Source organism: Prionailurus viverrinus, chromosome C2, assembly GCF_022837055.1.
Source record: "Prionailurus viverrinus isolate Anna chromosome C2, UM_Priviv_1.0, whole genome shotgun sequence".
Classification (NCBI taxonomy): Eukaryota; Metazoa; Chordata; class Mammalia; order Carnivora; family Felidae; genus Prionailurus; species Prionailurus viverrinus.
In genome coordinates this window covers 81,535,578-81,596,525 of record NC_062569.1, presented here as the reverse complement: position 1 = coordinate 81,596,525, position 60,948 = coordinate 81,535,578, and the positions used below count along the sequence as shown (strand labels likewise).

General features: G+C 37.5%; 1 protein-coding gene across 1 annotated transcript; it reads right to left on the bottom strand.

Annotated features, from left to right (window-relative positions):
* Positions 1 to 1,810: 1,810 nt before the first annotated feature.
* Positions 1,811 to 25,748, bottom strand: CLDN16 (claudin 16). The gene is given in 7 exon segments (XM_047874114.1): positions 1,811 to 3,630; positions 4,377 to 4,568; positions 8,209 to 8,373; positions 11,640 to 11,742; positions 25,419 to 25,553; positions 25,555 to 25,605; positions 25,608 to 25,748. Coding segments are annotated over 7 exon segments (921 nt in total). The 3' UTR covers positions 1,811 to 3,496.
* Positions 25,749 to 60,948: the final 35,200 nt, after the last annotated feature.

The following is a 60,948-nucleotide window of genomic DNA, read 5'->3' as shown; positions in this document are numbered from 1 at the left end:
CATTGTTGCGCTATAATGCTAAATAACTTGGATGCAAATTAAAAAATTTTTAAAAAAAGTTGATCAATGGTGCTCAACTTATTTAAATAAATGCAGATCAAAGCAACAATATAATATTCTTTTTTACCCATGATACTGATAGCAATATTAAAGATTGTTAACATCTTGTGTTGATGGCACTGTAGGGAAATAAGCCCTTTCATATGTTACCGGTGAAAGTGTAAATCAGTACATTTTTTGGGGGGTGCAATTTGACTATAGATATCAAAAGTGTTAATATATTCACATAGATTCAGCATTTCCACTCTTAGACATGGAGAGTAACGCTATAGCTATAATCCTGCATGAAGACAAAGGTGTTTTTAAAAAAAATCCATTGCCACATAGCCTATAATTGCAAAAATGAAGGTATTTAAAGGGACAGATGAGATAAATAATAGTTTGTATAAACAATGAACTATGCAGCCATTAAAAAGAATGAGGTGTTATGGAAAAATGCCAATAAATATATTTAATTATTGATTCTATTTTAAAAATGAAACTACTGAGTAGCAGCATGAATACATTTTCCAAGGATCTATATATGCCATAAATTTTATTTATTTTTTTTTGTTTGAAAGGATACAAGAAATATGTAAGAGGTACAACTCTTGGGAGAGAGACTGTAAGGGAAGTCCATGGATGCTGGTAAGAGAGATGTTAATATTCACAGTTCTGTATTGCTAATTTTTGAAAAATCTTAAGCATATATAATTTTCTCTGTTTCAATAGATTCTCTAAGTGCTGGAATAATTAGTGTTTTTGTTTGTTTGTTTTCTTCCTTATCTTTTATTGAGATAATAAGATTATCTCAATAAAAATTTTAAGTGACAAATCACCAGCATTTTTGAATGGAAACATAGGGTAACCAATATCGCATTGTGGATTATGTTGTTTTCAATTAATTACTGCACATCAGGGGCCAACATTATTTACTTGGGAATAATTATTCCTGAGCTCAAAAGCTGCAGAGCCTGCTCCAATAATTCTTTTACTACCTAATTCTCAGTTAATTCCTCCATTTTATTTATTTTAAAAAATTGAATGTTTATTTTTGAGAGAGAAAGAGAGAGAGACAAAGACAGAGCATGAGCAGAGGAGGGGCAGGGAGAGAGGGAGACACAGAATCTGAACCAGGCTCCAGGCTCCAAGCTGTCAGCACAGAGCTGGACACAGGGCTTGAACCCACGAACCGTGACATCATGACCTAAGCTGAAGTTGGACACTTAACTGACTGAGTCACCCAGGTGGCCCTGTTCTCCACTTTCTGTAATGCACACATACAACGTGTATAATAACAAAAGGCTAATTTCCATTAAAAGTGTGATATTATAAAATAGGATTTAATGGAGAGGTAGGTAAATAAAATTGTCCAATTTTATAAATTTTATTTTTTCTTGTTCCAAGTAACAAGATACGACTGAATTTTAGTATCAGATGCTGTTTGTATATTTTGGGCTTATCTCAATTTTTCTTTCTGGGCATGTTGAGTTGCTACCATGTCAATTATTACTTCTTCACTATTTAATATTTGTTTTGTTGTCACTGTATTCTTTGTTATGCTTTATTTTGGGAAGATTCATTAAATTATAGTGAATTAGTAATAAACATCCCCAAAGGAATAAAAAAATGAATATTTCTCCGAGGTTATACGAAACATTTTTATTGAGAAAAATTTTAAAACATTCATGAATGTCAATATTCTGAATCCTCTGAAATATTTTCTTATACAAATGAAGTCTTTGAGGAAGGAAAAATTTATCTCTCTAAAATCTAATGAGTTATTTAATTAATTTTACCCTGCCTTTCCCAAGAAGAATTTCAAGAGACTTGTTAGAATATGTAAAACATGACAGACAATGTATCATAAAATAAGGATGGGAATAAAAATTTTAAAAACCAAGGCTGAGAAAGAACAACACGAAATTAATTTTAAACTGCATAGAATGACACCAATATAACAGGTAAACATGATCTACAAATAATTTTTAAGTGTCAATTACATGGTTAATAATATCCATGAAATAGAAGTGAATCAGTTATTCTTAACCTTAAAATTAGATTAGAATCTCTCCTGAGAATACTAGTAAAGAGATACCATGTGAAGTCATGAACACCACTCTCAATGTAAATATATGTTCTAGGCTTTCATCATCTTATTTTCACATTGTTTTTAGCTTTTATTAACTTAAAATACTTCTTTTGGGGGTCTTCAGAAATTCTCAGCTAAATTTCCATTTTCCAGAGAACTACTATCTAGTTCAGTGGATAGCCTGTTAAGGTACTGAAAAAGCATTAAGCTATTCATGTGACTTACAAGAAATCAGAAAACCTGAGATTAAATTATATAACTTTAAAAACAAACCCTACCATTTAAAAAAAAATGTATGACCACAGTGTGAATATGAACAAGATGCTATTAGCAATCATTCACTGATTTCTCTACGTGTATTATTAAATATATAATTCCATTTTTTTTCTCGACAAATAGACATTTTGTGAGAAAAACTGATCTTTATTTTAGTGGAGAGTTGTGAGAATTTATTTCTTCCAATCAACAAATATTTGTTAAATTTTATCATTTGTCAGATATTTTCCTGGGTGCTAAGGATCCAGTTGGTGGGAGAACACCTGAATCAGTGAATTTTAATATGGTGCATTTTTGAAACATTTTTGGATGTCCAATATATAAATGACTGAACTCTCTGGTTTAGCTGTTGCAGCTGTGGTCTAATAATTTGGCAATATATAGGCAAACTTACAGTAGCAATAAAATAATACACAGATCTCTTATGTTGTTTACGAGGAAGACAGTGACCACTGCTCTAGTATTAATCTGACATTTGCTTTTGACATTCCAAGTATGGAGGGGACACTTCTTATCTTTCAGTTCCACCAGCAGCTGGTAGATGAAGCTGTTAATTTCTTTTTTCTATTTTAACAGAGTCAGAGTAACAGTAGGGTTTGATATACTAGTTTAAATGTGGAAAATCATCTTCAAAGTTATCAAATAACTCAATTGAGAACACAAAGAATGAACCAAAAGCCAGAGAAGGAGCTAAGAGGCTGTCAATACCTTCAAAGATTAGAATCTCTGGCCTCTTTTAAAGGTTGCTTTCTAGTCTTAAAGTATCATTTTACTTGAATATCACCATGTCACAATCTCTAATAGCAATATGAAATCACAAACATTTGTATATCCTAGCAACCTTATCTACAAATACAAGGCAAGTGTATGTGAGCATGTGCAAGAGGAGGGTAGAAAGGAGGGAGAATATGGGAATAACAGAAAAGGAGCAGTGATAGCAGAATCAAACTTCCTGATTAAGCTGAGCAATTAACTTAGTTGAACATGAGGACTAAGTAAGTGCTCCTAGATCAACCTGCCATTGTATTAACCTAAACATATTGATTGATCATTTCAGGAACATATATACACAGACTGATGTGTGGCACATTACACTCTCGTGTCCACGGCATACATTTTGGCGGTCTCTGTCCGAGGGGCTACGTATGACTTGGCCATGGAAATAGCTGCATTTGAGTAGGCTTTCCTCATGGAATACGGATAATTCCTTTCAGGTCCAACATCTGTTGGAAAGAGATAAATGTAGTTGTATAGAAATAATTATGATTCAGTGAACTTTGGGGAAAAATGTCATTTTACACATTCTTCTCATAAAGAGACAAAAATATAAATACTTTAAGAAGGAATCATCTAAGAAGAACCCTAGAATAAAATCTAAGATTTTCATCTGGAAAGTTATTTTTAGATTAAAAGCTTAGGTACTTTCCTTCTTTTTCTCTCCTCCCACTCTTCTGTCCTTCCTTCCTTCCTTCCTTCCTTCCTTCCTTCTTTCCTTCCTTTCTATTTTCTTCCTTCCTTCCCTCCTTCCTTCTTTCCTGATGAGGAGATGGATTTTCTTGCTTTTAACAATATTTTTAGAAACCCAATAGTAATACATTGTATTTTTTAACAACAAATATTTGACTTGGCTCTCAGTCTACTTCTCTGTTTAACTCTAGATATAAATTTAGTAGATTAGATGAAGTTAGATATATAAGATTATGAACACATTGAAATCATCATTATATATTTAGATATTGGATACAGTTATAGATGTGGTTTTTTCACCCAATATACCACTTATGAGGTATGAGGCTTGAATATTGCAAATCAGTTTTCCTTGAACAACAGAAACTTCTCAAGTGTCATTTTTTATAAGAGATAGGGATCAAGTAAGCAACATTATTTTGCACTGGTGAGAACTGTTTCTACCAGATTGGGAAGATTGATAATGGAGACAAGTAAGTGTGCTATTTTATTTTGTTCTTACCTTTGAAGAGGTATAAGCAGCATGTCAGGACAGCACCAGCCAAAAAGCAACCCAGAGACCCAGCCATTCCAAGCCAGCAAGACCAACCAAATTTATATTGGATGCCAAGAAATATATTGTGCAAAACCAGAGAAGAACGTTCTACATAAACATCAACAGCATACCACACTGAACCAATGATTCCTGGGGCACCTGAAAGAAAGAAAAGTTGCTAAAATAATACAGGCTTTCCAAATGTAAGTTCATGGACTGCTACCCAAAATGGATGGCATCATTTAGAGAGGGATAATAATCATTTGGAGGGGCAATAATAATTTCTTTCTATTTTGTGTTTCTTCCAAATTATGTATCAGTTTATACATAAAGAGAAATACAAAAATTTTAAAATGCAGTGTTCATCTGTTTGTGTAAACTTAAAATGATCATTGTGGTTTTCTTTAATTTTCCTCTCTCACATGTTATTTTGAATGCTGTGTAAAAGGAAATATGAAAAACAACAGAAAAAAAGAAAGAACACAAAATTGAAGACAAATAATACACAGCATACGTTCACTCTATTGATTTTTTTAATTAAAAGTATATATCTTTAAGAATATTCTATTCTTCTCTGCCCCACCCCCTGGGCCCACAATTAAAGCTGTGTCAGCTACATAATCAGCACCCATATGGAAACTATGTTTTTTGAAGTCAATAATTTTAGTCTGTTGGGCTTAAAAACAAATAACTGGAGTAAAACTTGTCTTTATTTTAAAATAAATTCTTACCTACCACCCACACACCATGAGAGAACAAACTAAGAAATTTTGTTCCTTTTAAACAAAATTTAACCCCCCAAATTAGTCTATCTGACAATTTGACTGGCTTGGAATGATGCCAGTAGAGTCCGCTTGCTTTAAAGGTATAAATTGCACATCAGTGCTTAGGTGCAGGGAAAAAAAAGGTGAGGAGCTATAGAACAAAAGGCTATGTGAAAATGGTGTTTCACATTCTTTTCTAGGGGGTCTGTGATATGTATTTAAGTCACCATTTCATTGCATTATTTTCCCAGTTGTTTAATGCAAGAAGTTTAAGGACAGACAATGAACACATAACCTTTAGATAACAGAGTATAAATTACCACCTATTTTCTACAATACTTCTAATCTATGGGTTTAAGATGGAAATTCCTTTTTTAACTTTTTTTTTTTTTTTTTCAACGTTTATTTATTTTTGGGACAGAGAGAGACAGAGCATGAACGGGGGAGGGGCAGAGAGAGAGGGAGACACAGAATCGGAAACAGGCCCCAGGCTCTGAGCCATCAGCCCAGAGCCCGACGCGGGGCTCGAACTCACGGACCGCGAGATCATGACCCGGCTGAAGTCGGACGCTTAACCGACTGCGCCACCCAGGCGCCCCTGGAAATTCCTTTTTTAAAACTTAGAAAGAGATTGTGTAAAATTATATATACATATAACACACATAGATACATATATATATGAAATATGCATATATTTCATTTTATACCATATGAAAATAGCATGTCATATATATTTATATATATGTATGGTGTTAGTATTTCATGTATTATATATATATATATTTATTATATGTAATATAATATAATTATATAATATATAATTTCTTCTCTTTTTAGGTTTATTTATTTTGAGAGACAGAGTGAGTGGGGGGGGCAGGGATTGGAGAGAGGGAGAAAGAGAGAGAAGTCCAAGCAGGCTCCACACCACCAGCATGGAGCCCAATGTGGGGCTCAAACTCATGAACCATGAGATTATAACCTGAATCAAAATCAAGAGGCAGAGGCTTAACTGAGCTACCCAGGTACCCTTGGCATAGTAATTTCAAATGATGATTTCAAGCCTTTGGCAATATCTGGAAATTTAATTTCATCATTTCTTCATCCATTCCTATAGGGAATTTTTCATCAACTAATATTTTAAAATTTAGCTGATTTTTATTTTTTTAAATAAAAAGTGGCATATATAATGATATATCAAAAAGTATTCTGAAACAAAACTGTATGCATTAAATGGTGTTTAAATTTGTTAAATAAAACACATGGTTACATACAAAAGCTCTATGTTATCACTAGGCCAACCTAGACATGAGAATAAATGTCTTAAAAAGGAAAACTTAATAAGTTCTTATGGTTTTTTAATACAACCTAAGGATCATCAGGCCTTGACTCAATGCTGTGTGAAAAAATTCAGGGAGGCCCCAGTTTTGACTGTGTGATGGGTTAGGCTCTCTGCTATGGGCTCACTCTGTCCACACTGGATCTTTACAACAGCAATTCAGAATAGATTTTATTGCTGGGACGTGGCCTTATTTTGCAGATCAAGTAAAGAAGACCAGTTAAGAAACTGGCCTAAGGTCAAAAATCACACATATATATCTCCAAGTATTAAAAAAATTAAAAAAAAATTTAATGTTTATTTTTGAGACAGAAAGACAGACATGTGTGGGGGAGGGTCAGAGAGAGAGAGAGAGGGAAACACATAATCTGAAGTAGGCTCCAGGCTCTGAGCTGTCAGCACAGAGACCGATGTGGGGCTCAAACTCGGGAACAGCAAGATCATGACCTGAGCTGAAGTTGGACGCTTAACCGACTGAGCCACCCAGGTGCCCCTAAAAAAATTTTTTTTTAAGTAAACTCTACCCCCAACGTGGAACTCGAGTTCCCAACTCTGAGATCAAGATTGCATGCTCTACTGACTGAGCCAGCCAGACACCTCTGCAAGTATTTTTAATTCCAAAATCCCTATCCATTCATTTTATACTTCCTGGTGAAGTTATCACTTATATTTGCTTTGCTAAATTTTCACTACTACCATTAAAAAAAAAAAAAGATAGTTTCCTCTCTGGGGGTGTGCCCATTGGTTTTCAATCTTCCTGCACTTTGATCTCTTGGACAGTGTATTTTCTCCCAATTTGCATTAAGGTCTTAAGAAGACATCTTATTGTGACAGAGGAAGACTAAAGTGAATTTAATGACAGAATTTAATGATGCTTTTTCATCAATAAACACCATGTAAAGTGCTTCTTGACTTGTTTATAAGTCATGCTTGATTTATTATCCTTCAGAATTCCATTTATTCATCTGCCTCTTAAGTGGAGATATAATCTGCTTATTGTTACATTTACATTCAGATGGGTTGGCACATAAGAAAACCTGACATAGGACTTGGCACAACTTAGTTGCTAAAGAATTGCTAAAGAATTGCCTACTCCTACAGTACCCACTGTAGGAGGTAAGGAGGTAAGGAGATAGGACCTTGGGACTTTAGGATTTAACTTCAAGAATAATAAAAAATAAATTATTTGAAAATTTTAAACCATTATATAACTTTTTAAATGGTTAAAAATAGTTTGAGGACTTCAATAAACTTTGATCTAACATCATAACAAAAAATTAATTATCTGATTTCACAGCTGAAGAAAGAAGGGCTGATGTGCTCCTTACTCCTTCAATCTAGAAAAGCAAGTCACATATGATGTTAAAATGAACAGCTTCACGGGGCACCTGTATAGCTTAGTCGGTTCAGTGACTGACTCTTGATTTTGGCTCAGGTCATGATCTCAGGGTCATGAGATAGAGCCCCACATTGGTCTTTGCGCTGATACTGTGGAGCCTGCTTGCAATTCTCTCTCTGCCCCTCTCTCTGCCCCTCCCCTGTTCATTTGCACATGTGCACGTGTGCTCTTCCTCTCTCTCTGGAACAAAACTTAATAATAAATAAACTTAAAAAAAATGAACTGCTTCACAACAGCATCCTCCTTCATCTCAAGACTGTAGATGAGCACCTCTACCCCCATCCCTAGTGCAGAGAGTACCTGCTATTAGTAATATGGTTCCAGCAACAAAGCAGATGCGGACTTTGATGTATGGCTCATCAGGGAGGAATTTCACACAGTGGAGACCAAGAAGCAGGGTTATAAATCCAAATCCAGCTAAAATATCTGCAGTAATCATCAACGCTCGAGTTACCACCAGCTTCACTGGAAGATCAGGGCATGTGGTTAAATCATGGTCAGAGGAAGGAAACACGTTAATGTCGAGGTGTGCCAAAAACCAGATAATTACATACATTAACAAACGCCCATTGAATTAGAATTCAAATTTGCATGAACTTGGATTTTTTTTCATAAAATGCAAAAATATCATGAGATTATCGGTATTATTATTTGTTTAAGCACTGATTATTACTTAGACTTGTCGGCCCCCTAGCAAAATGCTTGGCCTATCGTGTACACTAAATACCTTTTTCCTTGTTTGTTTCTTGTTCTGGAATGAAACTTGTTCACAAGTATTATAGCTGAATACTCAATTGAAAGTAGAGTATCTATTCTGCAGAAGTTGCCCAATGAATATTTAAGAAATAAACGATCACTACAGTTGTTTGAAGTTCCATTGAAAAATATACTTAAAATAACTGGTTAAAATTTGGTACAGGGGAGCAGGATAAAATGATTCAAGATGTCTCTTGCCCGTTCAGGCTAATGGGAGCCATCTCTTCTAAAGCCATCTCTTTAGAAGGAGGAGGAGCTACAGAGCTTCTGTTATTTAGTCGCAGACTACTTCTAAAGGCCAGATCATATTCTTTTTCATCGCTTCCAGGGGTGACCCTTCTTGGCCAACATTCCATCTTAACCCTTTAATCTTGCACTGTCAAATGAGCAAATTTCAACTATGGCCAATGAGAATATGTGGTAGAAGGTCCAGGGAAGAGGGTATTAGGTAAGTAGAAGTGGAATAGTAGCAATCATCTTCTGCAGTGGAAGCATCCTCAAATGTGAAAACCTCTTGAACTGTGAGTCTCGGTTATGCTAACTTAAAAATGGGAAATTTTGTCAGAAATGGAGGGTTAATTACCTGATGTCAAAACTACTACTATTTTAGCTTGCTAATGGAAAGGAGGAATACAATTTATTCTTTTTGAGGGTATTGTAATTATGTTTTATTTTCATAGTGATGGGGGCTTCCTTGTATTTTAAATAATTCTTCTGCAGTGGTGAGATAAATTTAGGGCTGATTTAGCAATAGATTGCTTGTAAAATGTGGCCAATTTACTTAAAATAAAAAAATACCTTTATAATCCATCTAAGAGGAAATCAATGCATAAAATCAGCTTTTACCTGATTAATAGGTGAATATTTAAGATCTTAATATATGGCATTATTTCAAAAAATTTAGATTTATATTTCTAATTTAGGCCAAATCTAAGGCTTATTTTTCTCAAATTTCAAGAAAGAGAAAAATATGTGCCTAACTAGGCTATATATATAGAAGTGGGTCTCCTACTCAGCACCCCAAGCCAAGCAGTCCCACACTTTGGAGTGCCTTCCTTAAATATTAAGTCCCTTTTGGACCTGGGACCAATAGGGCCAGGATTGCCTTTGAATGGGACACCTTGAAATTGTGACCCTGGTTTTCCCCTCTCCAAGCCTTTATCCTACATATAGCATGATTTCTGATGCTCTGTAGAACTCCAGGACTCATGTCTATGGTATTATCCAGCCAGCCTTATGGCCTGTCCAGTTCTAAGAGGGCAGTTCTGCAGGCAGACTGCTAATGCTAATGAACCAGGAATTTTTTCCCCAGGTGTTGTCTGAGAACTGGCTGCTAGAATAATGTTAAATATTCTGACTGGAGAAAAGGGAACTCAAATTAATATATCAACAAGAGTCCTGAAAAAAAATTTTGTCTGGGTCTGTATATCCTAGGTCCATAGGACAGTGGGAAAAGTTATCTAATTGTGATTCTATAAAAGATATCAAAGACTAAAAATAAAATTTTATAGGTAATATCCTAACTTAGAGGGTATAGTTGTTATTTTCTTAGAATACATGCTTGTATCTGTAGTCTCTAAGCATATGATGGAATTTCTTAAACAAAAGTAATTACTTTTTAAGATATTATTTGAAATTAATAGGTAAGAACGTATTTTAAAATGTGAGCTAGTGCAGGCAAAAGATTAAAAAAAGAAATATTTAAAAATACAGTCAGCAGTTTTCTCTGTGCAGTAAGCTTATGAGTGATTTTCTGTTATTCTTGTATAAATGTACATAACAACATTTACAAGTTTGAAATATTTTATCTTTATTTTTTTTTCTCTGCTCCCACCATAGCACCACATTTCTGGAATAGCCTAGTGTCCACATGAAGTTACATTTTTATTGACCAAATCATGCTTTTTCGTGGATAGAAGTAGGTTACCACAAGGAGGGAAAAAGAGAAAGAATTAAGAAGTTTCAAAAAAAAATGAAATATAGGCTTTATGAATTAGGTTAAAAAAAAAACACTCAAATCCTAAATAGCAGAAGAAGATATTTTAGAGCACTGCTCCTTTTAAGTGCTTATCCCTGGACTGAAATAGCTGTCCAGGGGAAAAGTCACATTCCAAGCATTTGCTTTTCATTTATCTTCAGAAAAGAAGTTGCCATGCTCTACCATACCCTGTCTGCTTTGAAGGAGACCAAAACCAATTAGCTTGAACAACAGCACCAGTATTTCTTGGCATGATTCAATGTTCTAAATAAATAAATATCTGCTGTGGAGAAAAACTGAGAGAATCAATGATAACATTTTTTCATCTATGAAATCTCTTTATTCATAGAAATATGGACCTTGTTAACACCTAATTAAAATTTAAAGCTAAAGGTTAGGAAGAAGAAGGAGCTGGCTTTACTATTTCTGTTAATTGTGTGTCATATGTATTGATTCTTTTCATTCCCTGATCCTATGATCTGTGTGTCTCTCTTTGCCTATCTCCATGTCTGTTTTTCTCTTTGTCTCTGCCCCCTCTGTTTCCACCTTCTCTCTTTCTCAGCAACTCTCTCAATGAATTACTGTCAACTTCCTATTTGACTTACATCACAGCTAAAAGACACCTCTGAAATGGTTTTCATCTAATGTGTCAATTCTAATCCTCCAGTAACCGCAACCTGAAGAATTCATCTCAATTTAAAAAGTGTTTACTTTAAGTCTACTGTGTGTAAGACACCCTGCCAGGTATTTGGGGGGAGGGGGGCAGAGATGAAGAAGTTAATATTTTTACCTTAAAAGAATGTCATGGAAAAAGATAAAATATGCCCAACGTGTTTCAATTCACGTTTCTGAACTTTTTATGGAAACATTTAAAATGAGACAGAACTTTACCATAGTTCTGTAGAAACACACACACACACACACACACACACACACACACAATGAAAACCTATTTGGGATCCCTCCCTGGCAAGGGGGTTGTCTAAGGCATACATACAGGGGTGTTCGGCAAGGATAGAATCATACTCGTCACAGGTGCGAATCCCATCAAAAACGTTCGTGACACACTCCCACCAGAGGCCTCGGCATTTGGTGCTCACCTAGATATTGGGAGAAGACACTGTGTGAAACAACTCATGCAGGCACACTCTAGTTCCCCTCGATCAAAGGAAGACCTTGGCTGTTGTGCGTTTGATAGTAAAGTACATTGGTTGCAAGCGTGATCAGAATTTCATTTACAACAAACACAATGTGTTTTACAGTATTTTCCCTTAAGCACTAACAACTAAAGGCTTTCTCCACCAGGAAATGAATTCACTTCCTGATGGGGTGGGGAGGGGGGCAGTGGTACCTAACTAGATAAAGTCTTCATTACATATAGGCAAATATCTATGGCTGGTTCGATCGTGGAGTCATGGTTTCACATGGGGACAATTTATGTCACTTTTCCTCTGCTGACATTTTTCATCAAAAATAAATAAATAAATAAATAAATAAATAAATAAAATCAATATAACAATAAATGCTAACTCTGGACGTCCTGAGTCTATTAAGAATGTACATTAATTTTTCACCCCGATAAACACTGAGTCCCATGAAGAAAGGTATTATTGTATATGAAGTTCACAATTTTACAATAATTGCCAGAGAATGCCATACCTCAGGACAGCAACAAATAAAATATAAAGACCCACAGCTTCTTCCTCTTTGCTCCACTGACACATTACAAATGTTCCAGCTATGATATGAATGTGAACGAACTGAGCATTAATGTCATAGAACCTGACAGCTGGAAACCACTTTTACTTAGAATCATAGTGCAGATGATTCTAAGTGTCCACCTAGAGCTAAAAGATACCAGTGCCCAGAGCCATTCCATGTTTTATCTGTAAGCTGCACGTCACAAAAGATTTCCTAAAATTGTAAACATGCCAATGGGAAATAGTTTCAAATATTCTTGACACAGCTCATGCATATGGAACAGAGCTAATATGATTGTTTGTCCTGATTCAATTACAGATTCACATTACCTTGGGATTCTGGGAATAGTTTAGTAAAATTTAACCAAGAATTATCTTGGAAAATAAAAACTTATTTTTTTTTCCTTAAAGAAAGACTAAATAACAATGTAGGAAGAGAAATGCCAAAGCGGGGAGATTAAAATTGGTGTGAAGAAGAAAGGAAGGGACATAAAACCCTTTGATCTGCAAAAGGAAACCATATCAGGGAATATTTGTGTTTTGAAGCTTTGCTTGGTGTTCTACCTTGCAGGTGTATTGTGTGCCAAATAAAACTTTACTGCTTGTTCTTCCACTACAAATGTCAATGTTGTACTTCTATTGTCCTTTTATAGGTAAAATACACATAATCAGTAATAATAAATCTATATTGAGTCCATACTGTGAAGCAGTTACTATTTAAGTATATTATTATCCCATTTATTCCTTAACTGCTCCTGTGAGACATCAATTACTATCAGCTATTTTACAAATAAGGAGAATGAGGAATAGAAAAGGTAAGTGATAACCCCAAGCAAGCATAGTTCACAAATACGGCAATCTGTGTGCTTGTATTTAAGCACCGCAGTATACTTAAACCCCATTTTAAGAAATTCCAAATCCGTTTCAGGCTAGAGTACTCCAGCACTGAAAATGAGAAGATGGCTTGGGGTGAAGGGTTATAAACCCTAACTTTAATCTTGTCCTATGGCTATTATTCTACAAACCTTCACTTTGGCTTGCTCTTCCTAAGGTTAAAACTGAAGGGATGCTTTGGGGATATTATCTGCCTTAGGAACTGCAGTAACCAAAAATTTAACACAGATCTACCTTTTGAAAGTTAACATACCAATTTTTTAATGATGGATCTCAAGTTAGATATGCATGCAATTTAAGCTGCCACTTAAAAAGTATAGACTTTAAATCTAAGTTGATACTTTTTAAATGTGTAGTATCTTTGGGCAAGATCTTACCTTTTTTGAGCCTCAATCTTCTTATCTGCGTAAAGGAGATAGTGCTAGGATAGTTATAAGAATTAAAAAATTATAAACACACAATATAAATGATTTGCTCATAAGTGATCTTAGTAAAGTACTTAAACATCATAACAACCTGAGTAGTGACAGTGTTCAACATTGCTAACTAACCACAATCAAAGTGAAGAAGGGTAGGTATGATGGGTTGAATGATGCCCCCTCCCTCACTTCTCCCACCAAAGATCTGTCCAAGTCCTAATCCCCAGAACCTATGGATGTATGGATGTTATCTTTTTTGGAAAAAGGGACTTTGCATATGGCCAACTAATCTTTGACAAAGCAGGAAAGAATATCCAATGGAAAAAAGACAGTCTCTTTAACAAATGGTGCTGGGAGAACTGGACAGCAACATGCAGAAGAATGAAACTAGACCAGTTTCTTACACTATTCACAAAAACAAACTCAAAATGGATAAGGGACCTGAATGTGAGACAGGAAACCATCAAAAAACCCTAGAGGAGAAAGCAGGAAAAAACCTCTCTGACCTCAGCCGCAGCAATTTCTTACCTGACATATCCCCAAAGGCAAGGGAATTAAAAGCAAAAATGAACCTTTGGGACGTCATGAAGATAAAAAGCTTCTGCACTGCAAAGGAAACAATCAACAAAACCAACGGAATGGGAAATGCCAACTAAAAGGCAACCAACGGAATGGGAAATGATATTTGCAAGTGACATATCAGATAAGGGCTAGTATCCAAAATCTGTAAACAACTCACCAAACTCCACACTCAAAAAACAAATAATCCAATGAAGAAATGGGCAGAAAACATGAATAGACACTTCTCTAAAGAAGACATTCAGATGACCAACAGGCACATGAAATGATGCTCAATGTCACTCCTCATCAGGGAAATACAAATCAAAACCACACTCAGATACCACCTCACGCCAGAGTGGCTAAAATGAACAAATCAGGGGACTATAGATGCTGGCGAGGATGCAGAGAAACAGGAACCCTCTTGCACTGTTGGTGGGAATGCAAACTGGTGCAGATGCTCTGGAAAACAGTGTGGAGGTTCCTCAAAAAATTAAAAATAGATCTACCCTATGACCCAGCAATAGCACTGCTAGGAGTTTACCTAAGGAATACAGGAGCGCTGATGCATAGGGGCACTTGTACCCCAATGTTTATAGCAGCACTTTCAACAATAGCCAAATTATGGAAAGAGCCTAAATGTCCATCAATTGATCCATGGATAGAGAAATTGTGGTTTATATACACAATGGAATACTACATGGCAATGAGAAAGAATGAAATATGGCCTTTTGTAGCAACATGGACGGGACTGGAGAGTGTTATGCTAAGTGAAATAAGCCATACAGAGAAAGACAGATACCATATGTTGTCACTCCTATGTGGATCCTGAGAAACTTGACAGAAGACCATGGGGGAGGGGAAGGGAAAAAAAAGAGGTTAGAGAGGGAGGGAGCCAAAACATAACAGATTCTTAAAAACTGAGAACAAACTGAGGGTTGATGGGGGTTGGGGGGAGGGGAGGGTGGGTGATGGGTATTGAGGAGGGCACCTATTGGGATGAGCACTGGGTGTTTTATGGAAACCAATTTGACAATAAATTTCATATTTAAAAAAAAAGGAAAAAGGGACTTTGCATATGTAGTGAAGGTAAGGATCTTGAGGTAATGAGATCATCTTGGATTACCCAGGTGGGCCCTAAATTTAATGACAAGTGCTTTAATGAGAGAAACATAGAGAAGAAGGTAATATGACCAGAGAGGCAGAGATTGAAGTGATGTGGCTGTAAATCAAGAAATGGAGTAGTGACCAGAAGCCAGAAGAGGAGAGGAACAGATTCTCCCCTAGAGCCTTCAGAGGGGGCACAGCCTTGTCAACACCTTGATTTCAAACTTTTAACCTCCAGAACTGCGAGAGAATCAATTTCTCTTGTGTTAAGCCACCAAATTGTGGTAATTTGTTATGGCAGCCCTAGGAGACAAATACAGTAGAGATGATTGGTACAGAACTGTTATACTGAAATAGAAAACAGGACTTCTCATAGCTTATTCCCGTTCAGTCCCTCAATTAACAAGAACATACTGGATCCAGTTTATACCAACCAGAGCTAGGTTATACGGATTTGAAGTCGCTGTTCCGTAATTAGACAGTAACTGTCCATAATTCCTGCTGTCTAACATAGCCCCATTAAAACAAACAAACAAACACTCCTACTGTGGTATTTCTTTTTATATATGAGGTTATTTAGAAAGGAATGAGAGATATATGTAGGAATACTCATTTTACACTAAAAAAGAGTCTCTTGGCAAAATAACCCAGCAGTGGTGTCATTTTCAAGGCTATTGATCATTTACCTGCAATGACCATATTTAGAAAAGCAATGAGCTCATTAGAGGAAACAGGAATCTAATTTCATTAGGTATTAATGCTCAGGGGCACACTATTAGATTGCTTGGTATTCACACTCGGTTAAGGTACGTGAGAATAGTGGCTGTAATTAACTAAACTTCTGTGTTAATATAGCACTTACCGGAGACACCCTTAAAGGTGCCTTTGTGCACAAAGACAAGGTTAAAATTTTTTATGGTATTTATCATATTTAGGGAAGCCCTCCTTGGCTATAATATATAATCTTCACTTACTTATTCCTGTGTTATACAGAGGCTTATTAAGAACTCTCTCAAAGGCAAGTAAATCTAAATTCTTAAAAGTTTTAAGACAAGGTTCTGTTCAAAAAGGAGACTGATGCTTCAAATATTATGATTAACCTTTCTTAAAGGGCAAAAATGCAAAATGTTAACTAATAATTCTTATCTTGCAGGGTCATTCAAAATAGAAGATTGCAATTTTAAGCTTACTCTTCTAACATGCAATTTATACATTAATAAATACAGATAATGATACTAGAGGGATTTCTATATCATTTCAATGAATATCTGTCCTGACGTGAAAAGATTATCTCCTAAATGGGGAGAACTCAGTTTATCCAAGATGTAACAATAAAAGCACAAGTCACAAACATGAGGCTGGCATAAATCTCTTAATATTATTTAATTACAATAGTAAAACAGAGATCTTATAGAGCAGTCCATATTTCTGCTTTCCTTTGGCAACTTAGTCATGCTGGCCACCTGGACTCCTCAGTCCCACATAACAATGATTAGCGCCAAGGGACTGGCTGCTTCCTTTAGATGGGGCTTGTACTCACAGTTTTCCTCCCCCTACCTCCTCCCCCAATCTTCCTCTCTCATGGATGTTGGTTACCTGGTTCCTAACAACATTTAACTTTCTCACTCCTTGTGTATAATAATGAGAATGACTCCCTTTGCCTTCAATTTGTCACATTTCTACCTATCCTTCAAATGGTACTTCAAAGATACTCCTTCTTCCACGAAGTTCTCCCAGTTTCTCCAGCTAGGGTTAATTTATTCCTAGATCATACCATAATCTGTCCATATTTTCTATAGTATTTACAATATTGCATTACTATTCTTCTGTGCATTTGCAGACATCTGTCTCCCAAATCTGTCTGTTGTCCTCTTTCAAACTATATTCATTGAAGATCTGCCATGTGCCAGTCAACAGACTAACAAAATGCTGGGGATAAAGCAAAGCCCAAGAAAGGTATGGCATCTCGCTTCAAGGAGCTTACAGACCCTCCTGCTTGGAACATAATGGATGCTCAAAAGATGTTTATTAAGAAAAAAAAAATTGGTCACTTTTTCTATATATTTTTTTTTTAATATTTCCTTTGAGAGAGAGAGACAGACAGAGACAGAGTGCGAGCAGGGGAGGGGCAGAGAGAATCCAAAGCAGATTCCAGGCTCTGAGCTGTCAGCACACAGCTGACGTGGGCTCCAAATCAGAAAGCAAGTTCATGACCTGAGCCAAAGTCAGAAGCCCAACCGACTGAGCCACCCAGGCGTCCTGGTCACTTTTTAAAATTCACATTAACTATCTGTCTTTAGATAATGGTTACTGATACACTCTATGCACAACTGGTGCTTAATATATGCTTCTGACTTGACTGAATGGATAAAACAGCTGAATCTGGGAGTCAAAGAATCATGATTTAGACTATAGAGTTAATACTGATTTATTGTCAGGCTGGACCCTATCTACTCGACCAGCTCTGGGAAGTAAGTGTTTACCACAGGACTCGGGATGAGCAAGATACCACTCAGAAAATTCTTTAGGGCACCATACTGACCACGTCTCTTCCCTGTTGAATTTATAGTATCCTAAATTAGTTCCTTAATCCTGGGATTTCCTATTCCCATCTCTTTAGCAACTTCCCATTAAGGCTTCTCTACCCTTGTCTTTGCCATTTTTTTTCCTTGTCACTCTGGAAATATTTACAGACAGAAACATACAATTTTGCCTGCCTTGTCTTGTTTCCTGTAGTACTGGATGTGTTTGCCTTGCCTCCATGTGTTTTATATATCTTTTGGGAATTAGAGAAACTTAAAAATACTTTAATTAATCGGCATTTATTTTTCTTCTAGCTGTGTGGGGAAAAATATATTTATATACTCAATAGTTTTAATAAATATGTATCATTGGCTGGCCACTATAAAATAAGATTTTTCTTTGTCAATGTGCATTAAGTTATAAGTGCATATGCACTGAGATGTGTGTGTAAATATAATACGTAGAGAAGTATGCATAAACCAAAAGAAAAGTAGAATAAGCCATGAAGATGTACTATTTTAAAACCCACCTTGCACACACATATTATAGGAATTTATGCTTTCACACCACTTTACCATTCTTGTGTTAATGTTCTTTAATACGGAAGATACAACTTAGCTGTTACCAGTATTTACTTAAATATATTCATTAAGATGCAAAACCTTAATAATTCCATAGTAAATAACATACTTTACTACTAATACTTGAGACAATTTCAATTTTAACATGAAATGCATTTGAGTTTTTTTATACCAGGATTCTGAACTTTTCATTTTAATATTTTATATTATTGGGACACCTGGGTGGCTCAGTCACTTGGTGTATGACTCCTGATTTTGGCTTAGGTCATGATTCCAGGGTCCTGGGATCAAGTTCTATGTAGGGATAAATGCTGAGCATGGAGCCTGCTTAAGATGCTCTCTCCCTTTCTATCTCTCCCTCTGCCCCTCTTCCCCACTCATGCTCTCTCTCTCTCATATATATATATATGTATATATATATATATATATATATACATATATATATATATATTACTATCCCAAGGTCTAAAAGAACTCAAAACAGTCATTTATAAAGATAAAGAAGCAAGATTAAAATAAGCATAATAGATGTTACCTTTCCTTTCCTCTCCATTTATGTGACACGAGTTATTTGCTGAAATACATTTGGTTTAGTTCTGCCTGTTTATTTGTGGGAGGCTGGCTAAAAGTAAAAATGGCAAGAACGAGATAATACTTACTTAGTAGGTAAAATGGTCTTCATGGTTATATTACCTAATTTACATATTTGAACTAAACATTTCTATTTTTTTAAGTTTATTTATTTATTTTGAGACAGAGAGTACATGAGTGAGAGAGGGGCAGAGAGAGAGGGAGAGAGAATCCCAAGTAGGCTCTGCTCTGTCAGCTCAGAGCCTGATGTGGGGCTCAGATTCACGAATCATGAGATCATGACCCCAGCCGAAAACAAGAGCCAGACACTTACCCGACTGAAGCATCCAGGCACCCCTAAATATATCAATTTTAACATTTATTGTTTATTTAAATCACACGTTTAATCATCTTAGAATGCTTATGAAAGCATGGCATCCTAACTTTGCAATGACTACTGTATCAGTTGTGACAGGTCAGTGTTTGCTGAGTGAATGGTAATAAAATATTAGTTTACTTTTTCCTCTCTTCTTTTCTTCATTTCTGTCTTTATTTAAAGCACCAGGCAGAAAAAGCTATATTCTCTGGACCAGAATACACTCTTCACCAACCTTATTGTACATCCCAGGGAATTAGATTTTTATTCCTGCCTTTTTAAAAAAAGGGGCGAAATCCATATCTTCAACAATTTTAAATTGTACTAAGATTAAAAAGCCTTGCCTACAAAATGGTGGTGGTCTCCCCACAGAGATACTTTTAATTTATGGCTCAATGTGTGATTTCCAAAGATCACATCGCATGATATTCATTCTTTTCATAAACATGCCAAGTATCTTAATAGATGCGCCCTGTCAGTTCATGTGAATCATGAGTTTCCATGATGTGGAAATTGGTGTGAAGAGGAGGAGATCATGAGATGAACAAGAGAATATTTGTAGCCGCCAATGTCTGCTGAATGAGTTTGCAATGAGTCGGGAAAGAAAAACCAGTATATATATATATACATATACATATATATATATGTGTGTGTGTGTGTATATATATATAATCAGAGTACATGCAGGTATGATAATTTTAATATTTATTTTATATCCAAAACAACTGCGGCATCATTAATGTAATTAGAAATCCCAGGGAAGAACCTGATCATGGGGATAAAATAAATCCAAATGTGAGAAACCTTCATTTGAGGTAATAAAATTTTAATCATAATAGTGCTTGGTGTATAGCAAATTCTCAGTAAATAATTAACACAAGATTAACTGAAAACGGATTAATCTTGTGAAAACATTCTTTCCCTCTGATAATTGAAAGAACTTTGCCAAGAAACTACTTTTTTTTTATTTAAGTGTGGTATATGAAGAATTTCATATCTTCTAATATAGTTAACAAACTAATAATAATAATTCAGTTTATTTTTCTTTTTCTTTTTTTTAAATTTTTTTAACATTTATTTATTTTTGAGACAGAGAGAGACAGAGCATGAACAGGGAGGGTCAGAGAGAGGGAGACACAGAATCTGAAACAGGCTCCAGGCTCTGAGCTGTCAGCACAGAGCCCAACGCGGGGCTTGAACTCACTGACCGTGAGATCATGACCTGAGCCGAAGTTGGCCGCTTAACCTACTGAGCCACCCAGGCATCCCTATTTTTCTTTTTAAAATGCATTTAATAGGTAACTTATGCTACTTTGTCTCTATTGTTTGCTCTTATTCCCTGGTTAGATAAAAAGGAAACAGTCATAAGTATAAAAACGGGCAAACCACAGCTCAGAGAAGTGAACAGAATTTCTCCAAGAGAATCGATAGCTAACACAGGGACAGAACTTAAATCTCATATCTCTCCCTTCAGTGAACATTATACAAAATGTCATCTCCTCCTCCAGAACAAAAACAAAACAATAAACTGCAAATAGACAATAATATATCTTTCTTTTATTGACTGATTTGTATTTGCCCGGGACTGTGGTAAATGCTTTAGGTACACAAGTTCATTGAATCCTCACAAGGCACTTATTACATTATTATCCTCCCTTTACAGAAAAAAAAAAAAATGTGCTTTATAGCAATTTAAATGTCTGCTATTTAAAAGCATACAGGTATCGCCTGGGAGTGTGGTATTTAATCTAGGGTCCTCTCACATCAAGTCCAACCTGTGAACTAGAAAGCATTGTACTCCTGGTCCCCTCGAGGTGCTGTATAATAATCTCAGTGAGGAAAAAATAGTGGGATGGTCCAGGGACATTGCTGCTTAATGACTTCTGTACAGAGACTCGTTTTCCTCCATTTGAGTTCTTGGTGAGTGACTCCACCATTCCTCTAATTGCTTAAAAACAGTAAAGTGGATTTCAACCTTGGCTTGTCCCTTGACTCAGCTCCTTTCTCCACATGCACTTATTAATCCTATCCATTCAAGTTCTTTAGAGCTTCCCATATCTTCACGTCTCTCTATGCTTGCTGCTTCACTAGTTCAAGCCATCAATGTTTCCCTCCTGTTCTACGGCAAAGACCTCCCAATTAGTCTCCTACATTTCCTTCTATTCATTCTAACCTTTCCCCATAAGTAGCCACAACAATTGATATTTGTAAAACACATGTGCATATTTGTTTACAGTGAAACACCTTTCACTACAGTGTAAGATCTATATTTTACTTGAACACAAAGCCTTTGATGACCAAGCTCCTATAGTCTCCTACCTACATTGGAAATTCTTACCATGCTGACATAGTCCAAAGCCACATATATTACTCTCATACCTGGATCGCTGCCCATACTATTTCCTGTGCTTGCAATACTCTTTACTTCTTCCTTACTCACCTGTCCTTAGGTCCTATGCTAGGTGTTTCTTCTGGGTTGCCTTTACTCATTCTCTAAGACTGGGTGAGCCAGTCACTCAGAGTTATTTGTTATCATGGCACTTGTCACACCGTATGGTAACTTTCAGTTCACTTGCCCATAACTCCCAGTAATGTCGGGACAACCCAAGGTAGATCCAGGTCACATATTCCTTCCAAACCTGTTTGCATGGCAACCCCAGGGGACAGAGGTATCAGACAGTATTTGTGGAATGAAAGAAGATAGGAAGAAAATAATAAAGGGAGAGAGAGAGAGAGAGGGAAGGAAACAGAGATGAGGGGGAAATTATGGGAAGGAAAAAGAATAAGTAAGGAGAGGAAGATCATAAGGGGTAGAAGAGGGAAGAAAGGAGACAGGGAAAAAAGGAGAATGGAAGTATCGAGAAAAAGAGGGTGGAGGGAAGGACAAGAAGAAATAAGTAATGAGGAATGGAGTAATATGGAAGGAAGAACATAGGAAGTAACAGAAACAGAGAAGGTTTGCATTAGATTCCAGATGGAAGTTTCTGGGGAGACTGTAGACACCATGGGTCCTTCAGTGAGTGGCCATGACTTTGGGATCACAGACAGTCATAGTCAAGGAGTCCTTGTGTTAAACAACATGAAGACTGAGGAAGGATCTTAAAACTATGGAGTTTGCTTCATCTTCTAATTGAAGAAACTGAGCTAATTGAAGACAGAGCTGGGGCTTGCTCAATGGAAGACAGGTAAGATGCGAACACAGGCTGGAATAATCTCGAAGCCCTAGATCTTTCCACCGCATCAGTCCTCCCAGAGACACAGGAATCAGTAATGAAGGAGCAGGGCCCCTGGTCCCTGGGTTGGAGCTGTGCACTGTGCCATCCGTGTGCCATTTCTTTTCTCCTAACATTTTTACTTAATGCAAAGAACTGTCTTCAACGGAGGCATGAGTAAGGCAAAATAATGTTTTATACTATTTTGAGTATGCTGTAGTAAGACAAAAGAGTATTTGAGCTCTTTCTGCCTTGTGCTCCCGGTTATTCATCTTAATCCTCTAACAAGCCTTGAGTTTTTACTCATTCTGTACTTTTGCCATGTATCCTCTCGTCTAGAAGGCCCCTGCTGCCATTTCTACCTTTTGAAGTCCTTTTGGAGGCTTTGCTCAAATGCCTTTTCCTCCCTGAGGCCAGCTTCAATGTCCTCAACAGGAAATAATCATTCTATCTTCTTTGCTTCAATGGTATATTGTTCATTTCTTTCTCAAATATGAACTGGCCTATGCCTTTCATTATAGTTCCATGTGTATCTTTTTTCTCTACTAAATGTCCACTCCTAGAAGGCATGACCCATTCCCGCTTTATCTTTGCCTCCCCTAGGAAGATTAGCCCAGTACTTTTTATATGTCATACATTCCATGTTTGTTACGTTGAATTGAACTGTTGAATCCATTTTCCATTTTCCATCTCCATCACTCTAGAAGATTAACAAAGCTAACAAAGCTAAAAATTCACAATACTCCTTTTTGCTTAAATACTGCACAGGTGGGTTTTTTTTTAAAGACTTTTACTGTGTTAACTTTTGTCCAATAGTTGTGTAAAGTGAGCTGCTCATGTGGACCAAAAATGATACATACATAAGGAAGGAAGCAAGGAGCGAGAGTAACAGACTTGAGTCAGTGGGTATCCGAACACTGAAATCTGTGGATAATTGTATGTCTTCATATATTGGCCAACTGAAGGAGCAATTATTACAAGAGGTCCCCGTCGCATTGAAAATACTGACAAATAGAGATTGTTGGAGAGCAGAAGCCTCATTTGTTACAGTTTTTCTTTTAATGTGGAAGCATCTTGGAGAATGTTTGCATAGTATGTTTCAAGTATGGGAAATAAGAAAGAAGCTAAGAAATACTAACTCTTGTCCAAGGTTAGCAAGGATTTACTCAAGGTGAATAACCTGGACTGCTCATACCATTCATTTTAACTAGAAGTGTTCTTGCGCAGAGCAGATGGCAAATTGGTTGGATGTACTGAAATACAAGCAAGAAAATGCTTTAAATGCCGGGACTCTCAATCTCCCTCAGCAAGGTCTGACCCTTCCTAAACTTCCATTCTTGCCAAGTGAAGTTAGTATTTCTGTCGGCTTAAGCACAAAGATTTTCAAATTGTTTCAGAAAATATTTTAACAGTGCTTTTAGATGAGATTTTGCATATTTTTCAAAAATAATTTTGAGTGTGCTAGAGTCCAATATATTTCTAAATTAATCTTCTACTACTGGCAGTCTGGATTCTGGGGAGCTAATGGCAGCAGACATTTTTATCTGCACTTTTCTCTGAGCACTGTTCAAAAGGCATTCTTTTTTTCATTCACCACTTACATGCGAGGCCAGATAAAATACATCACTGGACTCACATATAGCACACATCCTTTGCAGTATTTCAATTCTATCACAATTTTCAGGCACATAATTTTCTAGCTCTAAAGAAGTATTTATAACTCTGTTGGTTTTGAAATGCCATGTAGAAGTCAGAGGAAAATTAAAAGCTAAATATAAATAAATAAATAAATAAATAAATAAATAAATAAAGCAAGCCAAAATAATACACAGCAGAATAGAAAGGTCATTACTTTCTGTTTCTAACTGTAACATGAGAGTCTAATAAATAAAATTAGGAGAAAAAAATATATAAACTAGCTCTTGGGTATCTTTCCTAAACTTCTTAGAGGTGATATTATAGCATTTGTTAGAACAAATTGTTCCCCTCAGGATATAAGTAAGAGAGTAGAATGGGTTGTTGCATAGTCATTGAGTTCCTGATACATTGTTTCTTTTCTTACCTACTTTTTCTGAAACCTCACTAATGAATAGTAGCTGATTTTGAAGATTTGATTTTTAATCAGTTCTACCTTCCTCACATTCCTATAGCCGCAGGAAATTACTGTAAATTTCAAAATGGTTTCTTTCTGAGCTTCTCCAGTAAGAAAAATAAAATCTGCAAATGTGAACCACTCACTCATTTGTGTTAACAGTTGGCTTCCAAGAGCAACTTATTTTTGAGAGTTTCTTAAATCCATATCTGTCCCCCGTACTTTGGGACCCGCTGGACAGATTTGTTCTTCCTCTCGCTCCTACTTGGAAACACCTTAAAATAACAATTCCTCTTATGTAGGAAATGGGTAGGTTTTTATACACCTTGAGCTTGATTACTCAATTTTTTAGATTATCACTCTTTAAGAGAGGCCAGTCATAATGCTGTCATCCAAATTAGAAAATGGTTATGAGAAAGGCTGTCACTGGAATGCAGTGGAAGAGGTGAGTTTCTAGAAGACTCAGTGGCAGGGATTATGTAATTACACTTACGCGAATTTATCCTTAAGAAAAAGAGGGATTATCCAGTTACCTCATCTATATAATGGGATAATAACAATGCCTACCTCATAGATCAGCTGTGAGGATTAAATGAGCTAACATAAGACTCAGAAGGAGTAAGTAAGGAGTAAGTCCATCCACGTTGGCTATTATTTCTATCCCCAGTAAGCATCCTGAGACAGCGGGGCTGAGAGAAAATTTGGACGGGCTTGGGTCAGAAAAAGAAGGTGCTGACTTCTTACCTCCAGGGAATCGTCAGCATTCACCATCCAACAGTCTGTCCAGGTGGCCACAACCAAGAACCCAGTAGAGAAAAAGGCAAAGAAGCAGGCGGCGTACTGAAGAAGATCCCTCATTTTAGCAAGCAGCCTGTCTGGAAGGGACACATGGGCAGCTGCGAGCCCTGGGCCCACTCAGGTGGCTGGAACGTTGTCAGTCTTCTGAGCTTCTGGTACCTGGGGATGTGAAAATACCGGTCTTTTACTTTTCCTCACACCCCACCGCAGACGTCTTAAGTTGTGGTAAGAGTAACGCGAACAGGCTGTAACCCACAGAGGGGTCCTGGAGGTCATTATCCAAAGCAACCAGCCTCCAATCAGAAGCTAGGTCAGTGAAAGGGCTGCGTGTGTTTTGGGTGGGGGAGAAAAGGCACTGTGGTAACATTTTCGGGCCAGACTGTGGGCTATTGTGAGGTGATGGTCACCCGAGGCACGTGCCAGCGCCAAGATGGAGAGAAGAAGGGTCACACCCCATGCTGACGCCTGTAAACCGATCTTTCTCAGGCCCTCCAGGGAAAGTGAGCTATTCTCCTCCCCCTCAGTAAGGAGGCTACACGGTTGACTGAGTGCTCTTTTATTATGAGGACTATTTTAATATTCGTTGACTACCTTGGACAGACAGGCCACTGGTGAAACTATGCTAAACAAGTGTTTGCTCAAGGGAGTTTGCATTCCACAGTGTTGGGCAGAACAGCTCCTTGAAGGGTTTCCAGCACCCTCGCCCCAGGCGGAGTCACAGTTCCTAACCTTCTGGCACCACAGAGTGGGAAGGCGTGCGCAGTTTCATCGTCAGTTCTGTGTGTAAATCCTTGCTCTGAAGCTTATAGGCAGAGGGCACTTGGGCTGTGGGTTCTGGAAAACTGGAGGTGCTAATGCGATCTTCATGAGACATTTGTGAGAATTGTCTGATATTGTGTCTGTATATGATTTAGGACAGTATCCAACAAAAGTAGTTAAGTGGCAAATATTAACATGACCAAGAAGTCCTTATATGATTACTTTTCTCCCATATATTCCTGACTGAATGCATGTCAAAAAAACAAGCAAACAAACGAACAAAAACACCTGTTTATGTTAGGGGAAAACATTTTTTAAAAGTTTTTGATATAGCATATACAACTGGAGCTTTACTTTTATCTGAATGGGTAGTTTTATTGGGTAAAAATATTCCATAACCAGTAGTCTTTTTAAAATACCTCGAAGAGCATACACACACCCATTTTATCATAATCAGATAGACTTCTCTAAACTAAACCACAACACTTAAGTGTAAAAATAAAAACTATATTACGTGGTTCTTAATCCAAGAGAGAGAATACAAAAGGGGTGAGATAGAACAAGAAGAGGATGGTGAGGAACAGGAAAAGAATTACAAATAGGCCCTTACATTGGGAAGACTCAGCTGCTAAGATAGTTATTTTAGGAACGGCTCAAGGAAGGATTACTTTTTTTCCAACTTAAAAATGATTGGGTTATACTATTTAGGGTAAAAGGCTAAAATCAGTATTGATACACTATCCTTCAAGGATATATTAAAATAATAACTTTTTATAACTGAAACTTGTTATTTTCTCATTTTAATTCGTGTTCAAATATATAAAAATGTAAATTTAAAGTTAAGAGTAAATGCATAAGTTTATGTAAAACCATATGTGGAAGATAAACTTAACTGTCACCATGAACGGGGATACATATGTTAGAGGTAGTTACTGTTAGTTTGTAAGTTGCACTCGAGATGCTTTCAATTTTACTAATTTTACTGGCTTATTTTACTTAACAATTGGGAAAAATAATGCTTATTGTTTGAAGTGTTCATTCAAGAATGGAATTATCTATGGTGTAAGGCAGCCACAATGCATACATACTATTTTGCTGAGTCACAATTGAATCTTTCCCTGTGCCCTAAAATCTAAAACGTTCACGCTCTATTGGTCTGGGAGAGGAAACCCATTCCAAAAGCACACAACCCGTTACAGGAAAAATCCCGGACTTAGCAGCTAGCTTTCCACCTAGGGACCTTTCACAATGAACTATTCCCGCTAACAGTGCACCCAGGGCAATGGTTCTAAAACTTCAGTGCACACTGGAATTTCCAAAGCCACTTGTTACAAATGCAGAAGTGAGAGCTCCACCCTCAAAGATTTGAATTCAGGAAATTGGGAGTGGAGGCCACGTGTTCAGATTTTACCAATGTCTTGTTTAAAATTCTGATTCTGAAACAGATGACCACACTGAGAGACTGAGAAGAAGAGAAGAAAATCAGAATTAAAACCAGCATACTATTTTTCATAATCATATAGACCGCAAAGCCATGGGAGGGGAGATGTCAGAATTGCATCTTTGGTACAAACACTTCCCTATTGATAACCAATAGCAGGTCCCAGATCCAGATATAAGAGCTTAACAGAGAAGATCAAGAAAGAGAGAAAACGCTGAGCACATGCATGCATTCTACATGCAAACACAAACATGTACACGTGTATCTTGGGAAATCAGAGATTCTTCTACAAGAAAAGTATAGACTATAAATTACTTTCATTCCTCAAGTGGTACTAAACATTGCATATCTTTGAAGGTGAAGGTACTATTCCTATAACTGTAGAACTATTCCTGAATCAAAAGTTTAGTACTTTTAGAGAACAACACAAGGCAATCAGATTTAAATGTTCATTTCTGTGGGTGAGTCCATAATATGAAAGGGGACCCAGGAAAGGAGAGCCATACCAACTAACAGAGGAGGAAGGACTTCATGATGGAATGTGTGTGCATTTCTAAGGAAGATTGAAATGTGTAGGCAGCTGTGAAGATGGAGAGTGTAGAAGGAGAACAAATCACTCACAAGTCCATACAGACAATCACTTTTGCTTTCTGCCCGTGCTGTCGACTCTGGTAACTAGCTTTATCAACTCATTCACAGTTTAGTTCTGTTCCATGCCCACATTTATGGGCAGCCTACTCTGACTCCAGTTTTATGCGAGGTTCTGGGGACACAGAAAAAATAGAAGATGGAAGACGTGGTCCCTGTCTTGGAGAAGTTATAGTCAATGACCCAGAGCCAGGCTCATGGTGTGAAATGAAGAACTCCACTTAGGTAACTCTGAATACAACCTTAAGTTATAGTTCCACTCCTCAGAATAATGTCCAGGCATATTAGTTAGAAAAAAGCAGAGTTTCCCAATGTAATAGAAACACAAAGGACAATTGTCACCATGCATGTGGCTCAGCAGTGTTTACAAAATATTTTCAAATGCATTATCTCATGTAAGTGTCATAAAGACAGCTTTGTTTTGTTCAGTGCACCCCAAGTGCTTAAAATTCCGCCTGGCATGAGGTAGGTCTTACCAAATATATGCTGAATTTAATTGAATCCTCACAGCGCCCACATTTTATACAAAAGGAAGTAAGGTTACACTTGCTCTTTCTGAGCCATCCCAGCTCCCCTAGGATCAATCCCAGGCTGGCAGAAGTGGCACTACCAACTTTGCAGCTCCAGAGATCTCTGTTCTGCACAGTCGCTAAGAAATTTTGGTCCATTCATATTCACTGTGTTCCCCTGGGCACACACTGGGCCTGGATGAAGCTTTAAAGCCACCTGGTGATGAAGTGAGTGGCTCCCTCAGCCTGGCAGCTGAGCTCTTTCTTGGTCTGTGGAAGGAGCTAATTGAACAACTGGAAAGACTGCAGTTACCCCTTTGGTCTGTAGGTGGAAGCAGCTCAGCACTTTCGTTTCAGAAAAACAGTAAGGTGTTTTTTTGTGTGTGTTAACTGTTGTTTCTCTTAGTGTCACACACTGTCCCTTCTATCTATATTCTTTATAAGAATACACGTCCTTAGAAGGAATAGCTGATTTATACCACAACTCATGAATGCTCTTCTCACTCATTTTTAATTGCCCAGTGCTCATTGGAAAAACTTACATGACAAAATCAGTTGCTGTTGTCAGACGCCATACTGACTATAACTAATAGCAAAATAAATCTGTGGTTAAAAGCTTGGACCTCAGAGTCAGGCAAACCTGAGTTCAGGCTAAGCCACTTAACACATGTGCTCTCCTGGGCCGGTCACTTAATTGCTTGCTCAATAAAATGAGAATTATGAAATCTGTCTAAGATGGCTATGAAAGGTACGTAACATTTTCAAAAGCCTTAATACAGTGCCTGGAAAATAATAAACAATGAATTATGATTTCAGAATAGATGAGTTGGAACCCCTTTCCCTAGACTTACGGTGAGATTTGAGAACTCTCTCCTTTCTCCATGATGACAAGGAAGTGAGACTCAACACATACTACCAGTTGTCTCCAAAAAATCTTCTAATATTTATCTTCTTTGTTGCAGTTCACAGTATAGACGATGGGGGCGGGATGCTGGGTGGTGCAGGGCTGAGATAGCTGGCCACTAAGAGTTGCAAAACAGGTTCTAAGACACCTCTTTTGCAATTTCTGCCTGGGGTCTCTCATCCCATTGTGGAATGTGATATTTTTTGTCTAGTGACTTCAGTTGAAACTGGGACTAAATGCTTCCAAATGAAAAACGTATTACAGAGACTTATGTGATGTTAGACTGGAACTCTAGTGTTCATCCTGGCTAGACCATGCTTAGATTGGTTGTGCTTAGTTCTGAGTACCACCAGTTAATGAAAATGGAACCCATCTAGAGGAGAAGCTTCCAGGTAGTGAAGTTAATGAGGAGATTGGCAGCCATCTCATATTAGGTATGGCTGGGAAAGTTGGGATCGAGAGGGTATTTGAATCTAAATAAAGGAGACAAACATGATAGTGGGTTTTAAATAATAGAATTGCCATGTAGGAAAGAAATGATGATCTTTCTGGGAGGCTTTGGTGAATGTGACTAAAAAAACATTTGAAAGCATAGGAAAACAGAATTGTACTCAGTTAAGGGAGAAATTTCCAACAATCTCCAGTCTGGTCTGGTGGGTTTCTTGACATTGAAGATATTCACATAGAGGAAGGCTTACCACTGGTAGAGAGTTCATGAATCAGTTCATGATGGGATACTTGGACTCTCCAATTTGAAAACACATGGGAAAGCATGAGGTCCTGGAAATTTTATGCTGTTAATTTATGTCTTACTTTACATAGAATTTGAGTCTTACTTAAGCCAAATCTCAGAGATGACTCAGTGAATCATTCATCAAAAATCACACCTCAATTCAGCAGCAATGATTACAGCATTACTCATTCTGTAACTTATTTCACCTGGAAAAACAAGACTTTCATCATGTTACGGTACTATTCAGCCTTCAAGGGTGCTTTGGGTGAATATGCTAGAATAAACCTGGTATCAAAGGTTAGCATTTTACTCCTTTTGAGTTAACACGTAACTCATAAAACCATCCTAACATGAAACTTTTCTGTTGAATGGCCTACACCCCTCTACCGACATCCTTATGTTCAGTATTAAATTGGTATTAAGTGAGTCCGTCAGAATCAGGCTTCTCACACGTGAAAATCTTTTTTCAAATGATTCATGCACATTCAATTTGCCATATCTAAGTTTCTCTCATCATTTTGCTCTTCATTCTTATTTTCTCTCCTCATATGTAAGCATTCACTTATGGAGTTAGTTTCAGCTCTTCTGTTTACATCACAAAGACTTTGGGGCATCTGGGTGGCTTAGTCAGTTAAGCATCTGACTTTGGCTCAGGTCGTGATCTCAAAGGTCATGAGTTCAAGCCCCGCATTGGGCTCTGTGCTAACAGCTCAGAGCCTGAAGCTGCTTTGGATTCTGTCTCAGTCTCTGTCTCTGCCTCTCTCTCTCTCTCTCTCTTTCTCTCTCTCTCAAAATAAATAATAAGCATTAAAAACAAATCCCAAAGACTCTGTGAATGGTGAATGTTCAGTGTATCCTTCATCCATATTGGGTAAGACTATCAGGGGATTGTAGGACATGCTCTCACAAACTTTCAGGCTGTGTCCTTATCACTGCCCCTCTGTGCCCACCTTTATAATCCAGTGGGATCAATTAATGTATTCTTACCTCAGCTCTCTGGGATGAAAATAGCACAAAGAAAGTTCCCATCAAGACAGTGGATTACTAATTTCCAATTTCACTTACTACACCGGTGCTAAATGACATCAGTGATAAAATCATGTTAGCAAGGGCCTAGAGCTGGGAGGAAAGAGTGAGTACTCTGCTGTATCCATAGTTTAGCATATTTTTGGGACAGTAGAGAAAAATGAAGTTGGAGTGGCAAGTTATGGTCACATTGTAGAAGATCTTCAATTCCAGATTGAGGAGCATGGATTAACTTGATATTTGTTGTGAATCAATGAACGTTTTCAACAAGAAAGCACGAGTGATGAAGTAGCAGAGGGACCAGACAGCATCCTTTTCTTCTGCCCCCTGTGAACTTAATTCCTCTCTGTCCTAATCCTTAGCCTTTAAACCACAGTGAGCTCCACCAACCAGGTATGGGGAAGCAAATGTAAACAAGTCCTGATCAATGAATTATACTTTAGGGAATTACCTTCACTCATTCCCTTGCTCTTTGCCCCAAATCACCCCATGCTAATATCCTGTCTTTCAATAGCTTCCTGGATTCAGAGTCTTTGGAGTCTATCAGTCATTGAAATCCTGGTACTGACCACTTGGACTTGTAAATGGACTGGACTGTCTAGTTTTTACCTTTGGTGGCTCCTAGGACACAGCTTGTACTCCCCCTCCTGGCCAGTCTAACATCCATCCCATCCTGCTCACCTCTAGTCCCTGGGACCTCCCCTTGTGTCAGTCCGTTTAAGAAGACCTGTTTCCTTTTGTCCACCAAGGAGAAGCAACTCCAGTCCTTAACTGACCCTCTGGTTCTTTGGCACGTGACCTAAAATGTACTAATTTAGAAGCAAATTCATCAGCCTAATTTTTTTTAACCTTCATAACTTGTCTACACTTTACAAATCCAGCATTATTTTCATAGTCAGTCTTGAGCTGGAAAAGCAGTAGGGAGCCAAAAGGGAACAGAAATGCAAAGGACGTGACTGCTCGGGGGGAGGAACGTGTGGTGGGGACATCTTGCTATTTCTACTCCATAACCTACGCTGTGTTCCGTGTAAGTAGCTACTGCTGGAACCACAAACGCTCTGACCTTTCCTGACTTATATCTTTGTTCATATTGCTTTGTCTTTAGGAGTGATCTCCACTAATACTCCAAACCCACTTATCCCAAACCAATATATCTTTCCAGATGCCTTCTTCAGAAACCCTGTTATTAATAACATGAGACAACATTTATCTTTCCTGTTATTTCCTCTGTATATCTTGCGATGGCTAACTATGTTATCAACTTGAGTGGGTCACAGAGCACCCTGATATTTGGTCAAACAGTACTCTGGGTGTTTCTGTGAGGGTGTTTGGGTGAGATTAATATTGAAAACAGTATACTGAGTAAAGTAGATTGTCCTTCTTAATGTGGGTGGGTCTCATCCAGTCCTCTGAAGGCCCGAATAGAACAAGGCTAAACTTCCTCCCAGTAAGAGAGAATTCTTCCCATCAGACTGCCTCCAAACTGGGACATTAGTTTTTCTCTTCTCTTCAGACTTGAACTAAAACATTTGCCCTTCCTTGGTCTGCAGACTGCCAGCCTTCAGATGGGAACTATAATTGGCTCTCCTGGTTATCAGACCTGCAGATTGTGGACCAATTCTTCTGGGTCTCCAGCTTAACCATTCATCTTGCAGGTCTTGGGACTTGACTTGCCCACCACCATAACCACAGTAGAGTGATAGATACATGTAGATACATAACACAGTAGAGTGATAGATACATGCCTCCAAACTGGGACATTAGTTTTTCTCTTCTCTTCAGACTTGAACTAAAACATTTGCCCTTCCTTGGTCTGCAGACTGCCAGCCTTCAGATGGGAACTATAATTGGCTCTCCTGGTTCTCAGACCTGCAGATTGTGGACCAATTCTTCTGGGTCTCCAGCTTAACCATTCATCTTGCAGGTCTTGGGACTTGACTTGCCCACCACCATAACCACAGTAGAGTGATAGATACATGTAGATACAGATATATAGATAACTAGGATATATACAGACAGACACATATCTCCCACATCCTATTAGTTCTGTTTCTTTGTAGAACCTTTCTATACCTCTCATAAGACAATGATATATTACCCACTCTTTCTTACTCAGTCCTTATCAATGTAGCTCCCATTCTAGTTATTATGCATTTTTTCCCCTTAATTTGTGGTAACCTCTGTCTCTGAACATATGTTGATGCTCTTTCTTCTAGCTGGGATGGTTTTTATTTTTCTTGCCATTTATTATAATCCTCATCATCATTAACTTCACAGACCCTGATTTGATATCGTTAGCTCACTCTCCTCTCTGTTGTTTGGATTTGTAATCCACAGGCACATAGTTTAGCACGTCATCATTTCAAGTTTTCTATATGTTAGTCTGATGTCTCCAGATAGTGCTTAACAAAACAAAAATCTTCAGTATAAAGTGTATGTTAGGCATATGATGGGCTTACTATCCCCAAATCAATAAAACACCATTTAAGAAGTTTGCAGTCAAATAGATAGATACATAATAGATAGATAGATAGATAGATAGATCTTGTGTTGAAATATGTGTTTCTGAAAAATGTTTTAGGAGCATAAATGATGGAGTGATTAATATCTCTAGGCAATTATTGCTAAGACTTAATGGAGGAGCTGATGGTTGATCTGGTATTTAAATGCTTAGACGTCACTGAACATAAAAGATGGAAAAAGAGTATTGCTGGCAAAGGAACAAAGGCCCAGGGGTCAATCTCATTGTTGAGGGATGAGTTTGTGATAGCCATCCTCTAGGCAAATGAAACAGGGATATTTATTTATTTATTTATTTATTTATTTGGCCTGTACTAAGTACAGTGATTACATCATTGTAGAATCTCACAGGCTGGGGTTGTTTGTTTGTTTAAGAATATAAGTTTCCTGGAAATAGAAACTGTGCCTAGTTTTACTGAATTCCAGGGTTCAATAACTATATGTTGAGTGAATAAATAAATTAATAAATGAGTTGCATTTCCATTTGTTAGGTGTCATGCTGGAAACTCATCAGAGAACAAAATACGCCAGTGGGGAAAGGACATTCAGTAATATTTAGGCTCTTAATAGATATTTGCTATCTCTCAGATAAAGATATAAGTTTACCTTTCACATTCTACATAGGTCCCTCTACAGTGGTCCAGTAATAGTATAGTTTATCTGGAATACATTTTACATTTAAGAGGCAGGATGTTTTAGTAAAAACTGAAAGATTTATATGATCTGAAGAGAAACCAGAGTATGAGAGGCAGGACATTTTAATAGAAAATACTGAGCTGAAATTCCATATACTTGGTTCACTCCCAAGTACACTTTAGATTTTCTTAGCTTTTATGATAATTAAGTAGCTTTAACAATTGTCCAGTAAATTTGGTCATTATAGATAGTCAATTTATGTAACAGAGGTTCAAAACAAAACTTCAAGTAAATTTCTATACCTATGCTTCAAATGAATAAAAGGTCTATACACGAGTTTTCAAAGAAGTAATGGAAAGAACTCTTTATCAAGTTAGCTATATTTAACTGGAGTTCATGAACATTTTCACTTATATTACTTAATTTTGTATTTAAGACATAATTAGAAAAGCATCATATCACCATTTTTTAGATGAAGAAAATGAGCACCGTTTGTCAAAAGACTTAACCAAAGTGACAGAACAAGAATGTGGCAGAATCAGAGTTTGGATGCAAGACAAAGCGGAACACAGGCAGGTGTCCAGTAGAAACTATGAAAGCCAACGTACATGAGTCAGGGAAATGGAAGTCCTTCTGAAATCAAGGCCTCCTCACACCTGGCAAGTGTTCAGGGACAAGCTTCTACTCTACCTGGTAGCTGTCCAAAATCCTGACTCCATAAGTTCCTAAGGCAGGATTCAAGTGTATGATCAACGTAAGACCGAACAAGATAGAATCAGGGCCTGGCACTCGTGACCTTCGGATTGTCATCTTGGTCCTACAAAAGCTTTGTACTGAAACTATGAAGCAAGTCACTTCACTCATCTAAATTTATCAGTGAAATAGTTTCAACCAACCTGCCCTCAGGGAGGCGGTGAAATTGACATCACTCAGGAAAGGTGGAAGGCGCTCTATTGTACTTTGTATCCTGTTTTATATCCGTGTAGAAACACTGTAAAGTTTTACCCTCCATCAGAAAGACCTTCTGGCATTCTGGCCTCTTCCCTCTCTCCCAAACCTATAGTGTGACGCCCCCGTTTGTATGTAATCTCTCCTTTGAACTAATTTTAACTCTTGGCTTATAATACATACATATATATATATATATATATATATATATTTATATATATATATTACATATATTACACATATACATATACATATATTACATATATATATATATATATTACACATAAGAATAATTATTAGTGTTGCAAACATTTACTGAAGGCTTATTACATGACACAAACTGAGCTAATTCTTTTTTAAATATCATCTCTTTTCATTCTTCCAACAATCAGAAGAGGTCATTGCTATTATGAACACACATTTTATGGATAAGGAAACAGGTGATATATATTTTTTCATTATTTAAAAACATTTTTAACGTTTTTATTTATTTTTGAGAGACAGAGAGAGACGGAGTGTGAGCAGGGGAGGGGCAGAAAGAGACGGAGACCCAGAATTTGAAGCAGGCTCTGAGCTGTAAGCACAGAGCCCAACCTATAAACCGTGAGATCATGACCTGAGCTGAAGTTGGACGCTTAACTGACTGAGCCACCCAGGTGCCCCTAGAGTGATGGATATTTTTTAATGTTTATTTATTTTGAGACAGAGAGATAGAGCACGGATGAGTGGGGGTGGGGCAGAAAGAAAGGGAGAGAATGAATCCCAAGCAGGCTCTGTGCTGTCAGGGCACAGCCCAACAGGTCGCCCTGTCTCTGAGCTGAAATCAAGAGTCAGATGCTTAACTGATTGAGCCTGATTGGAGTGATATTTTATGCTATCCCAGTTTTCACAAGTAGCACATAATGGAGCTGGGATCCTGGGTCAGACTGACTCCAGAGAATATGGTACTAATGCCACTATACAAGGTAGACTTCTACCTTATATTAGCACCACACTTTTTCCTACTAGATCACTAGAAACCCATGGTTAAAACCAGAAGGCTATCTTGGAGGTAATCTTGTTTAGCCACCCCATTTTACAGATGAAGGAAAACAATGAGACTCCAGGAAAACATTGTATCCAAGGTGACTGACACAACTGTGAATGAGATACATAGGACCAAAGCCCCTCCACTTTTCACTTTCCACAATGCCTGTGAGATTCATCAGGGCATAGAGGGCACCTCCTCACCCTCTTATCACCTGCATGGCCACCTTCTTATAGCAAGTGCTTAAAAACTAAATTTTACTGGATTTTTTTGTAACCAATGGTCAGTAATTAGAACACGTGGAGATATCAGAGTATATCATGGTTGTTAATGACATACATCAAATGCAAGCTACTAACTAATGTTCTTACATATGTAAGGAGACTTTAAACAGATAATCAAAACATTGGTAGACACTGTTTTTACCTTTTTTGTTTTGTTTTTGGCAGAGATCGATTAAATTGATCAACTAAGTTCTATTAAGCCAAACTGATTTACAGAGATGAAACGAACTACAAGGGATAAAGCCCCAAAATGGGGTTTAGGCATGAAAATTCTCATGGTAGAAGGAAACTAATCATGTGACCATCCATTTAAACAAAATTTTCCAACCACAAAAATTCAAACAGTGGAAAAAAAAAACTTTCCTGGGTGGTCAGCTGCATTAGCATCAATTCCTCAGTACCTCCTTTACCACATTGGCTTTGCACTACCCTTTTAAAGGTTCCCATTGCTATCAGGAGAAAATACAAAGTATTTAGCTCAGCATGCAAGATCTTTCCCACTCTGACCCTTGTCCGCTTTCCTAGATTCACCTGTTATGACTCCTTAACATGCACGCAGTTCCTTTGAACCAGTAACGCTCTCTAGCATCTGGACAAAGCCTTTTCCTCTATCTGGAAGATCTCTGCTCTTCCCCTCTCCTCACCACTTAACTCCTCTGCCCCTTTATAGACTCAAGTTTCATTATTTAGTAGGTGATTGACTTTTAAAACTGATCATCAAAATCACCTGAGGAGTTGTTATCAAAAAGCAGATACCCACAGAGATTGTGGTTTCCGGGCATCATAATTTCTTAACAGAGCTTTGGGAGATTCTGGGAAATCACTGCCTTAGATAACTGCTCAGAACCTACCCTTCACTATGATATCACTTATCAGACTGTAATTGCGTCTCTCCTCCCAACCAGAGACGCTCCTTATTGGCAGAGACGCGCCTTTCATTTCTCTAGCACCAGCCAGCATTAGGTCATTAAGCAAGGTTGTGTGAATAAATGAAGTTGGCAGATCACCAGCTTCTTTTCTCAACTTGTTCCCTCTGTTTACTTTATTTTCTAATAAGCTTTTCAGATCCTCTTGGTTAAAGTTGATAATACTGTAAGTTATCCTGGTAGATATTTTTATTTTTCTTTTGCAACACTTTACAGTCTGACTTATATTTATGTACTTGGACATCTCTCCCACTGAGTTCTGAGCTTCTGAAGTCAGAGTAAGTCTTTTTTTTTTTCCAATTCTGTGATTCTTTCAATAATCATGAATGTACCACATTCATATTTGTTGAATTAAAATAAAACTTATATTTCTTTAATTTCCTCATCTTTCATATCACTGGGGTTCCCAGAATCAAACACTTTAGGCCCACATAACGTGTAACATTTCACAGAAATACAGCCAATTAACTTGAGTGTGTCTCATATAAAAAAAGCTTTTGATTCTCAAGCAAAAATTTAGGACCACACTCATATATATTCAACAGGAAGAGGGATGAGGTTTCAGAATGTGGGAGTAGGACATAATTAGTACAAGGACACAATATTCTTCATAGTAGATAAATCCGTAATTGGTTTCAGAAAAATACATTCTGAAGTCGGTGATGTAGATTCGTTTGCAAATTGTGTCTCAGTCACTCAACTCCAATGTCCCTTTAGCTCCAAGTTCTCTCCAGTAGGATCTGTCAGTAAAAGCAGTACTTGAGAATGGTTCTGATGTTTGGCAAAATGAAGGAGGTGGTTACTGGAATTATTGTTCCCAATGTGATAATCTGAAATCCAGATATTGGGGGAAAAAAGACAAAAATTTAGAGCTGGGTAACTAATCAGGGATTTAAAAAAAAAAATGAAAGGGCTAAATCAGGGCAAGGGTGAAGAAATCGAGAAGGATTAGAAAAGGTTGGTGACCAGAGGAAGATAACAATTAAGAAAGCTAAATCTAAAAATTGTCAACATGCTGAGTACTCATTTTGGATTGACCCACAAACACTTTGCTGGGTAGAGGGAAGACTCTTGAAATAAATAAATCAGAATCAACTGTAAATGTTGCACAAATAGATAAATGATGAATGAACAAATGCATGAAAGGATATCCGGATCAGTTTATGTCCGTAATTGCAAGTAAGGTCATCATACTGTGTTCTACCGACACTTTGCCATCCTCTTTGGGCAGAAATGTCTAATTCTCTCAACTATAACTGGGCTTGCTCTCTCTCTCTCACACACACAAACTGTTGTTTTTTGCTTTATGAGATATTTTTATGTCTAAAACATTCCCTTTTACTCCTGGCATGTGGGCCTTTCAGCTGAGGCCTGCAAGGGGCAATAGCTTTTTCTAGTAGGACTCAACTCTGATCTATAATGAGGCTACACTCATAGCTCTGACATTCCAAAGAGCCCAGGAGTTGGAGCAAAATTAAATGCCAAGTCTATGAAACAAAATAAAACAGCGTAAATCCCCTTGGTCAGTTAACATTTGCAAAAATGCTGTCAGTAAGTTATTAAGCAAATACTATTTATTTGACCTTCAGGAATTGTATGTGAAAGGAAAAGGTAGGGCTGCTTATCATTTATCCTAAAGTGCATCTCACACGCTAGAGTTTGAACATCCCTTCTGAATATATAAAAGTGACTGGAGTCAGGTGCAAAGAAGGAAAGAAAGAGAAACACTGTACTTCACAATAAACACACAAAGTATTATTGAAAGTTTTGCAAGCATATGCACCTCTTTAAAGAGAAACATACAGGGGCACCTGAGTGGCTTGGTCGGTTAAGCGTCCGACTCCGACTCAGGTCATGGTCTTGCGGTCCGTGAGTTCGAGCCCCGCGTCGGGCTCTGTGTTGACAGCTCAGAGCCTGGAGCCTGTTTCGGATTCTGTGTCTCCCTCTCTCTCTGCCCCTCCCCTGTTCATGCTCTGTCTCTTTCTGTCTCAAAAATAAATAAACATTAAAAAACAAACAAACATACATACAGTCCAGAGACCTGTAAATCTAATGCCATTGAAATTTATTTAGCTATACCCTACCCTGCTACCTTCAATTTAAAGATGTCAAATACAATGATAGACCTAATTGATCTTTGCTTATATTCTTATTAATGATACTTAAAATTAGAGCAAATATAGTAATAGAACTCAGCATAGAGTACATGTAAAATGAAGTTTGTTTTCTTTTAAGTATTGCCTTTAAGCCAAAAAAGACGCATTTCTGTTTATATTAATAACCGGTATTTTTCAAAACATAAGTATCAACTGAAAACGATGTGCCTGGATCTAGCTAGATGAGCTGGTATCTGAATGTGGGAGTGAATTCACAGATCTCACATTCTGAACTCCATGTGCTACACGTATTAGATTCAACCACAAGAGGATTGTTTTCCAAACAGATGGCCAACAACGAGTCCCATCCTGCAGAGTGATGAAGAATGGAGTGTTTGAGGGCGTTAGAAAGGTCAGGAGGAGAAGAAAGTAAACAGTCGACTTGCCACTCCTTCAGATGGCATCCTCCATAAACTGTGAACATTTTCTGAGCTAAAGCACTTCCTAAGATTTATTGATAATTTACACATTTAGCCTTGTACGCATTAAAGACCTCTAACCCCGCCAAAGTGGAAACTACCAACAACAATAACAAAAAAGAATAAAAAGAAAAAAATCTATTTTCAGTGTTGGAGGGAAAAACAGAGAAAGAACTTCCTAGGGCTGCTTCCAGTGATTCATGGTAGACTGGACTTGATTTTTGGTAGCTGGAGTTTTTACTTGCTTTTTTATCTCTCTAGAACCTTTCTATGCCTGAATTATATGATTCTATCGGCTATACCCTCACAAGCAGTAATGCTGCTGCCTAAAATCCCTACTCTTACTTTTATCACCCATAAGGGAAGACAAGCATCTGAGACAGCCCCTGAGAAGCTTCTTTTTACAAAAAGAAAAGAAAAGGGGGAGTCATTTATTTCCTAACAAGTAAGGTAAGGTTCCAATTGCAGGGGAAATATATAAGGATCTCTCAGATCCTTTGCCAGATTAACAATTAAAAACTATGCTTGTCTTATATGTTTAAAGTATGGGTACATTTTGGACTGTCATGTGTTTTCCATGTCACTGATTGGTTCTACAGAACCAGTAATATGTTTCCTATATCACTGCTTGGTTCTGAAGAATTTATTCATAAAGAAAACATGTTGCCGGAGCACTGTACTAGATATTGGACAATCAAAGATAACTAAGAGTCTTTTCTCTAGGAGTTCACAATCTATCTACAGCACAATTGCTTTAGGGCAATGCAAAGTAGTTAAATGCCACGTATCACAACTATATTTAAGGCATGTCTACTACTCAGGCTTAAGTTCAGAAAGGAGAGTGTCCTTTAGAACTTAATGTTAAAAAACATAATTAAGTTAACCTTTCTCTCCTTAAACTGGTCAAGCAGATTAGGAATCAGGGACCACATTTCTTGTTCCTAAATAAGTCACTCCTAAAAATGTAATATGTTCTGAGCCTGGATGCTTTGTGGAATCATTCATAAAATATTTCTATTACTGCTAAGTGTGAAGTAAGAATTTGCTTGCTGATAGTCTCAGTGACATTCTGGAGATGGAGGTAGATTATGGATGAGGAACAAGGAACAAGGAACAAGAAGAATAAAGACTCTCAAAGACCCGAGTTTTAGCCCCAACTCAGACACATAGTAATTAATTTAGGAAAAAATATTTCACTACTTTTAGTCTTTAAAAAAATGTTTTTAATGTTTATTTTTTGAAAGAGAGAGAGAGAGACACACACAGAGCACAAATAGGGAAGGTGCAGAGAGAGAGGGAGACACAGAATCCGAAGCAGGGTCCAGGCTCTGACCTGTCAGCACAGAATTGGATGCGGGGCTCAAACCCACAAACCATGAGATCATGACCTGAGCCTAAGTGGCACGCTCAACTGACTGAACCACCCAGGTGCCCCGTTCACTACTTTTAGTCTCAACTTCAAAGCCTGAGGAGGAAAGGAAGGGAGCTCTTGGCTTCTTCTTCTTCTTCTTCTTCTTCTTCTTCTTCTTCTTTTAAGTTTATTTATTTACTTTGAGAGAGAAAAAGAAAGAGCGAGAGAATGTGAGCAGGGAAGGGGCAGAGAGAGAGAGAGAGAGAGAGAGAGAGAATTTCAAGCAGGCTCCCCGCCACCAGAGCAGAGCCTGAGACAAGGCTCAAACCCATGAACTGTGAGATCATGACCTGAGCCAAAATCAGGAGTCAGATGCTTAGCCAACCCAGGTGCCCCCAGGGCTCTCAGCTTCTTAAAAGTCTTATTCTAAATTGGATTTCCTAAACCCTCCCCATGTCAAACAAAGGACACTGAGCAATAGAAAGAGTTGGGATGGTAACGTCATGGATGAGAGGGTAGAACAAACCAAGGGTTGCATCTAGAGATTCAGGCAGATATCCACATGCACAGTGAGATCTGAAATGCAGGTAGAAATACCAGAGGTGAGAAGGCTAAAACTAATTATCAGGAAGTAGGATCTGGCAGGATGGAGCAGGAGGCAGGAAGCAGGCCCTGGCAAGCAGATCAGATATAATCTACCAGCGTTAGGTAGACTTTGACACCTAAGCGAGAACTTTGCCAATCCCAGCTCTTACGTTTCTCTTTAAAGAAACTAATGAAGAAAAGCTAATTTGCTGATAATTGTTAAGTGCCAAGGGCCATATTGTGCACTTCTCAAAAGCTAGCTTTTTAATTCCACTTTAATTTTGGGGAAACTGAGGTTCAGAGAGTGTTAGTAATTTGCTCTAGATTTAGGGGACATGAAGGAGCGTGGTGTCCATCCTGAAAGGGTCTGATGAGCCCTTTTGCTGACAGTGAGCCCTCTAACTCTTTGCAGTTTCTTGATTCTTTGGGTTGAAAAGGAGAAAATCTCTGAATGCTGTCCAAAAGAAAAATCTTTCATTAACCAGTCTTCAAGTACAGTAAGCATGGTCAGGATGTAAGTTATGTGGGAATTGAGGAGGGCTGAGATGTAGGGCTTAGGGCCTAGAGATGAAATGGATGCATTCCATACTAGAGAAAGTGCTCAAAACTAGAGTAAGCTCTCTGAGGTGTTAGGGCAAACAGCTCAGGAAGTAGAACACAGAGACAAAAGATTATGGTGACCACAGGCAGGCAGCAGCCCATTCAGGTGGATGTTTAACCATCTGGGGCAGCAGGCATGTGGGCTCCAGTGTCAGAGAGTCTGGAAGCTGGCAACTTAGAGAACCAAGGAGAATGGCAGAGGGTTGAGCGTAGACGTCTGGGTACTTGACTTGAAACCAGGGTTTAGGAATAGACAAAATCCCTGCTGCCAGATCAACTGGACAGAATAGCACAGTGCTCTATCCATTCATTAACAAATCAACAATTACAGTAAAATCTTGGTCTGCCGGCATCATCTGTTCTGGAAATATGCTTGTAATCCAAAGCACTCATATATTAAAGCAAATTGCAAGAGCCATTGACTCAGTTTTGATCATGTGACATTCAGTGTCACGTACTACTCATATTGCAAGACATTGCTCGTTTCTCAAGTTAAATCTTACTAGAAATGTTTGCTCGTCTTATGGAATACTCGTGGACCAAGTTACCTGCAATACAAGGTTTTACTGTGTTTCTTTTGCACCTACTAGATTTGAGGGTTTGTTCTGGCCTAGGGTTATAGCAGTGACCACAGTAGACAAACAAACATTCCTACCTTCATAGAACTTATTTTCTATTAGAAGAAGGAAACCAGCTAGTGATTCAGGTACCAAGGAACGAGGCAAGAATGTAATTTCAAGAACAGATATTTGTTGGCAAATTGAGAACTTCAGAGAGTCTGACTCAATTCTCTCTGCCTGAATTATTAGTTTATGATTTATAAGGTTTCTGCTGAATGGGGACACACTTGGTCTCAAACCCTGGAGTGACATTGAACTTACAAAATGTCTAGTTTGTAGGTGTATAACAGCAGAGGTGTCACTAATGATATTAGAGTCTATATTAAGGAAATTATCATGGACAAATGTAACCCTCACATACATCTAGCTTATTCATACCTATCTGATTGTCTCTATGAGAATATGCATGGTCACAGCAGACATTTAGGCAGATTATGTATGCTGCATATTACCTAAATCTTGTTTATCATTCAGACCATATTCTTTGTGAATTCCATTCCTGTAGATAGTAGCGTGCAACTTGAATGGCAATATCTAGCAGCCCTAACCTTTTACCAAGGTGTGTAATGATTGGTATTAACTGACTAGTGTTGTTAACCAAGATACTTGACACTAAAATCAGTCACTAATATTACTTTGCAAAAATACTAAGTCAAATGAGTCCATTTAGGGGCCCCTGGGTGGCTCAGTCGGTTGGGCGTCCGACTTCGGCTCAGGTTATGATCTTGCGGTCTGTGAGTTCGAGCCCCGCGTCGGGCTCTGTTCTGACAGCTCAGAGCCTGGAGCCTGTTTCAGATTTGTGTCTCCCTCTCTCTCTGACCCTCCCCTGTTCATGCTCTGTCTCTCTCTGTCTCAAAAATAAATAAACGTTAAAAAAAATAAAAAAAAAAAACCAAATGAGTCCATTTAAATTAAGTAGCATGTTCAAAAGTAAAGAGCTCAAGATATAGCATAAATTGAGAAAATTTCACAGTTCTTCTTTCTCCTAGTTAAAGGAGGAACTTTTGAATTAAATAAAAATCCCTGAAGATGCAAGACTTCCACATGACTTTCTAGGTGTGTGTTTGTTTGTTTGTTTGTTTGTTTAAGGGAAAAAAACACACATCCGGGCACCTCGGAGACTCGGTTTAAACGTCCGACTTTGGCTCAGGTCATGATCCCACATTGGTGGGTCCAAGCCCTGCATCCAGCTCTGTGCTGACAGCTCAGAGCCTGGAGCCTGCTTTGGTTTCTGTGTCTCCCTCTTTCTCTGCCCCTCCTCTACTCATGCTCTCTCACTCTCCATAATAAATAAACATTAAAAAAAACCCACACATCTTTCAATCTAATCTTAAAAACTTTTAAAATAGCAGAGGTAGAATATCTCTAAGAGAGTTCTAAAAAGGAAAGAGACCCTCCAAAAATTACATAAATACAAGTACAGTCTTATATTTGGAAGCTGGGTTTCCAGGAAGGCGCATTTACAGCTCTGTCCATCTCTTCTACGCTGTCCTGCCTTCCTATAGAGGAATGTCACCTGTGTGGGGTGAAAGAAGGTGTTCTCTGTGAGCCTCTGCTTTTCTCAGAATGTAAAATTTGCTTTGAAACTTTGTGCTAATTCTGACTCAGTTCACAGGACCTTTACAAGTTTCATCTACCCACACCTACTTTTATTTGAGCAAAGGAAAATAACATTTAGCTTTTCCTTCCAGCAAACAAGTCTCAACAAAGCCAAAGCTGCTTTAGTCATTTTTCTAGCCATCCTTTTGTAAGATTTTATTTATCATAATGAGCTCGAGTTTAGGTCATAGTACTCGATAAACAAATTAATATATTTATCAATAGGGGAAGACATTCATGATAAATCTTTAAATGGTGAAAAGCTAATGAATAAATAGTAAAGATTTATTTTATAAAGTAAATATACATAGTTTTTATTAGAGAAAAAAATCTAGGATAATTTACATCAAAATTTAAATAGTCAAGAGTTTCCTCTGAGGAATGTATTTTGGATTATTTTAATAGAGAGTTGTTTGCTTATCTCCTCTACAATGAATATTCATTGTATAATAAAAATGAACAAATGATCAAATTATAGCAGTTTTTGCTTCCTGTTTCCTTATGAACATTTAGAACTATAGTTAAAGAGCAATTTTATGTATCCAACATACATTTACTGAGCATTGTGACCTATACACAATTTCATTTGAGCCTCATTTATAGCTTCGTGAATCAGTCAGTTGAAAGATATGCTGGCCCTGCGACCTTAGTGGTAATCGCCAGAGAGAAAGGCAAATGTATAGTTGGGTAAAATGGGCCAGTAGAATTGGCCTGACTTGGGGACTGGCTCTTCAAAGGCAATCACTCTCTGGGGATGGGGATCTAAATTAATGAGTGGCATATGCCAGCAGGATTTGCTATTCAGTAGAGACAACCTAAATGAAAACAACAGTGTTATAAAGAAGAGAGTTCATCTGTTAAGAAGCAAGACTCACAACAGTATTAGCCAGAGAAAGGGAAAGGAGAATTAATCAGGTTATCAGGATCTATGACCAAGTGCTTGAGATTTAGAGAATCAAGGATTTTTTATTTTTATTTATTTATTAAAATATTTTATTATTTATTTTTGAGAGAAAGAGAGAACATGCTAGTGAGGGAGGGGCAAGAGACAGAGGATCCAAAACAGGCTCTGCACTGAGAACACAGCCTGATGCGGGGTTCAAACTCATGCACTGTGAGATAATGACCTGAGCTGAAGTCCAACGCTTAACAGACTGAGCCACCCAGGTACCCCTCAAGGACATTTTATAAGATTGCTCTTTGTGCTCTAATAATACAATATAAGCTAAAATGCTTATTAAAGGTTTAAAGGCATGATTTCTGCCTGTAGATAAACTGCAATTTTTTTTTTATAGCAAGTGATAGAAAACCCAAATCAAGCTACTTTCAACAACAAAACGGTTTGGTTGACATGAATAAGTGAAAAGGTATAGAGTTTTCTGGCACTGTCTCCACCATTCTTTATGTTCTACCCTCTTCAAGAATGGTAGTTTGGTCTTCCAGTTGACTTTCCCCATCCTGACAGAATGGTTCCAACATTCACATACACACATTTCACCATCTAGGAGATAGAAGACTGTTGTTACACTAAAGTTCCCCATAACATCCTGAAGCAACTCTGCATGGACTCACTCAGGTCAAATGTCTCACTCTACTACTATTACAGTGGCAAAAAGAGTGAAATGCAGTGAGGGGCTTGGTTTAAATTATTGCATTAGGTATCTACTGATGTGTAACAAAACTTAATAGCTTCAAGCAACAAATGTTTATTTCTATGGGTCAGGAACAGAAGGTCAGCTTAGCTTGAGTGGTTATGATTCAGGATCTCTCATGAAGTCAAATGTTGGCCAGAGTGAAGTCTCGTGACAGTACAGCCTGGGAAGGATGTGCTTCCACTCTACTGTTGTTGGCAGGCCCCCGTTCCTCACTGGTTATTGGCTGATCACTTCCTCTCTTCATATTAGGAGCCTATATTATTATTAGCTGCCTGAGTGTCCTCATGACATGGCAACTGGCTTCCCACATGCTGAGTGGTCACAGAGACAGAGTGTGTGCCTCCAAGAAAAAAAGCTGCAATCTCTTTAATAACTTAATCTGAAAAATAACATTAATTCTGCCAAATTCGGTTGGTCACACAGACCAGTGCCAGTAAAATGTGGGATGAGACTACACAAGGTGTGAATGCCAGGTGGAGAGAGATTTTTGAGGGCTATTTTGGAGGCTTCCTACCATAGCCCTGTTCACGACTTTGCAGCCAAGAGCAGTATATGAGAACCCGACATAAATTAGATACTGTTGTGTTCCCACAGAATACTAATTCTAATGAATTATAAAATGTTCCACAATAAAGTGGGTTCTGTGGCCAGTAAAGTTCAGGCAAAAAAACAAAACTAACAGATTTCTTTTTGGATAATAAGATCATTTCAAAAGAAAGCATTTTGTAGGTCCTGTTTTCTGAGGAATACACTTCGGCCAATATTAATTGGACATGTGGAGGAAATTTTCACCTTGATCCTCCTCTAATCCTAATGTCGACTCCTTGGTTAGTTGACAAGCATGAACTAAATGTTCCCACTGGAGAAATTCACACTGGAGTAGTACATTTGAGTCTCTGGTTCACTGGTCAAATTTCCTTCTTTGATAGGTTTCATCTGCTGTGTGGGTAAATTTCTGAGAGAAGATAACATATACTCTAATTTCAAGTCTTAAGCATCATCAATTTTCCAAAAGGTCACAGGATAGAAATATTGTTTTATGGGAGTAATAATGATATATATTATCTTGCTTTCTATCATACTCTATGATTTCACCATGCACTTTTATATCCATCATCAAATACAAACTTTAGTAGTTATGAGGACAGAAAGTATTATTCTATCATAAAAGGAAAAGGAAAAAAAATTCTTTCAGAATGGCAAATGAATCTTTCTGCTCAAAAGGAATCAAGATATGAAAGATAGTCTTCACTAAAGTTAAGAGCTTAAAAAATAACCCATGCTTTCAAGTTTTGAGTTCAAATGATAATTTTGAATGTTTCTATTTATCTTTTTCCTTGAACACTCCCACATCCTGTCCTGGAACAGTTATAAGGCCTTGGCAACCCTCAGACATTCTTATTTTTGGAAGCTCCAGTTTACGCTATATTGAAGGTAGTGGAAGCTGTGGTAGGTTGTTCAAATCCCCCTGAAGCATAAGTCATTCATTCCCTTAAGCATCTGGGAGTGTTGGATGCTGGTGGATCACAGCTGAGACCCTCTTCAAAGTATTGCTCTCAGTTGTAGGGAGCTTCCCATCCAAGCATACACCCCCTACTGGGAACTCATATCTCAGAATGTAAAGAAACAAACTTATGGCTTCCTTCCCCAACTTGGGACAACTATGAAAGGTCATCCTAAATCAAAAGCTCTATGTGGGATTGGTCAAATCATTGCTGTCCCTACATCACAGTGCAACTTCTCTTTGTGTCCAATCTTGTCCCCTCACCCTCTTCCAGATGTGTTCCAATGAGCCCTCTTGAGTAAATCCGTTTCTCAGTCTTCATCTCAGAGTCTTTTTCCCAGGGAACTTGACTTAATACCTTTGGTATCCAAAGTTGGGCCCGAGAAACAGATTTTTTTTTTAACGTTTATTTATTTTTGAGACAGAGAGAGACAGAGCATGAACGGGGGAGGGTCAGAGAGAGGGAGACACAGAAGCCGAAACAGGCTCCAGGTTCTGAGCTGTCAGCACAGAGCCTGAAAGGCGGCTCGAACCCACGGACCGAGAGATCATGACCTGAGCCGAAGTAGGCCACTTAACCGACTGAGCCACCCAGACGCCCCAAGAAACAGATTTTAAAATGGCATTTTAGAAGTCAGGTAATTTGCCAGTGGGGTATTCATAGCTATTGGTGTGCTTTATTAGTGAAATTATTTTAAAAAATCACTGATGATTAACTTGGAAATAATAATGTTGGAATGGAATATTCTGATGGTGCAATATGTCATATATTGGGGGAAAAATGCGAGGCCTATGGTGATAGCTACCTGTTTAAATTACCAATTTAAGATATGGCAGCATATGAAAAGATTCTTATCCCCCATAGCCGGAGAGCCAATAAGAGCAGTCCCAAGACTCAAGAGTTCTATAAAAAGTGTTGAATTGCTATCTGGAAAGTCTGTTCCGACAAGGTCAAAACCCTGATTGGAAAGGAGTAGTATCCTTTGACTTGCAATGAGAATAACTAGGTTGATGCCTTTGAAAACCTCAAACTCCAAACCTAAATTCTCTGGGCCTGTAGAAGTAGCCCACTCCTCCAAGTTAACGACTAGTCTTTCCCCCTACTCAAGAACTATGTAGAAGCCCCTGTCTTGCAAGGTAACATGTATTCTCCCCACCATTAAATATATCTACACTTGTCTTCTAGATCAGTAATTAGAGCTGAGTCACAATATAGCTTGGCTGGGAAAAACTGGGCCTGATAAGGAAGAAATGAATACTATGTTTAAGAAATTGCTAGACCTAGCCAAAATACAGTGGCATGAGCTGGGAGAGCATATACAGGACTAGGACCTAAGAGTGCTAAATGAAAGAGGGTAGGCAGGACTCAAATCTATGTAAGGAAAAGTTGATTGATAAGGGATCACCCTTCTGTGATAAAATGATTTAATACTCAATAATTTAATCCTGGTAGACAGTATTAATATGCTTCTAAGATTAATAAGCTTCTTAGGAACTTAGGGAAAGAGATGGCTCATATTTGATGAAGTGGAAATCCTAGAACTCTCATGGAGGATGGTAGCAGGAGATATTAAAAAACTCGAAGAAGTGAGCATGTCAGAATGGCTACACCACCTAGGACTGGAAACCCACCAGCCAATTATTTGGTATGGAAGAGCCCCAAAGATGTTTCATTTACCAGTACAACAAAGAATGCACTGGAGAATGTGGTATCAGTATATCAGTATGGTTGGAAAGATAAGTCATGGCTATTATCAGTAGACCAAAGCTGATGGCAGGAAAGAATGTTATAGAATAATGGAGATTAAAAAAAAAAAGTAACGATTGTTTCAGATGGCAATTCACCATCTGAAGCAAGGACATGTAATAGCTCTAAAGATCTGAAGATCTGAATGACAGCTAAGGGATATGAGAGATGTGCATAGTTAATAGATCATAGTGTTCTCAGGCACAAGATAAATGGACAGACAAAAATAGTATTACCTGATTTACACAATGAAAACAAACCAAGATGGATAAAGAAGACCTGGGGGATGGGCAGCTGTCCTAATAAAAGTCTTAATTTCCAAGACCAGAACCCATGGGTTAAAGGAGAAAAAAATCTAAAAAATATTTGGAGACCTGTTGCATCAGTGAGGTTCTGAGGGAATCTGTGGTGTGTGATATACTAATACTCCTTACAAACAAACAAACAAACACTGGGCAGCCCTCATTGAAAGAATCATATTTAAAATATCATATTTAAGAATACTTTGACTTATTTTCCAAGAGACATGCAAGGCTGCCAACTTTGAGTGGTCCCAGAACAATAAAGTGTTCTGTAGCTATTCTAGGCTATAGCTCAGGAAGCCTTGCCACCTGAGCCATATGACAAGTAAATCCTAATGTTACTAAAAGTATGATTAAGTCCTAGTAAGATCAGCCAAGATTATGTTCACATGGGTGCTTCTTTATATCTGGCTTGATGAAAGAGGAACAAAAAAAGATACACTTGGTTTACAGATAGTTTGGCTCAATGGGTGGTGAAAGCCAAAGATGGACCATATAACCTCACTTAAGGCAACACTGAAAACAGCAGTATGGAGAAATCCTCTGACCAGTGAGAACTTCAAATGGTACAACTGATCATTCACTGTGTGTGATAAGAAAAAGAACTCTTAGGAAGAATACATAAAACTCAAGAATACACAGAAACTCAAGGCAAACAATTGGCCAGGAGACTGGAAGAAAGATTCACTTTGGGAAAAGGAGGTCTAGGAGAGAGACATATGGGTGTATCTATGGGGCCAGCACAAAGTGTGATCTTTGGATCACATGCTAATGTCCACCAAAGAGCATCCACTACTAAACAAGCAATAAACAACCAAATAAGTGTTGAAACCAGACGGTAAGTACAACTTATTTGCAGATGTAGCCCCAACTCAAGTCAACTTTTAGAGAAATTTAACTCATTAACACCTTACTTTAATTAACAGACAGGAAAGAAACAAAACAAAAAGATTATACTTTGGTCTTCACAGTCTTTTTAATTCACATCTGAAATATAAATAAAAATAATTTTAAAATATAAAACAGTCAGTGAAGTAAATACTTGTAACCAGTAATCAAAAGGAGACACAGTTTATGGAAGCAGCCCCACAAATGACCCAGACCTAATCATTGGAATTAGCGAAGACTCTAAAATAATAATTATAAACATGGGAAAGCATTTATAGGTAAAGATAGATATAATGAGAGACATACAAACTCTAAAAGGAAAAAAAATGGAAAGCTTATAACAGAAAAATACAATATCTGAAATTATAGTATTGATTGGATGATGTCAATAGCAAATTGGGTAGTAAAAGAGAAAAATAATGAACCTGAAGATAAGCCAATGAAAGCATCTAAACTGAAACAGAGAGAGAAATAGGATTGGAGAGTGAGGATTAGTGACCTGTGGGTTAATATCAAGTGACGTAACATTATTATAACTGAAGTTTCAGAAAGAAAGGAGAGAAAAATGCATTTTAAACATTATTGCTCAATTAAAAAAATTTGTTTAATTTTTCAATGTACAAATGCAAAAATTTCAATAAACCCAGGCAGGAAACATACAAATAAAAGCACACTTAGACACTTTTTCAATGAAAGCCAAAAATAAAAGGGGGGGGGGGGATCTTGAAAGAAGCTAGAGGCAAAGAAAAAAAATGAAGACAAAAAGAGAAAGCAACATATAATGTATAGGGAATCAGAAATATGAGAATGGCTGATTTCTCATGAGAAACAAGGCAAGTTAGAAGACAATAGAAGGATGCTTTAAAGAGTCAAAACAAAGGAAAACAAATCAAAACAAAAAGTCAATTTATAATTCTATATCCAATGAAAATATCCTTCAAAACTGAAGTTAAAATAAGGACTAAATGAGATGATGTATGTTTAAGTGCTCAATTAATAATAGGTATTTCATAAATACTATAAAGACTGTGAGCTCTCATGCTTATTAAGTAACCCGTGCATAGTAGGCACTCAGTAAACATTGGCTGAATAAAAGAATGAAGTAGTCTCATATAAGTAAATGTTTCATATCTGAGTGATTATAATAATAGATGTTTGCTCTTTAGAAAAAAATAATAATAAGGTGAAACAAAGGCATTTCAGATAAACAAAACTGAGGGAATTAGTTTCCCCCAGAAAACCCACACTAAACATAATACCTTAATTTCTTTAAAATGATTCATTTAGAAAGCATTTGATTATTTAAAGCAAGAAAATAACAGTGTTACTTGAAAATAGTGCAAAGAAGAAGAGGGCTAAATATTTTTGTAAAGGTCTTGTTTTATTAGTGAAGCAGTATAATATCATTCAAAGATAGGCAATGATAATTTAAGAATGAATATTTTAATTTTTAGAGTAACCACTAAAGATAAATATTAAAACAAAGGAGAGGTAATCAAAATGGCAATAGAGGAAATTAAAATCAACTTTAAGGGAAAAAAATAAGTTTATCTAAAAAAAAAGCAGCCAATGTGGAACAAAAGAATGAAAAACAGAATGGGAACAAGAAAAAAAACAAACAAGGTAGGCTGAATTCCAACCAAATCAGTAATTACATTAAATTTAGTAAATGGACTAAACATTCTAGCTTGTTCTTACCTTACCTGTCTTCCCCACTTCCTCTTTCTTATTATACCAGTTCAGTTTCTTATCATCTCCATTTTAATGATTGGGAAGTCTTTCTTAAATGGTCTTCCTGCTTCAATTTCCTCACATGCCACACCAATACTAGATAAATCTTTGTAAAACCCAAATCAAACCATATCACATAACTCAGCTCAAGCAATCCTTATTATTGCCTTACTGGTTCCTTTCTTGCCTAGATGTAAGGTTACAGATCTCTTATCATAAAAGAGGGCCTGAAGCTGAATATTGGAACCTGAGGAAATGTCCCTATTTTCCTCCTGGAAATAGCTTACACCATTTTAAAGAATTTTGCAGACCCTTTCCCTTGGACTAGGTTTCTGACTCCCTGCTCTAGTTCTTTAGGCATCTGTACTTGCTTTGCAAGATTTCTTTGTTTCTTGTTTACTTTGTCCTGAATACTGTAGTTTCTTCTTTGCTTGACAATTTACAGGCCAAAGGTCAGCCAAGCCCCAATCCCAGCTCAGCTTAATCCAACACAGGCCAGCCCAACCCAGTTAAGAATCCCAGCCTTTGTTAGAATCACTGGCTGGGCCAGCAGGAGCATTCAAACATTTTGCACTGTCAAAACTTGAGCATATGGTTTTCTTTTGGTTCTTGGACCCAATTCCAAAATGCATATGTGGAGGCTTCCCCAAACCAACAAGCAATTCTCAGACACCAGCAGGTGTCAATTCAACTGAATTCTCATACTATCTACCTACCTAGATTGCACAGGTAAAAGGTTCAGTCTCACAAGACTGCCCTCTACCTTAGAAGCCAATCATAAGTCCAGGTTACTGCCTGTCCTTCTGACCAACTGACTGTAAATCAGAAGTTCCCACAATTCCCTCTGGGTTTTATTAATTTGCCAGAAGTCCCCATGGAACTCAAGAAACCAGTTGACTCACTAGATTCCTGATTTATCACACAGGATATTAAAGGCTATGAATCAACAACCAGATGAAGAGATACATAGGGCGAGGTCCTGAACAAAGGAGCTTCTGTTCCATGGATTTGGGGCTTAGAATGGTAACACATGGAAGTGTTCTGGTTCCCCAACCTGGAAGCTCTCTGACCCTACTCCTTTTGGGTTTTTATGTAGGCTTCATGATGTAGCCATCAATGAATTAATTGATTAATTCATTGGCATTGGAGATTGGTTCAACTCTAGCCCCTCTCCTATCTCTGGAAATCAGGGAGTAGGATTGTAAATTCCAACCCCAACATTGTTTCCCCTGGCAACCAGCCCCCATCCTGAGGTGCTCTCCAGATGTCACCTTGTTAACATAAACCCAATAGTTGTGGAAAGGAGCTTGTTATGAAGGAAAGTCATTATTTCAACATTTCAACATTATGGCTCTGAAGGGTCATCAGGAACTGAGGACAAAAAAACAAACATTATAGCAAAAGATGCCCCCATTGCTTCTACAGTTCCAAAAATTCCAGGGGTTTTAGAAGTTGTGATTCAGGAACTGTGGACGAAGACCAAATATATTTAAGAAATATTAGATTGCAGCTACCCCAAATTTCAGAAATTTCCTGAACATGCCTTTCTCTGTCATTTGTTTATGTCTTTATGAACTCCCATTTTTCTTTCTGAAATACTCTATTTTTTTTCTGCTTTCAGAACTCTTACTTATCCTCTAAGATCTGGCCCAAATCTCACACAAACTGGGAGAAATATTTCCCAAGCAGAATTAGCCTGTCTCCTCTTTCTCAGTGTTCCCACGCTACTTTGAATCAACACAGATCACACTGAATTGTAAATACTGTCTGCCTGCTCCAACCGTTAATCTGGGAAGAACAAGATTTTATTATTGGAAGAAAGTAGTCTTACTGAGATGGTGGCATAGTTACTGCTGACTTTATTTCTCTTCACAGGTAGAACAACTAAAATCTATTTAAGAAAAAGACATCACTGAGAATCCTAGAACGTGAGTCTGAGGCTCAAGCACCCCCTGTACCTCAAAGATCAAGACAGACTGCATTAGAAGGGTAAGAGAAGTAGCTACATTTTGGTTGCACTGCCCCTCATATAGGTCAGTTCCACACACCTGCCCTAAAACACTAAGTCTCCCTAGTTTTAATAGGAAGGAAAGAGCTCTCAGTGAAGAACCAGCTTTGCTGTAGCATTGGGGTTGCTTAGTGGGGCCCCTATTCTGATCTCATATCAGGGGAACTACAGGGGAATCTGTAGACCTCAAACAGTGGGAATCAGACCGTGATGGAGCAGGTGGGTAGGGTTTGCAACAACCAGCACACAGATCTTGGCAGACTGAGTTCAAACCTGCAGTGCCAAAGTAATGCCAACCAATGGTTTCTCTTATTTGCAAAACCAAGTCAGGAGCACACCTGACCAGGAAATTCAGCACGGTGCAGATCTGCCGGATTTGGATCCTCAAACAAGGTGTTATGCTGGCCCTAGAGTTTGGTTTGCTTGTCCACAGCCAAGCAATGAGTTGAATCATAGCCCCACAACAAATCAGCTACCACTGGAATCAGTGTAGCCCAGCGGTGATTAAGCTGAAAGGCAGGCAGGCAAAAAGTAGATTGTCACCAGAGTAAAGCCAGTAGTAGCAGGCATGGAGTGTTTCCCAACTATGCACAGGTAGGGGTGTCAATTTATAGCCAAAGCTGAGGGTAGCTCCCCACACCTCCCAACCAGAGAGGCTCTTTGGAAAATTGAGAGTAGCTTTAGCAATCCTTCCTTATTCTCCTTAGAGAATAAGCTAATTGCACATTCTCCAATGTGCAGTAAGCCAATGAAAAAAAATGACATTGAGCTTCTGCCAAGAATAAAAATAGGCTAGGTATTGGTGTGGTGCCATATAGAATGAGGACCTAATGCTCAAAGTCCTGAACTCCCCATTGGATAACAAGTGAGGGTTCTTAAAGGCAAAAATTAATGTTAGGGTTCCTGGGTAGAGAGACATTTAATGGTTGGTGGAGAATGAAGTAATATTCTTAAGATGTTATCTTCTATTATTTGACATCCAGCATGTCTGGTTGTGAGAGAGTCTGTTCCACTTCAAAAACTGTAACTCTGTAAAATATCTCTATTCTTTATTAGTGAGTTAATAAGATACAATGTATTAGAGTAAGACATTTTGTGATTCTTATCAATAGTAATTTATTATGCTTAAGTGATTGTATAAATATTCTCTAAATATTTATGAGTATACTGTATAAGTATACTCAAATAAGTATGAGTATATATTAATGAGTAAATATTTATGAGTATACTGTGTTAAACAGTATATACCTAAACAGTAAACAGTATATATGTAAAATTCTACCAGTGCTCAACGGTGGCCTTGATATAGTTTAACAAATCTGACCTACGCTCCATTCCCCACTAGCATTTTTTCCCATATGGTTTTATCACCAGTTGTGAAGTGTCTTTTGTCTCTAATTGGTGAGAAAGTCTGGAGACAACCCCTGGAAGCAGTGTGACCCAGCAGCTCAAGGCACAATCCTATAGTAATTATACAAAAGAGTACAGTAAAGAATTAAAAGCATACTGATACCAAAAGACACCAAAATACACACAAAAAAGACAGCAGGATAAGAAACAAAAAACAGCAGATTTACAAAACAACCAGGAAATAATAACAAAGATTGTGGGTTGCAAAGCAGCAAGAGAGCTTTGCAAAATACACACAAAATACACACAAAAAAGACAGCAGGATAAGAAACAAAAAACAGCAGATTTACAAAATACACACAAAAAAGACAGCAGGATAAGAAACAAAAAACAGCAGATTTACAAAACAACCAGGAAATAATAACAAAGATTGTGGGTTGCAAAGCAGCAAGAGAGCATGCCTAAACTCATGTAACAAAGCTAGCATTATGCTGATACCGAAACCCAAGGATAATACTAGAAAAGAAAACTAAAGGCCAATATCCCTGATGAATACAGGTGTACAAATTGTGAATAAAATATTAACTAACTGAAATCAGCAGCACACTAAAAAATCATTCACCATGATCAAGTGGGATTTATCTTGGGATGCAAGGATGGTTCAATATATGCAAACAGTAGTTGTGATAACATTACATTAATAGAATGAAAGAAAAGAATCATGTAGTAATCTCAATAAATGCAGAGAAATATTTGACAAAATTCAACATCCATTTCTGATAAAAACTCTTAATAAATCAGAAGAAACATAGCTCAACATAATGAAGACCAGATATGACAAGCCCACAGCTAATATAGTCAATGGTGAAAGGTTGAAAGCTTATACTTGGAGATCGGAGATAAGACAAAGGTACCCACTTTTACCACTCATTTTTATTCAGCATAGTACTAGAAGTCCTAGCAAGAACAATAAGACAAGAAAAAAGATGTAAAAAGTATCAGACTTTGATAAGAAAGAAATGCAGTCACCTGAGTGACTCAGTCAGTTGAGCATCTGACTTTGGCTCAGGTCATTATCTCGCGGTACATGAGTTTGAGCCCCACATCAGGTTCATTGCTGTCAGCACAGAGTCTGCTTCAGATCCTCTGTTCCCATCTCTCTCTGCCCCTCTCTCACTCACACACTCTCTCTCTCAAAAATAAAAACATTAAAAAAAGAAAATAAAAAAGTAAAATTGTCTCTGTGTATAGGTGATATGGTTTTATATATAGAAAATCCTAAAGATCCAACCAAAAGTTTGCTAAATCTAATCAGTGAACTCAGTAATGTTGCCAGATACAAAATTAACATACACCAATCAGTAGCATTTCTATACTATAACAATGAATTTTCTCAAAAAGAAATACATAAATTAATCCCATTTAAAATAGCATGAATAACAATAAAACACAGGAATAAATTTAACCAAGAAGGTGAAAGATCTCTACCTTGAAAACTAAAAGACATTGGTGAAAAAAAATTGAAGAAGACACAAATAAATGGAAAGGCATTCCATGTTCATGGACCGGAAGAATTAATAGTGTTAAAAAATGTCAATCATTTTTGACAGTCATCTGTAGATTCAATGCAATTCTTATAAAGACTCAATTTCACTTTTTACAGAAGTAGAAAAACACTCCTAAACTTTATATGGAAACACAAAGACCCTGAATAGCCAAAAAAATCTTGAAAAAGAAGAACAAAGTGGGAGGTATCACTATTACTGGTTTCAGGTTATCTTATAAAGTCATAGTCATCAAAACAGTATGCTACTGGCATAAAAACAGGCAGATGGACCAATAAAACAGAATCAAGAGATCAAAAATAAACCCAGCCACATATGGTCAACTAATGTTTGACAAGGAAGTCATGAATACTAAATGGAGAAAGAAAATCTCTTCAGTAAATGGTGCTGGAATAATTGGATATCCACATGTAAAAAAATGAAACTGGACCTTTATCTTACAGCACTAACAAAATTAACTCCAAATGGATTAAAGACCTAAATATAAGACCTGAATTCATGAAACTCTTAGAAGAAAACATAGGAATAAAGCCCTTTGACATGGGTCATGGTAATGATTTTTTGGATATAACATGTAAAGCACAACCAAAATAAAATAAAATAAAAAATAAAATAAAATAAAATAAAATAAAATAAACCAGGTGGGACTACATCAAACTAAAAAACTTCTGAACAACAGAAAAAACCACCAACAAAATGAAAAGACAATCTACAAAATGGGAAAAAAATACTTGCAAGTCACATATCTGATAAGGGGTTAATATTCAAAATATATAAGGAACTCATACAACTCAGTAGCAAAAAACAAATGACCACCTAAAAAATGGGCGAAGGATTTGAACAAACATTTCTCCAAAGGAGATCAATGAAAGGCCAACAGATATATGAAAAGTCGCTCAACATGACCAATCATTAGAGGAGTGCAAATTATTACAAGTTCACTCCTCATGCCTGTTAGAATGGCCATCACCAAAAAGACAAGAGATAACAAATTCTGGCATGGATGTGGAGAAAAGGAAACCCTTGTATACTGTTGGTATGAATGTAAATGGGTATAGCCAACATGGAAAACAGTATGGAGGATCCTCAAAAAATTAAAAATAGAACTACTATATTCTAAAGCAATTCTACTTCCAGGCATACATCCAAAGAAAATAAAAACATCAATTTTAAAAGGTATCTTCACCCTCATATTCATAGCAACATTGTTTACAATAAATAACACATGGAAACAACCTAAGTGTTCACTGATGGATGAATGGATAAGGAAGTTATGCCATATATATATATATATATATATATATATATATATATAATGCAATGTTATTCAGCCACAAAAAATGAGTAAATCCTATCATTTGTGACAACATGCATGAACCTTGAAGGCATTATGCTAAATAAAATATGTCAGAGAAAGATAAATACTATATGATCTCATTTATATGTGGAATCTAACAAAACAATCTCATAGAAAAAGGGGTCAGTCTTGTGGCTAACAGAAGCAGAGGGCAGGGGAAGAGAGAGCTGGAGGAAGGTAGTTAAAAGGTACAGACTTGCAGTTATAAGATAAACAAGTACTAAGGATACAATATCCAGCATAATGACTACAGCTAACAGTGCTCTTTGATTACACAGGAAAATTGTTAAGAGAATAAATCCTAAGAGTTCTCATTGCAAGGAGAACATTTTTTTTCCTTTTTTTTTTTTTTGTATCCGTATGAGAAGACAGATGTTAGCTTAACCTATTGTGGTTATAATGAAACTGGAGCACTTTCTTACACCATACACAAAAATAAATTCAAAATGGATGAAAAACTTAAATGTGAGACAGGAAACCATCAGAATCCTACAGGAGAAAACAGGCAGTGACCTCTTTGACCTCAGCTGCAGCAACTTCTTACTTGACATGCCTCAGGAGGCAAGAGAAACAAAAGCAAAAATGAACTATTGGGACCTTATCAAGATAAAAAGCTTCTGCACAGTGAAGGAAAGAATCAAAAAAAACTAAAAGGCAACCAAAGGAATGGGAGAAGATATTTGCAAATCACATATTGGATAAATCTATAAAGAACTTACCGACTCAATACCCAATAACAAATGATCCAGTGGGCAGAAGATATGAAAAGACACTTTTCCAAAGAAGACATCCACGTAGCTAACAGACACGTGAAAAGATGGTCAACATCATTCATCATCAGAGAAATACAAAACAAGACCACAACAACGGCTAAACCTGTCAGAAGGGCTAAAATGAACAACTCAGGAAACAACGTATGTTGGCAAGGATACAGAGAAAGGGGAACATTTCTGCACTGTCGGTGGGAATACAAACTGGTGCAGCCAGTCTGGAGAACAATATGAATGTTCCTCAAAAAGTTGAAAATAGAGCTACCCTACAATCCAGTAATAGCACTACTAGGTATTTATCCAAAGGATACAAATAATACTGATTCAAAAGGACACATGCACCCCAATATTTATAGCAGCACTACCAACAATAGTTAAATTATGAAGAGCCCAAATGTCCATTGACTGATGAGTGGATAAAGAAGATGTGTTATATATATATATATATACACACACACAACACATCTTGCCATTTGCAACATCATGGATAGAACTAAAGGGTATTATGCTAAGCAAAATAAGTCAGATAGAGAAAGGCAGACATGTGATTCCACTCATATGTGGAATTTGAGAAACACAACAGAGGGACATAGGGGAAGGGAAGGAAAAATAAGATATAAGCACAGAGGGAGGCAAACCATAAGAGACTCTTAAACATAGAGAACAAACTGAGGGTTACTGGAGGGGAGGCAGGTGGGGGGATGGCTTAAATGGGTGATGAATATTAAGGAGGGCACTTGTTGGGGTGAGCACTGGGAGTTATATGTAAGTGATGAATCACTGGGTTGTACTCCTGAAGCCATGACAACACTGTATGTTAACTAACTTGAGTTTTTTAAAACATAATAATTTCACAATATATGTAAATCACACCATCATATTGTACACCTTATATACAATGATATATA